At 41.6% G+C, this 72,089-nt stretch overlaps 2 protein-coding genes across 2 annotated transcripts; both read right to left on the bottom strand.

Annotated features, from left to right (window-relative positions):
* Window positions 1-16,170: 16,170 nt before the first annotated feature.
* METTL2A (methyltransferase 2A, tRNA N3-cytidine) lies at window positions 16,171-26,437 on the bottom strand (the record flags this gene model as incomplete). Its single annotated transcript, XM_079724941.1, has 9 exons — window positions 16,171-16,696; window positions 17,560-17,625; window positions 19,047-19,153; window positions 20,857-20,996; window positions 22,429-22,489; window positions 22,823-22,872; window positions 23,961-24,319; window positions 26,030-26,121; window positions 26,328-26,437. The coding sequence occupies 9 exons, from the start codon at window positions 26,435-26,437 to the stop codon at window positions 16,542-16,544; spliced, it is 1,140 nt and encodes a 379-aa protein (XP_079581067.1). The 3' UTR covers window positions 16,171-16,541.
* A 5,169-nt stretch (window positions 26,438-31,606) lies between these two features.
* On the bottom strand, window positions 31,607-59,332 carry EFCAB3 (EF-hand calcium binding domain 3; the record flags this gene model as incomplete). Its single annotated transcript, XM_079726387.1, has 9 exons — window positions 59,247-59,332; window positions 56,588-56,664; window positions 52,104-52,247; window positions 50,488-50,559; window positions 49,287-49,407; window positions 43,141-43,334; window positions 42,434-42,618; window positions 35,229-35,351; window positions 31,607-31,912 (listed from the first exon to the last, which is right to left on the bottom strand). The coding sequence occupies exons 1-9, from the start codon at window positions 59,318-59,320 to the stop codon at window positions 31,607-31,609; spliced, it is 1,296 nt and encodes a 431-aa protein (XP_079582513.1). The 5' UTR covers window positions 59,321-59,332.
* Window positions 59,333-72,089: the final 12,757 nt, after the last annotated feature.

Here is a 72,089-nt window from a genome sequence, read left to right as displayed (position 1 = left end):
CAATTTCTCCCTTTCCACGGGAACATTCCTGTCAACATACACGCTTGCTCTCATTTTAAACATTTTTGTGTAAAACCCTCCCTTGACCTCACGATCCCCTCCAGGTACTATACTATTTCTCTCCTTGAAAACTTGGCTGTTTCCACTTCCTCTACAGCCGCTGTTAACTTTTTTTTTTTTTTAGAGTAAACGGTGTTTATTTTTTGTTGAATTTTTTCAATCAAATGGAATTGCTTAATTTAAAAAAACTTCTCTCTTTTCTCTTTAAATACTACAGACAATTTCATTTTACCTCAGCAGACACCTAGAAACAAAACACTGGACCCACCAGAGAAAACAGGGCAATAAAAGCATCAGAAATTCAAGTCAACTATGGAAGACCTACTGTTAGCTGGCAGCTCTCAATTCTAAACAGAAGTGTCCCAGAACCTATCGGGTTTGACAAAAGTTTCTTAGAACTCGGGATTTGGACTCCAACTGAATTCTATTACAAAGAGGGAAATTAAGGTCGATGCATCAAATGAACACCCAAAGAAACATTTAAAAAACGTGTTTGAGGGACTTCCCTAGCAGTTCAGTGGTTAAGACTCTGTGATTCCACTGCAGGGTACATGGGTTTGATCCCTGCTCGGGGAACTAAGATCCCACATGCCGTGCGGCCAAAAAATAAAAAAATAAAAAAATTTTTAACAAGTGTTTGACTAAAACTCAGTATGTGAGATTATTAAGTAATAACGTGTCCTCCTAGTTACTTTGTCCTGGAATATATATAGGTTATTTGTAGCCGTCACTGCTACAATATTTTCTGAAAGATGCCAAGCTGTATGCAAGATCTTTTCGCTAAAGTCCAGACTGTCGACACTGATCTCGTCCTTCCTCTGCTTGCCCCTCATGCACACTGCTCAGTTTTAGGATAGCTTGGGGTTGGCTGTTTTCCCTCGAAGCCTCAAGAGTAACATCACACTTGCTATTTTGGTCAAACATCCTGAAGAAGTTGTTGTAGGAGCCCGTCATGATGACACTGTCTGACCCATTCCACACACACTCAGATTTATCAAAAATGCAGTCAGTTTTGTAGAGGGAGCACAGCTTGCTGCAGAGGTAGCTGTGAACCAGGTAGGTCTCAGTGGGGCGGTTTTCCATGTTGAGATCCCAAACTTTGATGGTCAGATAGTCTCTGGTCATGATATACCTCCCACTGTGGCTGAACTTCACATCCAAAATCGGAGAGATAATTTCAGAGAATAACGACCTGTTGCTTGGATCTTCCAGCTCTTCAAAAACTGGTCATGGGGCTTCCCTGGTGGCGCAGTGGTTGAGAGTCCACCTGCCGATGCAGGGGACATGGGTTCGTGCCCCGGTTTGGGAGGATCCCACATGCCGCGGAGTGGCTGGGCCCGTGAGCCATGGCTGCTGAGCCTGTGCTCCGCAACGGGAGAGGCCTGCGTACCGCAAAAAAAAAAAAAACTGGTCATGGAGGGTCTCTGGGGAGGCAGGGGGTGTGGGGGGCAGCTGTGGCTCACTGTGGGGGCAAGGACACTGGTGGTAGAGGTACTGGGGACCAGTCATCTGTGTGAGCTCTCTTGGAGGCCGCCACCCCCGCGCCACCCAACAGCCTGCAGGCTCCAGTGCTGGGACGCCTCAAGCCAAACAACAAACAGGGTGGGAACACTGCCCTGCCAGTTCACTCTTTCTAATGTTTTTTCCTTTTTTTTTAATTTTTATTTTTAAAATTTATTTATTTTATTTTTGGCTGCCTTGGGTCTTCGCTGCTGCGCGCAGGCTTTCTCTAGTTGTGGCGAGCAGGGGCTACTCTTCGTTGCGGTGAGCGGCTTTCTCATTGCAGTGTCTTCTGTTGTTGCGGAGCACGGGCTTTAGGCGCGCGGGCTTCAGTAGTTGTGGCACGTGGGCTCAGTAGTTGCGGCTCGCGGGCTCTAGAGCGCAGGCTCAGTAGTTGTGGCGCACAGGCTTAGTTGCTCCACGGCATGTTGGATCTCCCTGGAGTGGGGCTCGAACCCATGTCCCCTACACTGGCAGGCAGATTCTTAACCACTGCACCACCAGGGCTTCTGCAGTGGAAATGTGGAGTCTTAACCATCCGACTGCCAGGGAAGTCCCTAGGAAAAATTTAAGCCTACAGGAAAGTTGAAAAAGTGTTAAAACAGCCCCCCACCTAGATTTTCCAATTAGCATTTTGCCACATATGCTATATCTCTCTAATAGATAACGTACCTATATAAAAACTATGTATATACCTATATATAACATAAATACAATTTATATAAATATTACATATATTATATGTAATATATACAGATATATATGTATAGTTTCTTATTGTTGAACCACTGGAAAACTTTCAGGCATCTTGCTCCCTCACCCCTAAATACTACAATACTACAACATGTGTCTCCTAAGAACCAGACCTCTCTTACGTAACTGAAACTGCACAACTCAGATGGGACTCGAACCCATGGGCTGGGACTCAAGCCCACTGTCTTTTTTTTTTTTCCCACTGTCTTTTAATTGAGATCACACACCTGGTCTCAGGACTTAATGAAGCTCAGATTCTTTATGTCTCTGTGCAGAAGTAATTCAGCAAGAGGCAAAGTGATAGGTAAGAAGTGGATTTATTTAGAGAGATACACATTCCATAGACAGAATGCAGTCTGCCTCAAAAGGCGAGAGCGACCCCAAAATATGGGGTGGTTAGTTTAGTTTTTTTTTTTTTTTTTCGCCGCATGGCTTGCAGGATCTTAGTTCCGCGACCAGGTATTGAACCCAGGCCAAGACAGTGAAAGCATGGAGTCCTAACCACTGGACTGCCAGGGAATTCCCTGGGGTGGTTAGTTTTATGGGCTGGATGATTACATAGGCTAATTATGCAATTACCCAGCCCATAAAAAGTGGGAGGATTATTCCAACTATTTGGCGGGGGAGGGCAGGGGTTTCCAAGAATTGGGCCCCTGCCCACTTTTTGGCCTTTTATAGTTAGCCTCAGAACGATCATGGTGCCCACGAGTGTGCCATTTAGATGCTAATGTATTACAATGAGCATATAATGAGGTTCAAGGTCTACTGGAAGTGGAATCTTCCACCATCTTGGGCCTAATCAGTTCTAACCAGTTTTTGTGGATCTTCAACAGCTATGTCATTCTTTTAAAGGTTGTGCCCTGCCCTCTTCCCTCCTGTTTCTTGTTTTTGGCCGCACCACATGACATGTGGAATCTTAGTTCCCCCACCAGGGAATGAAACCCCGCCCCCCGGCAGTGGAAGTGTGGAGTCTTAACCACTGGATCGCCAGGCAAGTCCCTTCCCCCTGTTTCATAACCACAGACCATTATCACACCCAAGAAATTAAATGCTGATACAATAATCTAATATAAAGTCCATTTTCATATTTCTTCATTTGCCCCCAAAAGGTCCTCCACAGCTACTTTTTAATCCAGCTTTCATTGAGGGAAGAGGCCCAGCCCAATTTAACTTCCAGATCCACCACTCCACCCAGAGTGTTCAAAGTCAGGGTGACTTCGTTACCAAATCTAAAAAGCCCTCTCTGGCCTTGGCAGGGGGGTAACCCAGGGCAGTCTGCAACGTGCACTTCTGGGTCAAAACACATTGAGTCTCCCCCCTCCTTCCTTGTTCCGTCCCCTCTACCAGTCCTGTGAATGTTGGGGGACCTCAGGCCTTTGTGCTGGGCCCCTCCTCTCCAGTTCCCAGGTGGTCTCATCTAGGCTGGTGGCTTTAACACCAGCTGCACGCTGATGCCACCCATATTTCCAGCATCCAAGCTCTGACATCCCCCAACTCCAGACTGATGTACCCCACTGCTTTCTTCTCAGCACCTCCCCTGTGACGGGCCATCAACACCTCAAACTTAACATGTCCAAACTGAGGTCTTAACGTCATCCCTTCTTTCCCATCTCAATAACAGCATCCCCTCACCTATCATCTGCCCTGATTCCACCCTTCCCTCACCAGCCCCCCAACCACTGGGTCTTGTCTGGACCCCTGCTCCCTGCATCTTCCCCACCGCCTCTGACGTCTGGTCCACCCTCAGGGGTCTGCATAGCGCGGGAGCCTCCAAACTGCTCCTTACGCTTGCCTCCCCACCCCCCCGCCACCCCCCAGCACATTTTCCAGCATTGCTAATCTTTTAAAATTGTAATTCAGGTCAGACCACTCCCTCTTTTAAGACCCTCCAACGGCTTCTCCTTGTAATGAGAAAACTCCCAACTCAGCGGGGTTTCTGAGGCCCTTGGTGGTCTAGTCCTGGCTTTCTCCAACCTACTCCACCATTCTTTCCGGTGACCCTACCCTGGCCTCCATTTAGTTCCTTAAATGCCCAGGCTTTACCCCCTTGGGTCTTTTGTTTCTATAGGCTCTCGCCTCTGGCTGCTACGCCCTTACCCTGGGTCTCAAGGTCGGCCTGCCTGGCGTAGAGCGGCCCCCGGCTGTAAGCTCACGCCGCCCTCTCCAGGCAACCTCCTGGGGAGGGCTCTGATCGGCTTGGCTGGTGTCACATGAACACCCTTGTCCAATCATCTGTGGCCAAGAACAGGTCACTGGGAGGAAAACACGGCTGCCAGGAGTTGCACTGGTTCCCTTGGGGGTTGGAGGGTTGGGGCGGGGGAGCAGTTTTGGGGGAAGAAGGTGGGCAATGTCTCTAAGTCTCTGCTCAGCCTTCAGTGCGCTCGGCCTCGCAGCAGCGCTTAACCTATTGGGAACTACCCCTTTTATTCTTCCAATAAAATGTTGTCTATTTTAGCCAAAAAGGGCAATATATACTTACTGATAAAAGAGTTAAAAAATACAGAAAATGACAAGGGGAAAAAAAAAACAGGATTACACCAGCTGAGGACAACCACTGTTAGCCTTCATCGGCTCTGTTGTCGCCTCCCTGGTCAATCTCCAGCCATGAACCTTAAATGGATCCTCACCTTCCACCGCTTCTGCTTTTTCATTGTATATCTGGATTCCTTCTCCCATTTTTTTTTTTTTTTTCGGCTTTCACTGAGATATCACCCACTGCAATGGCTTCCACCAACCACCACATTTATGCTGGTGATTCCCTAACTGAAATCCTTTCCTACCAATCTCTTGGTTTCAGATTTGTATCTGGCTGCTTGGATGGCTCCACAGGATGGCCGTGGGTGGCTCAAACTGGGAGGCTCTCCTTCCATACCCTGAAATCTCTTCCTTCTTCTCTGGATTGAAGCCCTAATTATGGCATTGATGAAGTAAAATTCATATTCTATGGCAAGACGAGAAAAATTTAAACAAAATTTTTTCTTTGCCTATTTGGGCCTCCTCTCTCCCCTTTAGTGTGTAGTGTGCATCTGCATTAACCAGACCTTCTTAAGCGATAGCCTTCCTTCTTAATCTTGTAAGGGGCCACAATGACCCATGACTCACTACTCACTTTGCATGTGTAGGTCTGGATTGTGTCAACTGTCAATAATACATCATTTGATGTAGGACCCTTTGTCTCAAAAACTTATATAACTGTGCTTTGACCTCTAACTGATGGAATAGTCCTCAGAGATTTCTGAAAGACTGTCTCCAGGGTTATAATCCTCAGGTTAGCTCCAATAAAATTTTCCATTTCTTTCTCAGAGAACTGTCCCATGTACCATCCTTCCAGAACAGCCATGATCCTGTCCATTTGCTGATCTTCCCCCATAAGTGGGTCTTTGTGAAATTCCATTTCTTTGGCTGGACACCATCATCCCATCCCCATCCACTTGGTAAACTCTTCATCTTCCAAGACCCTGCCCAAGGGTTACCTGCTCTGTGACATCCTCCGGAGAAGTCCTGCTCTTCTGTGCTCCAGGAAGATGCCATTTATGGAAGTCATTTCTGTACGAATAAATGTAAAAAGCCTGGATTTTGTTCCTCGATGCCATGGATGCCACCATTCCAAATTCCTGACCCACTGAGACTTTGCTCAAACAGTTAGACTGCCCTATATGCATACAGAAATGCTAAAGACTTTACACAACAATTCTCTCCACAAATGTTTCCCTGAGACAGTGTGGGTTGGGCAGAAGGGGAAGGTAGAGTGAGGGGTTCACCTCCATCAACTCTGCCCTCCATCTGGGAGGCTGATGCCACCTGAGGGGCCTAGTCACATTGTGACTTTCATGGGCTCTGGGCACTTTTGATTTCATGAGCCCTTTCCTCCATTCATTAAAAAAATTTTTTTTAAAATAAATGTATTGGTATAAAAACAAACATAACCTTGGCTGCCTTCATTATCATATATTCATTACCAACTATTCATTTTTTCCTTTTTTTTTTTTAAATTTATTAAAAAAAATTTTTTTTAATCTTTGGCTGCACCAGGCGGCTTGCGGGCTTTTGGGATCTTAGTTCCCCGAGCAGGGATTGAACCTGGGCCCTCAGCAGTAAAAGTGCAAAGTCCTAACCACTGGAAGACCAGGGAATTCCCCTCTTCTGGTTTTAAAATAAATCAAATTAAAACGTTTTCAAGGGCCCCTAAAAGTACTGCGGGCCCAAGTCAATGCACTGTAAAGGAGATTGTGCCCTGTGCCTCATGAAGAAGCTGACTCTGGCTGAGGGCAACAACCTGAAACTCACTGAAAGCTCGAAGGTTTTATCTCCTCTTAACTGTTCTTTGCGACTTTAGAGAAGATGTAGGTTAGTGCTTCTTGCTACAATCTTATCAAGACTCAGGAACACATGGTTATTCTCTCTAGGCAAAAGTTGCCAAGGGACATACCATCTATATAACTGCTAAATACACAACATATGATAAAGCGTGCCTTACGCAAACTAGCCTTATAAATACATAATAGCCCAGAGGTTGGCTTTCAATGCTGTCCCCTCAAGGAGTTAGGATGGAGTTATGGGGGCCGCTCGGGCTGCTGGATTATTATTGTTCATACCTGATTGACAGTTGAGGAAACTGAGAATTAGAGGAATCCGGTAACTGAGCCAAGATGATGCAGAGAACAAAGGAATTAGTGACTCCAGGATTTCAATCCTGGTCTGTGCTCTTATGAGTTGCTTTGGACAGACAGACAGACAGTTTGAGGTGCCTGAGGGCCTTCTAGGGGAGAGAGACATCAGGAGGTATTTAGATAAACTAGTTCAAGGCTCAAGTGAGATCCTTAGCTCGTGACATAGATTTGGGAATTATCCAAGTGTTGGTGGCAATTAAAGATTCAAAGTGGATCAGCTTGTTCACTCTGTTGCAATCTCTGTACCATGAAACCACCCTGAGTGGGCCCCCTCCCTTGGGGAGATGAGCAGCTTTGCTCTCTTGTGGACTCTTACTCCATACTCTTTCCCAGGTATGCCTGGCTCCTGAGAAACATTTACAGGGCAACTTCCACAGGCCCTGGGCTACCAGCTTGGGCTTCCATCTCCAGCCCCATTATTTCCTGCTGGATTAGATGCCAGAACTTGACTTTCCTCACTTTGATGCCTGATCTCTCTGTGGAACCAGCACCTCTGTGCACTCACACACAGTAAGTATTTATTGAGCACCAACTATGTGCAGAACACCACTGTAGGTACTGAGGATATCTGTGCACAAAGTTGACAAGGTCTCTCGAACCCAAGGAGCTTACAGTCTAGAGGCAGCAGGCAGACAATAAATAAGAATAGTTCCAGGTGTCAGGATTACGATAAAGCCTCATAATGGGGCGTGAGTGAGGGCACGGGAGGGCTCTGAGGAGTGGCGGTGACACTGGTCAAGGTTGTTGGTGGGAAAGGAGTCTCAGAGGGGGGATGCTGCAGCTGAGCCCTGAATGAGATGGTAGCAGCTGTGAGGAGATAGGGTGCACGCAGGGCCCTTCCAGCAGGAGCAGTGAGCTGTGCGGGTCCAGGCTTGGTAAGGCCCTCCTGATGGGGGGGAGGGGCTTGGAAAGGCAGAAAGAGCCAAGGCAGGCAGGGGGTCCTGCCCGGGGTGAAAGGCCCAACCCAGGGTCACCAAGGACCAGCTGACGAGATGGGAAGAGAAGACCCCTTTTTCCTGGGGAAGGAGAAAGAGGGAGGAAGCAGCAGCAAGGAAGCAGCAGCAGCAGGATTGGGGCCCTTGTTAAAAAATTGTTAAGCATTTCAAGATGGTGACAGCGGAGCACTGAACCTGGTGAGGGCCCTTCTGAGCACCGAGCATGGTGCCACTCAACAGGACACAGTCCATGACACTGGCCCCAACCCAGTGGAGACCCCTGGGAAGATGAGGCATGGAATCCAGGTCCTCCTTTCACCCCAGGCTGAGCCTCACCTCGCAGGCAGGGCCACAGGACACAGGGTAAAGGTGGTGGGTTAAAAGTTTCTATTTTGATGAAAATGTTGCAAGCTGTACAATGTTGCAAAACCAACATAATTTATGTAGCTGATTTCATGGGCTTTTGATTACACTTCTGACAGCTGCAGTGTTCTTCTTTCCCTTGGGAGATTTGGGGCAGATGGGGCCCGGGAATCTCTGCTCTCACAACAGGGTCAACCTCTGAGCAGGTGTGACATGTTCCCGGGCAGGCACAGTTGGTTGGAGCCAAGAATGTTTAAGCCCCTCTATTATGTCAAATATCATTTATATCAAACCACCCTTCCTTAATCTTAGGCTAATTACCTTACGATTCACACTAGTTCTCTGACCTTGGTAAACCATTTATTCTCCCTGAACTTCAGATTTCCTCATCTGTAAAAAGGAGATAATTACACTTCACAGGGGTGCTGTGAGGATGAAACATATGAAAAGCCTTTTTAGAGTATTAAGGTCTAAACAAATGCCAGGTAGTGTTACTACAGATCTGCTCAGGGGTTGCCTCACCCGCACAGACAGGGGATTCGGGACAGCCACGGCCTGACACAAGCCTCTTTTTGTGCCACTGACTCTGAGGCTCTGGTGTATTCTTAGCAATCAACTTCTGATCTTCAGTTTCTCAAGCAGCTTCCTTTCCTGGGGAGATCCCCTTGGCTCGTCAGGTATGTGTCACATCACAGATCAATAGTCCTGGTTTATGTAACAGACTCTCGTGAGTTGGGCTGCCTTCATAATTTTAATAGTCCCTAAATGAACCGAGAAGAATCCAGATCCTGGACCTGAGGGTCTGAAGGAGACAAGTAATCATTCTCGCTAATCTCTTAGTGCATTTGGGTAATACTCTTATTAGTTTTTTAAATTAATTAATCGGTAGTTGTGGCATACAGGGCTCTCTAGTTGTGGCACGCGGGCTGTAGAGCACACAGACTTAGTTGCCCCGTGGCATGTGTGATCTTAGTTCCCTGACCAGGGATCGAACCTGAGTCCCCTGCATTGGAAGGTGGAGTCTTAACTACTGGACCACCAGCGAACTCCCAGTAATATGCTTATTAAAAGGTGCTAAAAGCAGATACTTTTATTACAAGAGTGAGCAATGGTCCCCTAAGCTTCTATTTGTGATGCAGTGTTGCCCATGCCGTGGGGTGGAGTCTACCAAGATCCTTAGGCCTTTGCAGTGGCCGTTCCTTCTGCCTTGAAGGCTCTGCCCCCACACATCCCATGAAAAATGTCACCTCCTCCAGATCTTCTCTGCCCACCCCATCTCAGAGGGCCCTTTCCCCTGCTCCCCGTCACCTCTCTATCCCCCCTACCCTGCTCGATTCTTCCTGGCATATGCCCACCTGACTCATGTTTTATGGGTTTACTGTTGGAAGCGCCCCATTTAAGTGTGAGCTGCGAGAGAGCTGTGACTCTGCTCTGTTCACTGTGGTGTTTCCAGGCCTGGGGCTCAGAGCTTTTGACCAGCAATTGGATCCAGCTAGAACTTATATTATTCTCTTGTTTTCATTTTATTTATTTTTTAAAAATACTTTTGTTCAGGACAAATGATACTTATTTTACATTTATCACAGTGATATAAAGTTTCCTTTAAAAATAAATTTAAGAATGTAAGTAATTTAAAAAGATCAAGTAAATAACGGTGGTGCCCAGATGTCACATAAAGGGTGCTCTGTGGATGCCTTTTGGGGACTCTGCTTGGTCTATAAACCCATTCTGGCAACTGCTTACTCCTAAATGTGTGTGTGTGTGCACACACACACAGAGTGCACACACACACACAGAGAAACACACTCATATTACAGAGACATCAAGACTTAGGGTTGATGGTTGCCTCCTACAAGTGGACCAAGGAGCAGGGAAGGTCCTTGGCCAGACTGGGGAGTGCTGGTGAGTACACACTTCCCAGGGCTCCTGAGGCCCCTCTACCTTTCTGCCTGGGCGTCCAGGAGACACTCTGTGTCCTCCTACCTTCTGTTTTCTCCCTTAGGCCAGCTTGAGCTGCTGATACTTGCAACCACAGTCCTGTACACTATGGTCTTCTGAAGTTAAATACAAACTGTGTGCCAATGCATGTCTGTTGTCGGGGGTGGGGGCACGGCAGGAAGAAGCTATTTAGTCATTCAGTCCTCATGCATCGCGCACGACCGTGGGCCAGGTGCTGGCTACTCGGCTAAGTGCTCAGAATACAAAGTTCCCCCAAGGAATTCATCATTTCCTGAGCTCCACTGAGTGTCAGCCTTCATCACCCAATAAATGCTGAGCAATGGGAAGCAAGGCTGAGCAGGGTGGGTGGGGGCTCACCGGCAGCACAGTACGTGAGGGCTTTCTCCAGTCCTGCTCCTCCCCGTGGAAGTGTTTAAAGTGTGGCTCCTTCCAAGGATAGTTTTTTTTTTTTTTTTTTTTTTTGCTGCACCATGGGCTTAGTTCCCCAACTAGGGATTGAAACTGGGTCCTCAGCAGTGAAAGCGTGGAGTCCTAACCACTGGACCACCAGGGAATTCCTGGATATTTTAAGTTTTAATGGAGAAAGGAAGGCGGGGGATGAACGAATGAATGCAATTTGGGGCCTACCTCAGGGTGAAGATGCCAAGTTTGAGCCCTTGGTCAAGGTTACTGGCTACTGTGTCTCAGGGCCCCCACTGGAGCATGGAATCTGACTGTGGCTGTTTGTCCTGTAACTTGGTCATGTAGTACATTCCACTGACTACAGTCAAGAGACAATCAATATCCAATCTTGCACCTAGAAATTCACTGGAGTAAAGTGAGGTGGCTGTGACACACCATTTTGGTGTTTTTACTTGCAAAATTCATCCCAGCACTCCTCCCACCTCTCAACCCAGGCTCCCAAATCAACCTGCACACCGAATTAAGAAGCATATAAAAATGTGCAACGCATCGATGCAGCCCGGCACTGAAAATAGCAGCTGCAGCCACAAACCAAAAAAAGGCCTTTGTGAACAGAGTGAAAGAAGCTGTTTGTCCTGAGTTCATCTTTTGAGCCACAGATAGAACCCCCTACTATTACTAAAGTAACGTCTTTAATCAAAGATAGGAATCAGTTAGAGGAAAGTAGGATGTCTTAGTACATTAGATTTTCCTTTTCCTACTAAGTTTCCAAGGCCCTAATTTCCTAGTCAGAGCCCAAGAGAGTATGAACTCACATGAAGGCAGGTAGTGGACTCACTGCAAAGCATAGATTTGACAGCATTAGCAGAGGCCAGGTTCAAGATGAAGCACACAAAATCGGGAGATGAATCACTTCCGAGGTGTAAGAACCCATGGTCTCCAGGTGACAGTGTTACACCCTGACCCTGGGCACCATCTTCAGGAACACGGCTTCTAATTGCTCTGGTGCACCTGTCTCAAATTAAACTGTCCCTCATGTTTCAAACAACGTTGAATTTATCTCCTCAGCCAAATTAACACCACTTAGGAAGATCAGTTTCAGAAACACTTCTCTACTGGACTCGAATCTAAACCACACAACTTCCTGAGCAGTTTCACATGTGGAGCTACCTTCCCAGCCAACACAGCGCTTTTCTTGCTTTAAGAGTACTGAGTCAGACAGACGTAGAGAACAAACGGATGGACACCAAGCGGGGAAAGTGGCGGGGGGTGGGGTGGGGGGTAGTGGCATGAATTGGGAGATTGGGATTGACACGTATACACTAATATGTGTAAAATAGATAACTAATAAGAACCTGCTGTACAAAAAAGTAAATAAAATAGGGCTTCCCTGGTGGCACAGTAGTTGAGAGTCCGCCTGCCGATGCAGGGGACATGGGTTCGTGCCCCGGTCCGGGAAGATCCCACATGCCGCGGAGCGGCTGGGCCCGTGAGCCATGGCCGCTGAGCCTGCGCGTCCGGAGCCTGTGCTCCGCAATGGGAGAGGCCGCAGCAGTGAGAGGCCCGCATACCGCAAAAAAAAAAAAAAAAAAAAAAGAAAGAAAAAAGTAAAAAAAATAAAATTCAAAAGAAAAAAAGAGTATCGAGTCAGACTGGAGTCAGACTTATAGTCCAGGCAGTCTGTATTTTTTTGAGTGGCACTGAGGTCATCCTTTAACCCACCCTGACCATATTTAATTGTCCTCTGCCCCCCATTAGTGATTCCAAGCCTGAAAAATTATGTGAAGTCTCTTACAGAGCTCAAGTTAGCTTGACAGATAAAGAGTCAGAGAGCTCGGCAGATGGCAGACAGGTAAAGGGAGCAGGAGACGGGGAGGAAAAGGCTCAACTTTTATACCTAAGCCCAAGGCACAAGGCAGGTGCTAGGATGATGGAATAAAAATCGTTCCTGTTGCTCTGAAACGCTTCAGCAATGCCAAAGGAAGGTGTTCTTGTTCTGTTTTTGAAAGCTACAAATCATTATTCATCAAATGAAGCCAATGATCAGGTGTACCAAATTAAGTGTCCCCAAACTATAATTTTTCTCTCGTGAGGAAAGCTGCCATTACTGGAGTGCGCAGACCAAAAGACAGAAAAGCCTTTTTGTGACTAGCTGAAACTTCTTATAGAAACCTAATTTTTTCATCTCCTGGCACATGGGATATGCTAATTCTTTGGCTTTTGCTGACCCACCTTGTAAAACCTTCTCTAAGTGGTCCTTGTTCATCTTCAGTTTTTCAATTTCACTCTCAATTGAAGCCAATTTCTCAATCACAGCATCTGCCACCATCAGCTTGTAGCGAGCGGTGTTGATGCCAGCACTGAGGCAGTCCACCTCCTCCACTGGGAGTCCCATCACTGCTGCATGGATGGAGACCTTGTTGGAGACGCCCCCTCGGCTGGCCGGGCGTAGGTGACCTCTGAGGAAGTCTATCACAGCCTTGCGGACTTCTGCAAGGAAGGTCTTTAGTGGATCATTTAATATAGCTGTTCTTCATTTCAAAAGACAAATGAAATACATTCCAGTGACTCAGTGTTTTCATTTTATTTTTAAAATTTACTTATTTTTGGCTGCACTGGGTGTTTGTTGCTGCGTGTAGTCTTTCTCTAGTTGTGGCGAGCGGGGGCTACTATTCGTTGTGGTGCACAGGCTTCACTGCAGTGGCTTCTCTTGTTGCGGAGCATGGGCTCTAGGCACATGGGCTTCAGTAGTTGTGGCTCGCGGGCTCTAGAGCGCAGGCTCAGTAGCTGTGGCACACAGGCTTAGCTGCTCCGCAACATGTGGGATCTTCCCGGACCAGGGCTTGAACCCGTGTCCCCTGCATTGGCAGGCGGATTCCTAACCGCTGCGCCACCAGGGAAGCCCCAGTGTTTTCATTTTAAATAAATTCATTACAATGGAAAAGATGGGTGCTCCTTTCCTCCTACCTTTTAAAACTCAACAGGTGAAACCAAGCAAGTGCGGGGGCAGAGGCGTGATGGCGGCTCTGTGGGGTGCTGAGTCCAGGGCAGGAGGGTGTCTGGGTGAGGTAATGACGGAAACAGTGGCTTGGAGAGGGTGTCAGAGCCCAAGAGGTGAGAGGGCATCCATGTGTGGTGACAAAAGAATGGTTACATATGACTGGATTATCCCAATATGTTGAGGATTGTGGGCGTTTGGGATCGTTGGAAAAGAGAACAAGTACAGAGAGAAAGAATAAAAACTAGAATAAATCCTGTGGTGTTGGACTGGAATCAAAGATACTGGTTTGAACTGGTTTTCAATATATATTTAAGTACAGAAATATAGATGTAAGTATGTACACATATACATATATCCCTGAGCTCCATCCACTGAGGGGGCCTGGGAATAGGCACCACAATAGCAATGAGCACCCTTGGCTTGGCTTCTAAATACTTTGCTCTATTAAAAGAAACTAGAACTCCTTGGGGGAAATAGCTGGTTCAGACTGGGGCAGAGAAAGTACAAGGTGAGCCTGGAACAACTTGTGCTTGAAGTGCTGGAATGGTATTTCATTTGTCCTTTGAAACGAAGAACAGATATATTAAAACGATCCACTAAAGACCTTCCCTTGGCATCTCTAAAGCATTCATAACAACAGGAACAGTTTTTATTCCACCTTCCCAGCACCTACCTTGTGCTTTGCCCTTAGGTATAAAACCTGAGTCTTGGGACTTCCCTGGTGGCGCAGTGGTTAAGAATCTGCCTGCCAATGCAGAGTAAATGGGTTTGAGCCCTGGTCCGGGAAGATCCCACATGTCGCAGAGCAACTAAGCTTATGCGCCATAACTACTGAGCCTGCGTTCTAGAGCCCGCGAGCCACAACTACTGAGCCTGTATGCCACAACCACTGAAGCCCGTGTGCACCTAGAGCCCATGCTCTGCAACAAAGAGAAACCACCACAATGAGTAGCCCCCATGCATCAACAAAGACCCAACACAGCCAAAACAAAAAACAAAAAAAACCAAAAGCAGTCTTTTCCTGCTTCCTGCACATGTCAAAAGGTCACAGAAGTATTCGAAGGGGCTCCCACTGGCCAAATCTGGGACAATATGAGCATCAATATCATAATCAAAGTAACAAAATGGTAGTAATATATAATAATCATTGAGTAAACCAGAAACCCGTGAGTCCATAAGCAAATGAATAGAGAAAAGGAAGCCTTCCTTATGGTAGAAATGCCAACCAATAAGTATAGGAGGAATGTGGTATTCAAAAACATTACTTGGCTGCCATCATAGTAGTAATTCAGCCAAGAAACAGCAATAGATGCTGAAACTAAGGGGTAGAGTTTAATAAGGAATGGGATATTTAGCCTCAAAGCACTACCCTACAAAATAGTTATTAGGAACTTTTCAGTGGAGAAACCCAGCAGGCACCACCCCAATTAAATGATCAAAGTTAACACCACCACCACCAGGGTTCATCAAAATCATGGACCACAATAGCATCACTTCTGATATTCCTGCCCAAAATACGTACTTGAACCAAATCATGAGGCATTAACAAACCCAATTTGAGGGCAGTCTGCAAAATAGCCTGTAATCTTCAAATGTCAAGATCATGAAAACAAATCTCAAGGATTGTTCCAGACTGAAAGAGACTGAGAAATGACTACTATATGCAACAGAAGGCCTTTTTTTTTTTTTTGATGATAAAGGATATTATTGGGACCATTGGGAAAACTTGGTTATCTGTGGATAGTAGGATTTCCATGTTAATTTCTACTTCCATGTTAATTATCCACTTCTGATCGATATATTCGGTGATACAGGAGAACATCTTCAGTTACACGAATTACACAGTATAAAATATGCAGCAGTGTTGAGATATCACCTTGCAACTTACTCTTAAAAATGATTCAAGGGGGGCTTCCCTGGTGACGCAGTGGTTGAGAGTCCGCCTGCTGATGCAGGTGACACGGGTTTCGTGCCCCGGTCCGGGAAGATCCCACATGCCGCGGAGCGGCTGGGCCCGTGAGCCATGGCCGCTGAGCCTGCACGTCCGGAGCCTGTGCTCCGCAACGGGAGAGGCCACAACAGTGAGAGGCCCGTGTACCGCAAAAAAAAAAAAAAGTAACAGGGATGAAAGGATCATATTCAGAAGTGAAATGGCTAAAATGTCTCTCAGTCAAACATTTAAGGGCACACACAGAAAGACAATTTGCTAAAAGTGAAGATCCTTTTAATTTTTTTAGATGCAGGTTACTTAGATGGGGAAACAGTACTTAAAATTCCATGGAACTAACGTCACTCAGAGACCACGACCAAATACTTAACAAGGACACCGTATTTTGATGCTCTTTTTTTGAGTCAGGAAAATATCCAAAGACAGGTGATTCTTCCTAATTTGCATCCCTGATGACCACTGAATGAGACCTTTAGTCATCTTTGTATCAATTTCTTAGTCTAGGCATTTGAATCCCCAACTAATTTAATGCAACTTAGTCATTCACTTCATCATATATAATACTTACACATGGAAATAAATTCTTTTATTCCCACGAATAACATTTCAACTATTAAGTTACAAAATGGCAAGAAAGATTCTTTGAGATCTCCAAGTAAGAAAAAAACTTGAGAAAAGTATATATCACAGGGCTTCACAAATATGAAGCAAAAATGGTTAGAACCTTTTGTTGTCGTTTTTTTAAAAACATCTTTATTGGAGTATAATTGCTTTAAAATGGTGTGTTAGTTTCTGCTTTATAAAATATGGTTAGAATCTTGATATAAAATAATTCTTCCTAGGTTCAAATCTGTTGGAATCCTTGAATGGTTTAATATCTACAAGACACCATTTGTGGGTGTTCTTTTTAAAAAGCCCCAATGACCTCGCCTGTCAGGAGCAGGTGCCTCTCAGCTGATGTTGGACAGAAGAGGCTTACGATATTTGCACTGAATCCAAACTCGGTACATTGTCAGTTGTTTCCCTCGATTCACTTGCAACCGGCGATCCACCAGGTTCTGAACCTTTTCCAGTCCAGCAGTAGTGAAAAGTGTGTCCAGTTCATCTAGTTTGGAAAGAGATGTTTACATATTTTCCCCTGAAGAAAAAGCACTGTGCCTACCACTTCTCATGTTAAACGGCACTCTGTGAGATTGCTGTCCTTATTTATAGATTTTAAGTGGCTTGAGCAGTATTGTTGAGTTACACATGCAGTAGTGGCTTGGTAGCAGCAAGTCCACATTTAGGGAGGGGAACGCCAACCACGTGTGAAGGGCAGCCTGGAACCCACAGGGAGAACCTCTTAAGAGTCAGCTGACGGGAAAGAATTTTCTAGGGTTCTATGTACATCTTACCATTATATGCAAAAATGGACATATATGGCATGTCAAAGCCATTTTTTTTTTTTTTTTTTTTTAGGAGAGAGGTTCCATCACTAACTAAAGGCTCAAAAAAGTATGTGACCTGACAAACGGCCCAGGAAGGAAGTATTCATAAGGCACTGGAGGAGGAGGAAACGGGCAGCAGGACAAGCAGCAGAGGAGAGCAGTTCTGAGTTATACCTGGAACCCAGGGGGCCATGAGGTCACCATAACTCAGGTGCACCTAAGGTACGACCCGGCTTAGAGGCTGAAACAGCTACAGTGGAGTCTTGCAAAATGGGCAGGTTCCTGTTCTGGACAAAGTGATAGAGAGGAAGAGTGGCCAGTAGAAGAGCAAAGGAGGAACAGAAGGATCTGACAAGCTGAGCCTACTTGGAGAACAGTGAGTGGTTCAAGGTGGCTGAAGGCAGGCTGAGAGGTGGGGAAGGGCAGAGAAGAGGCTGCAAAAGACAGAAGCGGCCAGATGATTGCACGTCTGAAAGCACACGGTGAACGTGCAACCTGGCCCTGTGGGGGCGGGTCAGCATAAAGACGAGTGCTTTCCTACCTTGTGTGAAGAAGTACACTCTGGTGCCATCGCCTCTCACATAGAAGTTTTCAGACAGACACTGACCTGAAGAGTGATGTGGTAAAGACCAGAGAAACTTTAAAGCACTTCTTTGAATTTCACTGCCAATCAAATGTGCATCAAGATATCAATTTCTTGGGCCAAGAATGGATCCTTTTTTTGGTTACACTGGTACTTTGCAGGCGTCTGCAATTTCTCCTACAAAGGAATGGTGCTTTGGAGAAGAGCAGCCCAAGGGGAATAATCAAACTTCAGTGTTAGCTAACATGTGCAATTCTCAGCCCCCTGTTCTACAGTTCCGTTTCATGATGAAAATAGCTTGTTTTTCCCTGCCTCCCCGATGAAATAAATAGCGCATACACTTTGTTTAAAAACAGAAACAACTTTCTAAACGGCCGTCTGCCCCTCTAAAAACACGTTTAAAAAACCACAAGGAATATAGCTAAGTTTAAGGAAATTTGAGACAGCCACTATTCCTATTTTAGTGACTGTCCTTTTGCATGTTTCTCCACGTATCCACATGCACATTCATAAATATGATCACATATATACTGTTTTTATCAAGGACACTTCCCCTCCTGCTGCTAAGCCCCCTGACCTTATCAATTTAACAACCTGACATGTAATCAATCCTTCTATACCTTTTGAATGTCCAAATAATCTTATTTTTCTCCAGTTACTGTTATACATGGGATTAAGTTTAAAATACCCATGTGCACATTGCTTTTCTCATTTGGTAATATAGCATGGAAACCCCCCCAAGACCAGTGGTATGGGGTCTACCTCATGTGATATGCACAACATTCCCCTATCCAGAGGCAGTCACTTTGTTTCCAAGATTTTGCTTATTATACACATATTATGTGCTGGTTCTTGAATAAATCCCGAAAGGACTGTTGGGTAGGATAGATAACCCTAGGATGCTTAAAGCAAGCCATAACCATTCCTATTTCTACCAATAATGGAAGAGTGTATCTGTTTCTCTGAATCAGCCAGCAATAGGTATCTCATTGTTATTTTTATTTTCTTGAAGTTTTGGTTTCGGCCATTTGGATCTGCTCTTTAGTATATCAACTCTAAAACACGTCTTGTCTGTTTTTTGGTGGGTCACTGATCTTTTCCCTTAACAATTTGCCAACAGTCCTGCTTGAAGAGCACTGACACTGTCTTTATCTGTTCCTTTAACTGAAAATATTTGTCCTCAATCTGGCATTTGTCTTTTAACTTTTTAATGGCATCTTTTGCCATACCACACTTAAAACTATTTATGTAATCAAATGCCTTTTTCTAAAAAAGACCTCCCTAATACCTAGATTATACAAGTCTTCAAAAACATACCACCCTTATCATGTATTAAATGGCTTTATGTATGGAGCTATGTAATTCGAGAGTCTCTATTTTATTCCACTGACTTGTATGACTATTCTTATGGCAAAGCCGTTGTTTTGATTATAGTGGGAAAATACCTTTTTTAAACCGAAGCTGAGCCATGTCATAGCGGCCATAATCTCGCAGAAGCATCATTCCTCCAGGCTTCAGAAGCCTGCTTAGCCTGTTGATAGCCTTTTGCATCCTGTGGGGCAGCAGGGAACGAAGATCAGATCTCTTTAAGAATAGGGTTCCTCTCCCCTGTAGCATATCCCGAAAAGCCCTGAAATTTACTCCGCTCTTGTTTCAGTTATAACCTGAGCACACGCCCAAACCTCTGATGTGCCTTCTGCTGCCTGCTCACAACTGTGCCTTCAATCCACTGCCTTCAGTATGAAGAGGTCTGAAGAGGCCTGCTTCTTCAGCAGAGGTCCACCGTGGGGGAAGTTACGTGCTCTCTGCCTGATTCACTTCCCACTCCTCATGGGGAAGCCAATCCTACACCAGGCTCCCACGGAGCTCTGAGAGGACCCCTGACCACCCGGTGTGGAGACTGCTAGTTGACCCATCTGCCTGCCCCACTAGGCCCAAGCTCTTTGAATGCAGCCTGCATCTTTCCATCTGTTAAATGCAGACTGAACCTCAAGAACTTACAATTTACATGGTGATACAGTCTGTATGCAAAATGAGTACTCTGGGCAGAGTGCTTTACACTTCTGACTGCACTTTCCATATACAGAGTCTCAGTGCAGGTTTCAGCTTTTTTTTTTTTTTTTTTTTTTTTGCGGTACGCGGGCCTCTCACTGCTGTGGCCTCTCCCGCTGCGGAGCACAGGCTCCAGACGCACAGGCTCAGCGGCCATGGCTCACGGGTCCAGCTGTTCCGCGGCATGTGGGATCTTCCCGGACCAGGGCACGAACCCCTGTCCCCTGCATCGGCAGGCAGACTCTCAACCACTGCGCCACCAGGGAAGCCCAGGTTTCAGCTTTAACCACTGCAAAAGTATAAATGCTTCAAACTTACAAAAACCGTTTGAAAGTCTATTTAAATATTGAATAATGAATTTTTAATTTTAATGTTTTGTTTCAGTCCATATCAGTTTTTAAAAGTATACAGCATGTAAGCTTCTGCAATTAATGTTTAAAACCATGCCAGGCTGTTTGGGCTGCCCTCCACCTGCCTTTATTTCTCACTCACAATATCCCTGTCAGGTCAGATGACACAATGCTATCCTAGAGGAAATGTGGGCTAGAGAAAGTCAGTCACCCCCACCCCCCGCAACTGCCCCGAATGCTACTGCCTCCTTGAGACAGTATTTCATCTTCATCGGGACAGCTGGCTGCCCGTCTAGGAGACTTTAATGGTATCTTTTAGGATAAACCAACTGACTTTCCTTTTATGTAATCATGATTTTACGGAACTCTCCTGTACTACTTTTTTCCGAAGAACTTAAACAGAGAACACCTGAGTACACCTTCACTGTAAATTTTGTGCTATTAATAAGCTTGTTTTTTTGAAAGCATTTAAAAGGCCAATAATGGGATGTTCTCTAATAGCTGGGGCATCCACAGTTCTAAGACATCATGCTATGTGATGGTCAACAGGAAATTTCCACACACCCACTAAGACAGCCCCCTCACTCTCTGGGGGTGTTAAACCATAATCATGAGAAGAACCGAGCACTGCAGTCAACAAGCAGAGGTTTAGATGCTAAACCAGAAGTTGGACTCCAAGACAAATTTAGAAAAATAGTTGAGAAGCTCCTACTACTTCTAGGATGGAGGAGCTTCTTCCTGCCTATCAGAACATTAATAACATCCTTCTTATTTAGGTTCCAACTCTGATATCCAGGTCCCTGACCAAAGCTTTGTTTTTGCTATGCTACTGGCTAAGGGATCTAAAACTTACTTGTCTGGAATGATTGCTGAGAGAACAAATATGAGGATGATGACATCAAGACTATCCCCGGGCACTGGGTAACTCTTATCTTCATCACACAGGTCGTGAACAAAGGCAAAACACCGAGAAGGATCATATGCTGAATTTGTCTGCAGACAGATGGAAGAGAGGACACAGGCTAGAAAATGTTCACATAGCCTCAAGAAAAGCTATCTTGCTTTAAACGTAATCACCGCCTCTTCCCACTGAGGAGATAGTTCTTGCCATTATGGCAAACATTCTTACTCTTAGAGTAAGAATCAGGAACAACTCTAGGACCCTGTGGAATCTAACTGGTATGTTTAAAATGGAACGTTCCCAACTCCTCTAATTTTAGTCTTTATTCTGATTCGGCGGAGTCAGATCTGAGGACTGGAAAATGACCAGGAAGGTAAGTGACCAAAAGGGTAAAGAGAAACCTCATAAGGAGGAAAACAAAACATACTGAAAAAGCAAGATTTAAACTCCTACTACAGCATATTACACAGATCATAGAATTTTCCAGGAAAATATCTCTCTCTAGATGTGGAAGATTTAACCTACAATTTATTATCATTAAATTAACTAAGGATAAGCCTCAATATTCGTCTGGTATAGGTTTGCAAGAATAGTTCCAGAATTGGGAATTCCCTGGTGGTCCAGTTAGGGAATGCTTTCACTGTTAGGGGCCTGGGTTCGATCCCTGGTCAGGGAACTTAGATCATGTAAGTGAAGCAGTGAAGCAAAAAAAAAAAAAAAAAAAAAAAAATCCGGAATTATTACCAATTCCTGAGCTCCTACCCTAGGAGCATCGTACATTATTGTAACACGCACATTTTTAGGATAACTTCCCTATCCACATCTCTCTTCTCCAAAAATGTGACTTTGTTCCTCATTGGCCACAGCTAATTGAAACAGGGCAAGTAGACTGTCAGCTGGGTTGGGTCAATCAGACTTTCTGGGGACTCTGGAATCAAGACATTGTCATTCAGGGGAGGTTCTGGGAACACGTGAAGAGGAGAGACTTGTAAGGGACTGGGAGGGGCAAGTAGGTTGAGGCCAAGGCCAGGAAAAACCTATTAGAGAAAGCTGGTCTGCAGAGAAAAAACAAAACAAAGGGCAAATGGGCAATGAGAGATAAGACACTGTGAACTTGAGGGAGGTATTGTGATAGGAGGGGGCGGCAACGTCTCACCAGCCAGCCAGTTTGCCTTTGGTACCTGACACCTTTTCAGGGCTGAGTTTTAGTCCTGGCTACACTTTACGCCCTTGAGTTCTATGACATTCCCTTTAGCTGAGTTTGTCTAGAAGTTTCTGTAACTTGTAACTCAAAGAATCCTGAATGAAATCATCATCTCATTTTAGTCCTTAAAACGTGAGTTTGGGTAGGCAAGCGACAGATTCTGTATTCACGTTTGGCCCTTCCCTCTACTCCATGCTGTTTCAGTACATCTTTTACTTTCAGACCACAGTACAATAAGAAAATAGCTAGAGACCTTGATTTTTAGCAGACCCTTTCCCCCTTAAGTCAGTGAAAATTAGTGATAGGAGCACTGCACTTACCTGGACCAGTTCTACAGCTGTGGAAGAAAAATCACAACAGTAAACAAAGAGCCTTGGGTCACTGAAATGGGCAGAAAAAACAGCAGAACAATTAGATTACAAACTGTACTATGTCTATTCTCTTTCCTATGTAGCAGAGTTAAAATATGAAGGCACCATATATTAACAATGCAACAGGTTTAATACCCACTAATTTACCTGATGACAAAGATAACATAAATAAAATTAAGTCAAAACAATCTGTAAATGGATAATGCAGACATCTAATCTCCTATAACCCACAGTTCCCAATAACCACTATTACCACTTGGATGCAGTAAGAGTTCTAAGAAACAACAACCCCTCACTTTTCTCTTCCTTGCTGTCATGTAGTTAAACTTTACCACAAACTTACTTGTTAGTTTGTAAAATTGGAAAGACTGTGTTTCCCACACCACAACCAACCTGTAGACAGAAATGAACTATTAATCACAGAACTTTCCAAAGAATTAATTCCCTAAAGCTAGATAAAAACCAACAACGGATAATCTTGTCTAACTGTATTAGGGAAGGTGCAGGGACCAGAGCTAAATAGTACCCATGACATTCCCTGCCCTTGACCTCAGGAACCCTTAAAGAGGTAGCCATAAAAGATGAGAGCATGGGCTTTCATTAGCGGGAGGGAGATGGTCTGGAAAAAAGGGCATGGGCTGCTTTTACTTTCTGAGTTTTGGCAAATGGTCCTGTAAACAAAACATTTTCTTACAGCTCCACTGTATCATTATTGGAAAAATGTTTCTAGCGGACTGGGTTGAAAAATTCATGAAAGGAGGACCACGGCAACACCGTCCTAAATTCAGTGCTGGGTGTGGTAATAATAAAAACAGCACCATTTACTAAGGGCTTACTGCGTGCCAGACACTATTCTCAGTCATTTTACATACCTTATCTCAATTAACCCCCATAACAACTATGAGGCAGAGAGAGGCAGAAGTCCCATTCTGCTGGGTAAGGGACTAGCACAAAGTCATGCCAGAGGACTCAGTCCCAAAACTAGTCAGCTTCCAGTGGAGTGTGTAGTCACTTCTGTGAATATTTGTTACAGTGCCCACCCTAGACACTTTTTCAGGTCTAGCCTAGCCTCTGACACATATCCAAACTGAGAAGACAAGAATTCTCCCACAATTGAGAGTAGGTACCACCCCAACTAACCTCTCCATAACTATCTTAGAAGTAACAAAAGTTGTCTTCTGACCTGGGACTCTTTACTAGATGGCAGGTACAGCAGGATGCTACAACTTCTGGATGCAATATAATGCTCCCAGATAGCAGGTGATCTGTCTTTGTTTGCCATGACTACCAGGAATCTGGTCTGCATCTAGGGCATTTCATTAGTTCAAAACTGGACGTGTTTCCAGGCCAACATAAGGGTCCAGTCCAGTCAGGTTCATCAGTCACAAGTTACTTTGGTGGTCAGCCTCTCTACTGCCACCCTATGTGCATAATAAGACAGCCTCGCTAACCCCACTACCAGGACAATAAAGGGAGGTTACCTCCAGTATTCGGTAGGTGGCTGAGGATCCAGGAAACTCATCAGCACAGATTTCCAGGTGACGGAGTTTCTGAGTTACATTCTCTTCCACAGGAGGTGGCTGTGTTTTACACCCAAGGCTGACTGAAGAACAACTGTGCTGTTCTTCTATTATTAAACCAGATCCATCCTCACTGCTTCTACATGCAGGTACTTCACTCCCCTTGTTCTCTGAGAGCAAATCCTTCACGTGATTTTGGTTTTGGCTAGGTGCCAGCTCTGGGAATTCAGTAAAAAGCCAATGTCTATCCTTGAAAAACCCATTTTCGTGGATTTTGTAGAAGTCATTCCAATATTTGTTGGCATTGATCTCATAATCAACTGTAAATATTTAAGAAAGAATTTTAAGAACCATCTCTCAATATTTTATCTGTATATAGTGTAAATCACCATCCTGCTTCACCAAAATTTGTACTAAAAGTTATACTCAAGTAGAGCCACAGTCTCAGAGCTGGTGGTCATTTAGTCCTACCACCTATCACACTTGAATTTGTTGTGTATCTTGTCCTTCCAGGGAGTTCAACTTCTGCCAGAGAACTTACTACCTATCAAACCTCCCCCCATATCTTTGGATGGCTCTTAACCATCCCAATAGAAAATCCCAATATTAAGCAAAAAATCTGTCTAATCATTTCTGATCAAAAGGTCCTACTATTTCTCAGGGCCAAAGAGAACAACTCTTTTGTATCTGAGGACAGTTATTTCCCCTTCTAAATCCTCTTTTACAAGCTAAATGTCCCAGGTTCTTCAGTTATTCCCCCTGTGAAATCAATGGTTATGATACAGGTAGCTCTTTACATTACGTTCCTCTGTCAGTGATTCTTTAGAGTGTGGAGCCCAGAAATGAATTCTCTACTACTAATAGATACTAAAAATGGAAATAGAAAATGCTGACAAGAGGGGAAAATGTCTTCAGATGAGAAGAGATTTGATGCTAGAGTACAGGAGAGACTAAGGTATGGACTATTTAAAAGAAAGCTGCTGTTTAAGGTGATTGAAGCAGTCCTAGATTTCAGTTTTTCCTTTTTATTAATTTATTTTTTTGAGATAACATTGGTTTATAACTAGATTTCAGTTTTATGCTCTTTGCCAATACAGGGCCTTGACTAGTGTAGTAGGAGAATAAAAACCCGAGAAACTGGATTTCAATTCCACCACTACTAACTGCTTACCTCTGGGCAAGGCACTTAATGTCCTGAGGTCCAAGATTCTTTAACTGTAAAAAGAGGATATTGGACTATATGATTTTCAAAATCCCTTTCAACCTTAACTTGCTTTGATCTAGTCTTTGTCAAACTATGTAGGGTGAATATTTTGTAACCGGAATCTTCTAATTGTTGTTCAGAACTCTTTCAGTGGGTACTACTCTCCCATTCCTAGTGCTACCTTCAATTGTCACTTAGGACACAGGCCCAACCAGTCCTAGTTTTTTAGTATCTAGGGATATGTTGCAGTGAAATCATCCACCTCTGAAGAAGGGGCCTCTTTTTCGTTGGCCAGACTTATTTCCACTCTGCTTCATCCATCTTTCCTTGGCAGAAGCCCTAAATCCTCATAGCCATCAAATAAAGAAAAGGCACATAATTCACTACTCATTAGCCATCCCCCCAACAATATTTAGAATCTGACCACTTGAATCTAGCTTTCCTCAGGCGAAGTGTAATGATGTAGAAAGTACCGATACACCCTCTAAGACAATCATGTGACCACACGGTTGCCACACGCCAGCCATATTAACAGGGATCTAGTCAACATAACTAAAGACTTAAGTCACTAGAAAATACTATCAAGATGGTTATACTCTTCCAAACAAAAAACCAAAACCAAAACCAAAACACGCTCTACGCCCTAACAAGATTTTAAGGCGCAGCCCTTTCCCATCCTTGCCCAACCCCTCCACTCCCGTTCTACCCCCGAGTTCTGTATCAGTCCACTAATAAAGACCCGGCGGCCTCGGTTCTCTGGCCTCTCCGGGAGAGCACGTCCAGCAGTACGCTGGCTCTATACCACTGTGGGCCCACCTGGGCGCACCTTGCTTCTCCTGGCACACCCGCTGGGTACTGTTCTCCTGGACTTTCCTCTCCGCCGCCGCGGCCTGCTCTTCTGACCACTCCACACTGTCCCTGAGAAAATCAAACGGGTAGCTTAGGGGCCTCAGGTTCCCGCTGTGGGTAGGTGAGTCGCTGGCCCTGGAGCGCCTCTCCCGTGGGAGGAGAGCGCTTCGAGCAAGGCAGCGGGACTCTGGTCGGCGGTCAAGGGTTTCTCGGAGCGCTCCGCGGCGCCGGGACAGAGGGCGAACCGCAGGCCGGGCGAGGGGCAGGGCGGTTACCAGGCATTGTGGTGGAAGACGCGCGCCGGGTCGCTCAGAAACCGGCTCCCGAACTGCTGCCTCTTCCCGCAGACCCCGCCGTATGCACCTTCAGGGTAGGAACCGTCCATGACAACGGAGCCGGAAACCCCTAACCTTCCCTAACGCGAGAACTTCCTGCGAGGTCACGCCCCCTTCCGGAAGGCGAGCGGTCTGGGCGGGAAAAGACGGAGGCGGGGCTAGGCGGGGCGGCCCTGGGGGCGGGGCGGCCAGGCGGCGCTCGGGGTCCGTTGGGTCGCGCGGGGCTCCTTGGGGAAGGAGAGCTGGCGGGGTGTCTCCCCAGAGTCGTTTGTCCCTGAAGAGGCCAGAGAAAAAGTGGGAGACGTTCTACTTGAGCCTCCTTTCAATGCTGGGATCCTCTAACAGGTTCCCTAGTTTCCCTTAAGTTGTAAGGCTGGAAAAATCTAGAATCACTTTAAGAATTAAGGGTACCTAGTTCCACTGTAGAGCTAATGGCCAAGATAACTGAGGAAGGTAGCAAGCAGGGTGACGAAATAGGGCAGTTTTCCAGCTTCTATAGTCAGATTATCATAGTGTGAAAAAGGAAAAAAAATGTGTATACATGTATATTCAAAAAGTATATATATAATAGTGTGGGACTATATATATTTTTTTCTGGGGGAGGATATGTAATGAATTCTGAAAACACGAGGTTTATTCGTCAAATGAAGTCGAATATCCAAGGACAAGTTTAAAAATATTTTATAACTACCTTTTTGGATTATCTGTATGAGAGCTTATTTGCACAATCAGAATTGTAATACATACACATATGTAGTTATATTAATGCATTTTCAGCCTTACATTTCTATTTTGATAATTACTACAAACTGATTCTCAAAAGAAAGTGTGCTGTCAACATAAGGTAAGGTTAATTGAGAAGACTTGCAGGAGAAGAGTGATGACTACCATTTGTAAGAAGAGAAGAGAAGAGTTAGTTATTTAAGTAATGTAGTACTAGGTTTAGCATACTGGTAACCAGTGATAGTTTAACTCCACTGCTTAGTCTTTTCATAGGCAAAACCAAGGGGAGCAATGAAAGATTCTATACCTTTCCCACCAAAGAAATGGGAACAAGCTCTAAACCCTCTGTAATCACAAAGAAAAATACAGGAGTGAATCAAAAAGATAAGATAGTAAAGAACTTGTACTACTTTATTTGAAGACAAAATGCTTTTGCCATTCTCAAGGTCTTTTGAAACATTTTTAACAAAAGCTCCTTTCCAAAAAACAAGTACAAGGATTTTTATCTTTTCTCAAGGCCTGCTGTTTGCAGATAAGGTGGTTGGTTTATATTTATTTTTGGCATCTTGTTCCCTCATCTACAGGCTTTTTTTCTCCCCACACCAAAAGCTGTTTGTGGTCCCAATCAACAGCCCCACTGCGTATCTTCTTGCAGTTAGCTCACTCTCTGTCTTCACTTGAAGTTACTTGCTATATTAGTTCCAATAATTAGAGCCATTTAAAATGTCAAGCAACTTGGGCCTTTTAATAAAATGTGATAGAGTATCCTAAACTTAACTTTTATACAATTATCTTTGGTTGACCTGTACAACTCATTTTTCTCCATCTTTTAAAAAAATTTTTTTTATTTATTTAGTTGCACCGGGTCTTAGTTGTGGCTTGTGAGCTCTTACTTTCGGCACGCATGTGGTACCTAGTTCCCTGACCAGGGATCGAACCGGGACTCCTGCATTGGGAGCGTGGAGTCTTATTCACTGAGCCACCAGGGAAGTCCCTTTTCTCCATCTTTTGAAGCACCTAAAGTAATATTCCGGAAGGAATTTGGAAGACATATCTGTGAGTCCTCCGTGGCATCAACTGGACTGTAGGGTCAGCAAGCACTACCCTTTCAGAGGAGCTAAGGGTCCCTCTGCTGGTGAGTGTTGAGAACTCTTCCAGCTCAGTGGGTGGCATGGGTTCAAAGCATGGAAAGGTTAAGAACTCTCAGTCTGGATTATTGCTTTGAGTGTTAACCCTAGACAGGGGTAGTTAATTGTTTCAGGCTTTCTTTCAATTCCAGTCAGTGGAAGTTCTGGGCTGTGTAAGCATGTGCTCTGGAACTGAAGGACTGGTGAAGGTATCCTAGTGTCCTAATTTGCTCTCCTTAACAGTTTCATAGAACCTGGACAGCCTTCGTAGCAGCCCTAGATATTGAATAAGCTGGTTTAACAACGTTAATTTTAAAGCAGCTTTTGTGGTTTTTTTCCTTATTGCAAAATACATATATGTTTATTGTAGAACATTTAGAAGATATAGATAAGACAAAAAAAAAAGAAAATATCCCATCCCACCTTTAATTTAATCCATTAGACACTTTGGTTTATATACTTCCAGTGTTTTTTTTCTAATTTATTTATAGAAATAATTTTTAAGTTAAACAATTTCAGAACAAACTGCTTTGTGCCCTTCTTTTTTTACAGTTTCATTGAAGTATAATTTACATACAATTAAATTCATCCATTTAAAATGGAAAGTTTGATGAGTTTTCATAAAAATCTGTATTTGTGCAACCACCATCATAGTTAAGTTTTAGAACAACCCCATAACGTTCTCTCATGCCTTTTAGCAGTTGTAGTCTGCCTTGTAATTGTGAGTATTATTCATTTGTTTGAAATATGCTTTTTTAAAAAAAGTTATTTAATTAATTTATTTTTTATTTTTGGCTGCATTGGGTCTTCGTTGTTGCGTATGGGCTTTCTCTAGTTGTGGCGAGCAGGGGCTACTCTTCATTGCGGTGTGAGGGCTTCTCATCACAGTGTCTTGTTGCGGAACATGAGCTCTAGGAGCGTGGGCTTCAGTAGTTGCAGCACGCGGGCTCAGTAGTTGTGGCTCATGGGCTCTAGAGTGCAGGCTCAGTAGTTGTGGTGCACGGGCTTAGTTGCTCTGCGGCATGTGGGATCTTCCTGGATCAGGGCTCGAACCTGTGTCCCCTGCATTGGCAGGCAGATTCTTAACCCCTGCACCACCAGGGAAGCCCTGAAATATGCTTTTACAACATAACTTTAATGACCCTCGTATTGTTTTGTATAGCTGTATCATAATGTATTGGACAATTAGGCTACTTTAAGTTTCTATTAAAAATTCACCATGAGAAAAATCCTTATAACTAAATCATTTTGTACATTCATAATTCTTTCTTTCTTTCTTTCTTTCTTTTTTTTTTTTTTTGCGGTTCGCGGGCCTCTCACTGTTGGGGCCTCTCCCACTGCGGAGCACAGGCTCCGGACGCGCAGGCTCAGCGGCCATGGCTCACGGGCCCAGCTGCTCCGGGGCATGTGGGATCTTCCCGGACCAGGGCACGAACCCGTGTCCCCTGCATCGGCAGGAGGACTCTCAACCACTGCGCCTCCAGGGAAGCCCTTTTCTTTTTTTTTTTTAAACATCTTTATTGGAGTATAATTGCTTTACAATGGTGTGTTAGTTTCTGCTTTATAACAAAGTGAAACAGTTACACATATACATATGTCCCCATATCTCTTCCCTCTTGCATCTCCCTCCCTCCCACCCTCATGATTATTTCTTTAGGATTAATTTCTAGAAGTGGAAGTGCTGAGTGAATGGTTATAATTAGCTCCGTTACTAAGCTCTGGGAGGTCAGAGCATTTTATCTGTTTGCTCACTGTTAGATATCCAGGTCTGAGAACAGGGTCCACCACACAGTTTGCAACTCAGGAAATAACTGGTGAATGAATGGCTGAGTACCTGTTGCTATACTGTATTCCAACAGAGAGAAGCCAATTTATGCTGTCATCAACAGTGTGATAATTTAATAGAATGTATTACTGCACATTTAAAATTTTCCAAGACAGATCTACTTAAAAATATTCTGTCCTGTTATCACATTGATGCAAGGAAATATTCCAGGAATTCTAATGTTTTGGCATCCAAGTTAAATCTCTTAGGTTGCCTGTTATACTCACAGCCATACCAAAAAAAAAATCTCTTGTCAAACCATAAATTTTGTCTTTTATTTAGAAAATGTAGTCACTTATCTATAATGTTATCTATTTTTGTCCCAAACATAACATTATAAAGACTGGCAAATATACTTAGAGAGTTTTGAATATTCAAGGTAACACAAAATTACTTCAAGGTTATTTCATTAAACAGTTTTGGGATCCTTCACTATCTTCATTGTTTCTTCCGGGCATGTTATAATTTTACATTTTAAGCCACTGTCTCCATCAATATGGAACATGTATTTTCCTTTTTCTAAAAGGAAAAGAAAAAGTAATGGATGATATACACTTAAGTATGATAAAATAATAAATTTTATATTATTTATATTTTTCCACAATAAAAAATTGCAACCCCTCAAACTTGTAATACAGTTATCCATGTGCTCCTTTATTAAATGCATTAAAGAACAACAACAAGCATAATGGATGAGATCACCTTTAAAGAATTTTTTTTTGGGTAAATACCTAGGAGTGGGACGGCTGGTTTTCTTGTTTATAAAATTCCTATCTAGCTATCCTTCATTCTGGGAATTTTTCTCCAGGCGTACATAGCACTGATCAAAAGTAACACTACTTTTGTTTAGCAATGGCCAGAAGTCTGGTCTGCAACCTTTTTTTTGAGTGATAAAACTTGAAAAGAATATTCTTTCCAACCAAAATCCATCTTTAATCACAACTACTACAAAACTGTTACTCCCTCATTGACCTTAACAGTAAAGAGGGAGTGAAATCAGCTATTCTTTAGGGTAATCCAAGAGATCAGTCTGAAAGTGTGTGGCTAAGGAGCCTTACGAAAACCCAAATCTAATCAAGGTTCCTTGGGGGATTGTGAAATTATTCCCTGAAACTGAAGGGTCATTGTCATCTGCTGCCTCTGGCTTCTTTCACAAACGATAAAAAAACTAATGCCACTTAAGTCACATAAACTCAGATGCTTATTGCTGAGAGGGCTGTTAGGAGGTCAGAAGGGCAGCCCTGTGCTGAGGTAAGTGCCAGCTTTGCTTTTCTCCTTCCTGCTGAGGCCCAGGCAGTTCTGAACCAGGTAGGGGCAGTGGAGTGCAGCTGGTTGCTAGGGAAATAACCGCAAGGCATCTATCTACTAGCAAGAATTAGGAAAGGGAAACCATACTATGACTTAAACTTTTTTACTGGTCAGAATTCCAAAGATGTCAACATTTCCAGCTGCTAAGAATGTATTAGACAAAAGCAAGAATAATTTTGATATCTATGAAAAAGTAGTTTGCAATGAGCTGTTTAGAAAATGTAGAAATTTCATTGTCAAAACCCTTTCCGTTTTCTTTTTCTTCCTGTGTCACACTCACTGATATCCGAAGAGGAAGAGAATGCAGAGTTGTGGAAGGAATTTCTCTTCACATAGGCATCATATGACCTTAAGTCCTCTGGAGAAAGTAATTCTTGGCAGACGTTCCCGGACCATGTATAAGTAGAAAAGGTGTCATAAAAGGACTCATTTTTACTGTCTATCCCAATCAAATCTCCTCGGATCTTCCGCCAGAGGTTTAGCATTTGTTTCTGGTGCTCAAGGGCAATTCCCAAGTTATAGGTGTCTGTAGCTCTCTTTACCTGCAGTGAGAGAGCAGAAGTTTACAGTAGTTACCTTAAAATGTCTTTGGTTTGTGGACCACAATTCTAGATATCCCAAGAGTTATGTTCCTAGGTTACTTGAAAGTCACTGAATTTATATATTGGGTAGTGCCTCTTGAGGACATGTGAGTTAGGAGTTGATAGACAATGAAAATGTATTACTTGGGAATAATGAGATTTTAAGAAATTTTATAAGAATTTAAAAACACAGTAGGCTAAAACAGGAGGGAATGTGGGATGGAGATAGGCTCTGGATATAATAGGCGTGCCAAGGATGGCACTCAGTCCAGCCTAGGGCAGGGAGGGAGAAGATGCTGAGCTGAGTAGGTCCTCAAGGACTTGATTAAATCGAGGGAGTGGGTGGTGATGGGAAGGTGTTCCAGGGAGAGGGAATAGCATAAACAACGGCTCAAAGGCAATGCATCCCGGAGCTGGTAGGGGGAGTCCAGGCACTTTGGTATTGCTCAAGTGTCAAATTTGAGGAGAGGCAGGCCAGGTGTTGTTGCTGTAATCAGGCCCTGAGACTTGTTCTCAGTGAGGCTGGGGAGAGCCCTTTCATCAGTGAAAATCATGCTGTAGTGAGACACTTTTCTGTTGGAAGTGAGATAAATCCCTCAGTTGTATGGAGCAAAAAATATAGTTGAAAAACCCTGCCATCTCTGAGAGGGAAACATTCATTTCCTAAGCAGGACAGTGACAGGCTGGATCGTCTTTGGATTCATTCCTCACAGCAGCTGTGTGGAGAATGGGTGGTGCTCTGAGGAAGGGATAACAGTTGGAGGTTGCTGTCCAGGTAAAGCCTAATGAGGACCTCAGTTGAGGCAGTAGTAACAGGATGGAATAAAGGGGACAGATGTGAAAAATCTTTGGGAGAACGAGAGTAGCCAGATATGGTGATTGGTGGATGTGAGGAGTGAGGAAAAAGTATAAATTAAGGATGGCTCCTGGCCTTCTAGTTTCAGTGCCTGGGTAGCTGGTAGTATCAACAACTGAGATATGGAATCCTCAAGAAAGAGCCAGTTTGATATAGAAGATGATGAATTCATTTTTGGACATGTTCAGTTTGATATGTGGTGAGACAGCAGGGTAGAAATGTTCATCAGGCAATCAGTGAGATGAGGAAGAAGTACTGGAAAGAAGTCTAGGCTAGTGACAGTTAAGAGTTATCAGGTATGTAGGTGGCAGCTGAAACAAGGAGGGTAGATTGAGATAGCTCAAAGAATACTCACCCTAGCTGTTCCTTTACTTAATGCAGAGATCCCCAATGTTCTGTTGCGACTGGGTTATAGGGATGCCAAATTATTGGTCTTCTCAAGTTTCCTAGCCCTTGAGGCAGCTAGCACCTCAGGGCTGGAGCCCTTTGGCTATAAGCGACCTCCATGTACGCCAGTGTGAATTTATGCCATGATGAGACAGAGGTTGGGAGTCCACTCCTTTGCATTCTTGTGGCATGCCGGACTGACCTCCTGTAGTTCCATTTATCCCAATGTATTATTACTGCTCCTTTCCTTCTCTGTGTCTCCCACCTTACTGCTAGCTCATTGAGGGTAGGAACTGTGTTTTTTATTCTGTGGTATCTCATAATCTCAGAACTTTGTTAACACTGGATAAATATTTACTGAACAAATGAATGTATATAATAATAAGAGTAGTAGGGTGAGACTAGAAAAGTAGGAACTATCAGGACTTAAGGAGGGACATCCCTGGTGGCCCAGTGGTTGAGAATCTGCCTGCCAATGCAGGGGACACAGGGTCGAGCCCTGGTCCAGGAAGATCCCACATGCCGCGGACCAACTAAGCCCGTGCGCCACAACTACTGAAGCCCGCGCGCCGAGAGCCCGTGCTCCGCAACAAGAGGAGCCACCACAATGAGAAGCCCGCGCACCGCAACGAAGAGTAGCCCCCACTCACCACAGCTAGAGAAAGCCCACGTGCAGTAACGAAGACCCAACACAGCCAAAAACAAAGACCCAAGGAACCTAAATGTCCATCGACAGATGAATGGATAAAGAAGATGTGGTTTATATATATATACTATGGGATACTAATCAACCATGAAAAAGAATGAAATAATGCCATTTGCAGCAACATGGATGGACCTAGAGATTATCATACTGAGTGAAGTAAGTCAGACAGAGAAAGACAAATACCATATGATATCCCTTATATGTGGAATCTAAAAAAAGATACAAATGAACTTATTTACAAAATAGGAATAGACTCACAGACGTAGAAAACAAACTATGGTTACCAAAGTTTGAAAGAGGAAAGGGGGGAGGGATAAATCAGGAATTTGGGATTAATAGATACATGCTACTACATGTAAAATAAACAACAAGGACCTACTTTACAGCACAGGGAAATGGGAAAGAATCTGAAAAAGAATATATTTATATGTGTATGTATAACTGAATCACTTTGCTGTACACCTGACACACTGTAAATCAGCTATACTTCAACTATACTTCAAAAAAAAAAAAGACTTAAGGGATGAAACTTCAGGAAAGAGAAGAGAGAGGAAAGGACACAGAACTACAAGGAGAATTAAAGATGCAGTATTGTAAATGTTAAGGAAGTAGCAAGTGTCTAGGAGAGCCTGATCATTAGCGTCAAATGCAGAAGGGAGGTGGCATAAAATAAATACACCCCAGTCTGTCTCTAGAGGACAAAAGTTGCTAAGAAGTCAGGGCACAAAAGTAGACAGGTGGCACACAGTTGTGGTTAATCCACAGTTGTGAATTCTGAAGCCAAGCTACCCATGCTTATAATTCTGGCCCTATTACTTCCTAGCTGTGTGCCTTTGGGAAAGTCAATTAACCTCTCTGTGCATATGTGTAAAATGACAAGGAGTAACAGTGCCTACCTCAAAGATTTGTTGTGATAAGTAAATGAATTAGTACCTGTAGAGCACTTGTAGATTACTTATAGAGCACAGTGTCCAACACCTAGGAAGCATACTTAAACTACTATTATTACAATTATTCTTTTAGCTGCCATAATAAAGATGCACTCACTCATCACAATTCCCTGATTACACCACTCACTGTGACCGTTGGTTTACTACCTTAATTAGTTGCTATTTCCAGCATGAAACAAATGAATGTCCCAGAAATGATGCTGGGTATGACTCCATAGGTGATTAGCAGGATGAATTATAACAGTTAACACTTGAACCCATTTGATTACAGAGCAAGAAATATCATTACAATGGATGAAAATAAGAAATGATCTGGTCTTACTTTAAAGACATAGTTGTCAATGGTTTCTCTGAAGGTGTTGAACAGTGAATACTCACATGCTGTTTAATAGCAGCTGCATCAGCCACTGTCCAATTTTGCTTTCTCTTGAGCATTTGGTCAATGGTGAGGATGTCAGTTGGGTAGCCTGAGGTAGGGTCGATAGGCTTTGTATTTGCTGCCTTTATGAACATTTAAAAAGGAAGGTTAGTAATATATTTTAGTTGAATTATATAACAAAGACAAAAATACACGGAAGCGTATTGTATTATGAAAGGGTGTGTATATGATTTACAAGGTTATTTCTACAGCACTTGTCAGTTGTTTTGGGGTACCTGGTATAGTGCCATGTGTAAATGGGCATCTAGCAAACTCTCTTTCTTAATAGTGAAGCTTACTCATAAGAGGAGTATAGACCACAGGATGGTTTATGTTTGGGATGGATGTGGAGGGTAGAGAGGAGTCAACTCCATCCTCACCCAAACTTCCAAAGCACTAAAAATGAATGTGCCCTCCACAAAGTACAACCTATACTACTCCCAAAATTCTCACAGGGAACCAGCCATCTGTTTTTTTTCCTGTTCCTTCCTGGGCTACTGAACAATGTTGGTGGAAATCATGTAAATATGCAGATTGCTTTCTTTGAAAATGCATATGACCCAGTGTCCTCCAGGCCCTCAGTATTGCTTGACATTACTTTTCTTCATTTGTTGTAAACTCTCTTACAGTCCTCATAGCGGCTGCTGGAAAACCAGACCTTCAAACTCCCTTAGCTGCGCTGCACCAGCTTGTGGGATCTTAGTTCCCCGACCAGGGGTGGAACCCAGGCCCTCGGCAGTTGAAAGCACAGCGTCCTAACTACTGGACTGCCAGGGAATTCCCCTAATATGAATTCTTTCAGCTCTTCTTTCCACCTTATGATTTCTCCATCCTTTAACCCATTTTTTCCCTCCTTCCCTCTTATATCTGAGAGTTTTTCTTAATTTCCAAGGTCTCCTCCTGTACCTTATCCCTTCAATTTTCCTCTTTCCAGGGCTGGCTTCATGGGTGTGTGATCTGTGCAGTTACACAGGACCTTATACTTAGAAAGGCCCTAAGTCTGGTTTAATGTTTTATCGTTGCTGTCTTTATTTTTATTTAAAAAAATTTATTTATTTATTTATTTGGCTGCACTGGGTCTTAGTTGTGGCATGCGGGATCTTTATTTGCAGCATGCAGACTCTTAGTTGCGGCATGTGGGATCTAGTTCCCTGACCAGGGATTGAACCTGGGCCCCCTGCATTGGGAGCGTGGTCTTAGACACTGGACCACCAGCGAAGTCCCTGTTGCTGTCTTTAAATTCTTAATTATGTTTGGACAAGGGGCCCTACATTTCCATTTTGCACTGGGCCTAGCAAGTTATGTAGCCAGTCTTGCCCCTCTCCTACATCTTCAAACATCTTCAGTTTCTCTTCTCTTTGAGCAGTGGTTTTCAGCTTTGGCTGCATGTTGGAACTTAAAAAAATACTGAGGCCTGGGCCCCATTCCCAGAGATCTGACTTAACTGGACAGGGTTGTGGCCTGGGCACCAGGATTTTAAAAGCTCTCCCTGGTGGTTCTGTTTTGTAGCCAAGATTGAGAACTGGAGCTCTAAGGGTTTTTCCTCCTGGCTACAAATTGTGCTCATCTCTTATGTCCTGAAACAACTTAGACTCTGATTCTACATCAAGCTATAGTTTCATGTTTCTGTTAAACTTAAATTTTTGTAAGAGGATTTTATCCCCCCAACCGCTCCTTTGCATTATCAGTTTCTGAAGATGCATAAAAACCTCCCACTGTACTTATGGATTTGCTTATTCATTTAGTATTTATTTTTACCATGTATAATGCCTTAAAAAGTCTAAAGCCAATCCTTATTATTCTGTTAATTATCACCTTATCTGTTAATTTGCTAGGTGTGTACAGATTCAGAATAGTTATATCTTCCTCATGATTTAAATTTTTTTTTCCCAAGAAGTAAAGGGACTCCCCTGGTGGTCCAGTGGTTAAGAATCCACGCTTCCGGGCTTCCCTGGTGGCGCAGTGGTTGAGAGTCCGCCTGCCGATGCAGGGGACACGGGCTCGTGCCCCGGTCCGGGAAGATCCCACATGCCGCGGAGCGGCTGGGCCCGTGAGCCATGGCCGCTGAGCCTGCGCATCCGGAGCCTGTGCTCCGCAACAGGAGAGGCCACAACAGTGAGAGGCCCGCGTACCGCAAAAAAAAAAAAAAAAAAAAAGAATCCACGCTTCCACTGCAGGGGGCATGGGTTGGATCCCTGGTTGGGGAGATAAGATCCCGCATGCTGCATGGTGCAGCCAAAATAAAAAATAAAATAAAAAAGTTGAAAAAGAATAAAAATTTAAAAATATGTATTTTTATTTTATTAAAAAAAATTTTAGATTGAAGTATAGTTGACTTACAATATTATATTAGTTTCAAGTGTACAAACAGTAATTCAATATTTTAATAGATTACGCTCCATACAAAGTGATTATAAAATATTAACTATATTCCCTGTATTGTACATTACATCCTTGTAAGTTATTTGTTTTGTATCTGGTAGTTTGCACCTCTTAATCCCCTTCACCTGTTTTGCCCCTGTCCTCATCCTTCTCCCCTCTGGTAACCACTAGTTTGTTCTATGTGAATCTGTGTCTGTTTTATTTGTTTGTTTCTTTTATTGTTAAGATTCTCCTGATGATTTTTAAAAATCATTAGACAGCATCTCTATCTTTAGTTGTATTTTCCTTAAATTTTCTTTTCCCCACTAATGTATGGAGAACAACTTATTTTGATTTGTATTTGCCTGATATATCTTCTTCTGTCCCTTTGAAGTTTTTGTGTAATAACTTAGGTGTCTCCCTTAAAGAATATACATCTTAAAACCAGTTTTTAAAAAATCAGAATCTTTTTTAACTTGAAAATGATCCTTTCTTCCTTCCTCCCTTTATTTTTTTAAACTGGTGAGTTTAATCTTTTATTGTGATTACTGATATATTTGGATTCTTCTGCCTATTTTGTTTTGCACTTTCTGTTTTTTCATGTTTTTCTTTTTTCTTATTTTTTTCTTCCTCTACTGTTTTGGCAGTTATTCATTTTAGTTTTTAGTGATTGTCTTCACATTTTTAATACTTAAAATTAATGTAACAAATTATAGATTTAATCAATATCATAAGCCTCTCCCCAAACAATAAAAGGAATTTAGAAAGCTTTAATTCTGGGCACTGCCTTCCTCATCTTCCATGTTACCATGGTGTACTATTTTAGTTCTTATTGTCTAATACTCTTCAGAACAGTACTTCTTTTTTATTTCAGGTATTTTTAGAGGGTAAAGCATGCACATGGTTCAAAATTCTGAAAGTATGGTGAGTATACCCTGCGATCTCCCTGGCACTTTTCTCTCCCAACCCCCTAGTTTCCCTTTCTACAGGCGACCAATGTCATAATTTCTTGTGTTTCCTTCCAGGCCATTTTACAAGAAAAAAATGTCCATATTTCATATTGACTTTTCCTCCTTTTACACAAATAGTTGTGTACTATTCATACTGCCTTGTGTCTTGCTTTTTCCATTTGGAGATCTTTCACATCACTGCACAAAGAGTTTCTTAGTCATTAACATGGCTGCAGAACATTTCACTGTGTGTTTGGAGCCTAACTTAACTAGTCCCTATTAATGGTTATTTAGTCTCCCCCCCACCCCCCACCAATCTTTTGCTAGCAGAAATGACCCTGTAATGAATTACCCTTTTATGGGTGGCATTTGGAATATGTGTAAGGATATCTGTGTATCTTAGGTGGTGTCCCAGGAGTGGAATTGCCAGGTCATGAAGGTGACAGAATATGCCACCCCCAAATACGCCACTTTGGCATAAGGATTATTTTGAGCTAAAGGCACTTGAAGAACAGCAGGTGTAAGAAGGGTACACTGAGTTCTCCTTTTTTTTCCCTAAATACAGGAGATAAACTCCCCGTATGGAAGATGTCCTCCCTATACCAGGAGGAAAGTAACATTCATATCATTAGGGACAAGGAGTCAAGGCAAAGAGAAACCTGTACAAACAAATTTTGTTTTTTATTTTATTCTGTTTTTTATGATTTTTTACATTCTTACTTATTTTTGGCCACACTGTGCAGCTTGTGGGATGTGGGATATTAGTCCCCCAACCAGGGATTGAACCCAGACCCTCAGCAGTGAGAGCATGGAGTCCTAACCACTGGACTGCCAGGGAATTTTTTATGATTTTAGAAAAGTATTTTATTCTTATGCAGTTACTCTTAACATACCTTGTTAAACTAATCCTTATCTTCCTACTCACTTCTTCACCCACTTAACTACCCTAGCCCAAGCCTCTTTGTCTGGACACTTTTTCATAATTCACTACTCTGTCCATTTCAGTACATAAGTGTTCAATTCTAATTGCTTCTTTGGGTCTTCATTCTCCCAGGTACGTGTAAAATTTAATACAATGTGTTTGCTTTTCTCCATTTTAACTGTCTTATGTCGATTTAATTCTCAGGCCCTGCCAAAAACCTTAAGAGGGTAGAGGAGACATTGTACCTCCCCTATAGTCAAAAGGAACGAGGTCTGTCATTCTGGTAAATATTACCAAATTTCCTCTGTAGAGGTTGAATCAATTTAAACTCGTATCTACAATTTAGGAGTGCCCCATGTGTTTTTCAGCTTTTTGGTCTTGGGCAATCTAATATAGAAAGATAATATCTCAGGGTAGGTTTAATTTGGATCTTTTTTTTTTTTTTTGCATTACGCGGGCCTCTCACTGCTGTGGCCTCTCCCATTGCGGAGCACAGGCTCTGGACACGCAGGCCCAGCGGCCATGGCTCATGGGCCTAGCCGCTCCACGGCATGTGGGATCTTCCTGGACCGGGGCACGAACCCGTGTCCCCTGCATCGGCAGGTGGACTCTCAACCACTGCGCCACCAGGGAAGCCCTGGATCTTTTATGAAGAGTGAGATTGAATATCTTTTCATGTTTCTGAAAACTGTTCATATCCTTTGCTCATTTTTATATAGGTTAGTTTTTTCTAATCAATTTGAAGCTCTTTGATGTATTAGAGAAGTTAGCGCTTTGTGTTATGTGTTGCAAATGTGACTTTTTTGGCCATGTAGGGATTTTTGATCTTGAAGTACTTGAATTAGTATCTTTCTATTAAAAATTACTTTTGTGTCATTGTTAGGAAGGCCTTCCCAGAGTTTCAGTATTTTAAAGATTTCTTTTATTCTCTTCCTCTTTCCATTTTTTCCTTTTACCTATATATCTTTGATCCATTTGGAATTTGTGGAAGGTGTAATTTATGCATCTCAATTTTTTTTCTCAGATGGCTAACTAGTACACTGTTTATTAAACAATCTATCTTTTCCATGTTGTATTGAAATGTCACTTTTTTTTGATTGATTGATTTATTTTTAGCTGCTTTGGGTCTTCGTTGCTGCGTACGGGCTTTCTCTAGTTGCAGCAAGCGGGGGCTACTCTTCGTTGCGGTGCGTGGGCTTCTCATTGCGGTGGCTTCTCTTGTTGCGGAGCATGGGCTCTAGGCGCACGGGCTTCAGTAGTTGTGGCATGCAGGCTCAGTAGTTGTGGCTCGCGGGCTCTAGAACGCAGGCTCAGTAGTTGTGGCGCACGGGCTCAGCTGCTCTGTGGCATGTGGGATCTTCCCCGACCAGGGCACGAACCTGTGTCCCCTGCATTGGCAGGAGGATTCTTAACCACTGTGCCACCAGGGAAGTCCCAGAAATGTCACATTTTTTAAAAATTAAAATTCTCTGTATATTTTTATCTATTTTTGTATTTTGTATTTTGTTCTTTGGATCTATTAATTTGACAATAGCTCCACTATTTTAATTATTGAGACTTTTAATATGCCTTAATATTTGGTAAAGTTACTCTCTGTTCATTAAGTTTTTCTTTCAGATTATTCTGACCTTATTTTTTGTGTATGAACCAGATTATTTAGTTATAAAAATCGTTTGGGTAAATTCAAAAAATCACATTAAAGTTATAGATCAAGCAAGAAAGAACAACATCTTTATGATGTCAAACATTGTAAATTGAGAACATGGTCTGCCTTTCTGTTTGTTCACATTTTCTTCTGGGTCCTTTAGGAGCATCTTAACCATTTCTTTATATAGATATTTTATATTTCTTAAGTAATCTCTAGGAGTTTTATCTCTTCTGTTACTATTTTAAATGAGGTCATTTTATCTTCTTATGTCTCCTAACTGGTTCTAACTGGTGGTTGTTTGTGTTGCACCAGGGGACTCCTCCTTTCACTAAAAGGGCAGCCCTTCCAGATTCTGGTTTTGTAGAGGTTTCAGTCCTAGCTGCTCACCTACAGGGTCCATATCTCCTGTCCCTGAACAGTCATCAAAACCCCAACCCCTTAGGGAGGGTGGGAGGGAGGGAGACGCAAGAGGGAAGAGATATGGGGACATATGTATATGTATAACTGATTCACTTTGTTATAAAGCAGAAACTAACACACCATTGTAAACCAGTTATACTCCAATAAAGATGTTAAAAAAAAAGACATGAAAAAAAAATTAAAATAAATAAATAAATAAATAAATAAATAAATAAATAAATAAATATTCATTCCCACTGGGGAAAAAAAAAAACAAAAACCACAACCCCTAGCCATCAGGGCCTAGATCCATATGAAGGATCCAGATCCATGTGAAGCCCCATGAGGGCTTCACCTCTCACCTCTCCCTCAGCCACTCACAGGGTCATTTATGAACATACCATTCTAGCCTTAGGTTCTCTCTTCTTTCTGAAACAAAGGGGTCCCTTTCTTTTGAATGCATTTTTATATGTCACTCTATTTCATTTGGTATTTTTATGTGGTCACATGAGTCTGTGTGATGGGTTGGGCATGGTGAGTGAGTAGATTGGTGGGGTAGTGTTCATGTTAGCTCAGTTACTTTCATTCTGAAACCTGAAAGTTCCATTTCTTGGTTTCTAATTGACATTTATTGTATATTAGATTAGATGTTGTAATGGACTAGATTAGAATGATAATATTATGTATTTTCAATAAGTTAAACTATTTGTTGAAATTAAATGAAATATTTACACCTGGGCTTTAAATTTAGGAACATGGCTATGGAATATGGTTTGAAATATCATGACTGAAAATATTTGTCATTAAAAAGCACATTACTAGTTCTGTTAAGTTAGAACTTCAAAACCTAAGTATTTAACTGATATGACATAATCTAAATCTCACCTGTGTTTTCCAGTCTTTTTTATGGAAAAAATTGTTCTCAGAGAAATTCAGAGGCTCCTTTCTCCTTAGCATTTCTAATTTCTGTATGCCTTTGAATGGCTTTCCCGTCACCACCCTATCCACATTAGGAAACAGTGGAAAGATGGGTATTTTTGAATATGGGCTATCTGAAGGAGGACTGCATCCTAAGAAGATAAAAAAAAAACTGGTATCACAAATAATGTAAGAAGAAATTCACATAGAAGACATACATGTGGTACCTATTTTGCTCTTTGTCTATTCATCTCCTCAGGGGCCATGCCACCCCTTCTTTACCCTCCTGCTCCTACCATCCAAGCATCCACAGACTTTCAGCTTCATACAGGTGTCTGGGGATTCAGGTACATTTGCTTTCAAATGATATCTGTGTGACAGAGACCAGACACTCAGCATAGGCTGTGGCCCTGCTCTTTTGTTTTTTGAACGGGCTCCAGGCGCGCAGGCTCAGCGGCCATGGCTCACGGGCCCAGCCGCTCCGCGGCATGTGGGATCTTCCCAGACCGGGGCACGAACCCGTGTCCCCTGCATCGACTCTCAACCACTGCACCACCAGGGAAGCCCCGTCTGTGGCCCTACTCTTAAAGCACTTGGCATCTAGTATTTATTTCTGACCAGTAATATATAAATAAATCCTTTACAACAGTGGGGAGAGGACAAATGGCTCTTACTCTTGAGCTCTTCAAGAGACTTAAATAAATCCTTTTCTGTCATTAGTGCAATCCGGGCAGCATGAGCAAAGGTGGCTGTGCTTGAGCTTGCAGGTGTGCATGTGTCTGGCTTAAATCTCCTTTTTCCATGACCCGTAGCACAAGGGCTCCACACCGTTTCCGAGGTGGTTTCCCGGAATTTTCTTTGGTAATAGCTAGGAAAAAAAAAAGTAATTCACAGGTGGTTAAAAAGTGCTACAGTCCTACTGAAAAAAAGTGCCTGAGTGTTGGACAGAAAGAAAAAAGAGTCAAGTTACAAGTTATATATGCTGAATGCATTCATTTTAAATTTAATTTGTATATTCACTCAATACTATTTATTGAGGGCTTGTTTCTGTGACATTTATAGAACATCTACTGATATTTTCCACAGGCCATTTAATTACTTTATATATGCATTCCCTGGGCTTTGCCTTCCTTCCTCTTCCCCAAGACTTCTCAGTCTTGTCTAGAAAAATACCTATCGATTATGATCCATGTTAGGTTGCTTCTATGTCTTGGCTATTGTAAATAGCGCTGCAATGAACACTGGGGTGCATGTATCTTTTTGAACCATGTTTTTCTCTGGATATATGTCCAGGAGTGGGATTGCTGGGTCATATGGTAGCTCTGTTTTTAGTTTCTTTAGGAACCTCCATACTGTTCTCCATAGTGGCCGTATCAGTTTACATTCCCACCAGCAGTATAGGAGGGTTCCTTTTTCCCCACACCCTCTCCAGCATTTATTGTTTGTAGACTTTTTGATGATGGCCATTCTGACCGGTGTGAGGTGATAACTTACTGTAGTTTTGATTTGCATTTCTCTGATAATTAGCGATGTTGAGCATCTTTTCATGTGCCTCTTGGCCATCTGTATGTCTTCTTTGGAGGAACGTCTATTTAGATCTTCTGCCCATTTTTGATCGGGTTGTTTGTTTTGATATTGAGCCACAAACTAGGGTCCTTCCCTAGCCTTGAACCCATCCACCCACAATGTTCTCACTGGCCTCTGAATATAGAATAATAGTCGTTTCTCTCAGTGTAATTTACTTCCTACTAGGTTCTTTAAGGCTCACCTTTTCTTTCCTTCAGAGTATTCTCTACAGACTCTATGGCTCTGGGTGTGGTCCTAAAATCAGTAGCAGCAGCAGCAGCAGCACTGGGAACTTGTTAGAAATACAAATTCTTGGGTCTCACACAAAACTCCTGAATCAGAAACCCTGGGGCCCAGCGATGTGTTTTGACAATCGCTCCAGGTGATAATGATGAGTGCCCAAGTCAGAAAACTGCTGGTGTAGTATAGAGTCTCTCCCTTCCCTGAAACTCTAATCTTTGTTTGATGATTATATACCAGGTTATATTTATAACAGTTTCCTTTCCTCCCTCCCTCCCTTCCTTTCTTCCTGTTTTAATCTTTCTTTAGTAACACAGGTTTTCCTTAAATATCTCTTGATCGTTGGATGTCTAATCATACTTAAGAGTGAGAGTAAACACTTTTTTTTGAATTTTATTTATTTTTTATACAGGAGGTTCTTATTAGTTATCTATTTTATACATATTAGTGTATATATGTCAATCCCAATCTCCCAATTCATCCCACCACCACCAACACCCCGCCACTTCCCCCCCTTGGTGTCCATACGTTTGTTCTCTACATCTGTGTCTCTATTTCTGCCTTGCAAACTGGTTCATCTGTGCCATTTTTCTAGATTCCAGGTATATGCATTAATATACGATATTTGTTTTTCTCTTTCTGTCTTCAATCTGTATGACAGTCTCTAGATCCATCCATGTCTCTACAAGTGACCCAATTTCGTTCCTTTTTATGGATGAGTAATATTCCATTGTGTATATGTGCCATATCTTCTTTATCCATTCATCTGTCTTTGGGCATTTAGGTTGCTTCCATGACCTGGCTATTGTAAACATTGATGCAATGAACATTGGGGTGCATGTGTCTTTTTGAATTATGGTTTTCTCTGGGTATATGCCCAGTACTGGGATTGCTGGGTCATATGGTAATTCTATTTTTAGTTTTTTAAGGAACCTCCATACTGTTCTCCACAGTGGCTGTATCAATTTACATTCCCACCAATAGTGCAAGAGGGTTCCTTTTTCTCCACACCCTCTCCAGAATTTTTTTTTAAACTTTTTTAACATCTTTATTGGAGTATAATTGCTCTGCAATGGTGTGTTAGTTTCTGCTTTATAACAAAGTTCCAGCATTTGTTGTTTGTACATTTTCTGATGATGCCCATTCTAACTGGTGTAAGGTGATATCTCATTGTAGTTTTGATTTGCATTTCTCTAATGATTAGCGATGTTGAGCAGCTTTTCATGTGCTTCTTGGCCATCTGTATGTCTTCTTTGGAAAAATGTCTATTTAGGTCTTCTGCCCATTTTTTGATTGGGTTGTTTGTTTTTTTTAATATTGAGCTGCATGAACTGTTTATATATTTTGGAGATTAATCCTTTGTCCATTGATTCATTTGCAAATATTTTCTCCCATTCTGAGGGTTGTCTTTTCATCTTGTTTGTAGTTTCCTTTGCTTTGCAAAAGCTTTTAAGTTTCATTAGGTCCCATTTGTTGATTTCTGTTCTTATTACCATTACTGTAGGAGGTGGGTGAAAAAAGATCTTTCTGTGATTTATGTCATAGAGTGTTCTGAATATGTTTTCCTCCAAAAGTTTTATAGTGTCTGGTCTTACATTTAGGTCTTTAACCCATTTTGAGTTTATTTTTGTGTATGGTGTTAGGAAGTGTTCTAATTTCATTCTTTTTCATGTAGCTGTCCAGTTGTCCCAGCACCACTTATTGAAGAGACTGTCTTTTCTCCATTGTATATCCTTGCCTCCTTTGTCATAGAGTCGTTGACCACAGGTGCGTGGGTTTATCTCTGGGCTTTCTATCCTGTCCCATTGATCCATATTTCTGTTTTTGTGCCAGTACCATATCGTCTTGATTACTGTAGCTTGGTAGTATAGTCTGAAGTCAGGCAGTCTGATTCCTCCAGTGCCTTTTTTTCCCTCAAGATTGCTTTGGCTATTCGGGGTCTTTTGTGTCTCCATACAAATTTTAAGATTTTTATTCTAGTTCTGTAAAAAATGCCACTGGTAAGTTGACAGGGATTGCATTGTATCTATAGACTGCTTTGGGTAGTATAGTCATTTTCACAATATTGATTCTTCCAATCCAAGAACATGGTATATCTCTCCATCTGTTTGTGTCATCTTTAATTTCTTTCATCAGTGTCTTACAGTTTTCTGAGTACAGGTCTTTTACCTCCTTAGGTAGGTTTATTCCTAGGTATTTTATTCTTTTTGTTGCAATGGTGAGTGGGATTGTTTCCTTAATTTCTCTTTCTGATCTTTCGTTGTTAGTGTATAGGAATGCAAGAGATTTCTGTGCATTAATTTTGCATCCTGCAACTTTACCAAAATCATTGATTAGCTCTAGTAGTTTTCTGGTGGCATCTTTTGGATTCTCTATGTATAGTATCATGTCATCTGCAAACAGTGACAGTTTTACTTCTTCTTTTCCAATTTGTATTCCTTTTATTTCTTTTTCTTCCCTGATTGCCATGGCTAGGACTTCCAAAACTATGTTGAATAATAGTGGCGAGAGTGGACATCCTTATCTTGTTCCTGATCTTAGAGGAAATGCATTCAGTTTTTTACCATTGAGAATGATGTTTGCTGTGGGTTTGTCATATATGGCCTTTATTATGTTGAGGTAGGTTCCCTCTGTGCCCACTTTCTGGAGAGTTTTTATCATAAATCGGTGTTGAATTTTGTCAAAAGCTTTTTCTGCATCTATTGAGATGATCATATGGCTTTTATTCTTCAGTTTGTTAGTATGGTGTATCACATTGATTGATTTGCATATATTGAAGAATCCTTGCACCCCTGGGATAAAGTCCACTTGTTCATGGTGTATGACCCTTTTAATGTGTTGTTGGATTCTGTTTGCTAGTATTTTGTTGAGGATTTTTGCATCTATATTCATCAGTGATATTGGTCTGTAATTTTCTTTTTTTTTTTTTTTTTTTTTTTTTTTGTGGTACGCGGGCCTCTCACTGTTGTGGCCTCTCCCGTTGCGGAGCACAGGCTCCGGATGCGCAGGCTCAGCAGCCATGGCTCACGGGCCCAGCCGCTCCGCGGCATATGGGATCCTCCCAGACCGGGGCACGAACCCGTATCCCCTGCATCGGCAGGCGGACTCTCAACCACTGCGCCACCAGGGAGGCCCAATTTTCTTTTTTTGTAGTATCTCTGTCTGGTTTTGGTATCAGGGTGATGGTGGCCTTGTAGAATGAGTTTGGGAGTGTTCCTTCCTCTGCAGTTTTTTGGAAGAGTTTGAGAAGGATGGGTGTTAGCTCTTCTCTAAATGTTTGATAGAATTCACCTGTGAAGCCATCTAGTCCTGGACTTTTGTTTGTTGGAAGATTTTTTTAAAATTATTTATTTATTTATTTGGCTGCGTTGGGTCTTTGTTGCTGCATACGGGCTTTCTCTAGTTGCAGCGAGTGGGGGCTACTCTTCGTTGTGATGCACGGGCTTCTCACTGTGGTGGCTTCTCTTTTTGTGGAACACAGGCTCTAGGTACACGGGCTTCAGTAGTTGCAGCTTGTGGGCTCTAGAGCGCAGGCTCAGTTGTTGTGGCGCACGGGCTTAGCTGCTCTGCAGCATGTGGGATCTTCCTGGACCAGGGATCGAACCCGTGTCCCCTACATTGGCAGGAGGATCCTTAACCACTGTGCCACCAGGGAAGTCCCTTCTTTCAATTTATATTTTAAGCTCCTTAAATGCAAATGCCACCTATTAAATACTTCTGATCTCCTTAGGAACCAAGTATATGATACGTAACTACCACAACCATAATAACAATAAAAACACCAACATCTGCTAACATTTCCTGAGCACTTACTGGATATAAGCAGCAATACAAGGAGGTGGAAAAGAGCATGGTTTCTGGAACCAGACAGTTTGTGCTAGAATTTAGGCACCCCTACCCCTTTGGGCAGGTTACTTAACTGACCTGTGCTTTAGCTTTTTTAATCTGTAAAGTGGGGGTGATAGGGCATATCAGTAGGTGAGGATTAAAATAAATAACGTGTGTATTCTATGTTTATTCTAGTTACTTTCACATAATAATAATAGCTAACATTTATTGAGCTCTTATGATTTGCTGAGCACTTTACCTGCATTATCACATATCCTCACAATTTCCCTATAATTGTGTTATGGGTATTATTATTCTCATTTTATAGATGAGGAAACTGAGGCTGAATGGTTAAGGAATGTGCCAAATTTGTGTACCAACAGCAGGCATTTAATAAATGTATTTGACTTGGAATGAAATGTAGCATGTTGTGCACCCTCTGTTCCACATCTGACCGAGGTGTAGGATAGTATAAAGAGATTACCTGTTGAGGAGCAGAAGGATATTTTACATTGTTGTTGGCATTCTGTATTTTTAAGTCTCTCTAAGTGGGACAGTAGAATGCTTTGAGAGAGTAAGAGTTGAAAAGTTTGATAACAGAAACATTTCATTTTTGTAATACAATGATAGACATAGCTTGAGGAAATGTATCTTTAGTGATATTTGCTGGAATAAACCCATTTGGGTGTGAGAATGTTTCCTTATCCTCTATTCTCAAGTCTAATTCTGGCTCTGCTCCGGTCCAAAGACTACTTTGAGAAGTATGAAATTGCTGTACCTCATCCCAAAGGACCTTTTGACAGCCCCTGGTAGATCCAGTGTGAATGGGAGTATCTTGTATTCAAACTAGATTTCCAAGCTCACCCAAAAGCATTCCTGGAAAAGTCTCTTTCCTCTGGGATTCTCTAGCCTAGGGTAGGAGAAGCTGAACTTTTGGCTGTCTTAGGCTTTCAAGGGGCACTGAGATCGTCTGAATCAACCTTGCAATGTCAGAACTAGGCAGTGCAGTGAGGATGAAGGAATACAGTCTCATGCTGTGGCACATGACTATTTATTTGCCTATACACCTTCTCCTTCATTTTGGAGCAGATCCGTGGAGTAGGATGTTAGGGAGAGGTGGCTGCCTTGTTAATATCCTCATAAATGCTGCCGAGAAGGTCGTTTTTGTTCTTTCTTTGCCACCTACCTTACTATTTCCTCTGTAGCCTTATTGGGTAAGGCTGAAGTCTCTACAAGCTTTGATAGGATATCAAACAATAGGCTCCCTGGGTTGCCAGCTACATCTAAACAGCTCTCCGTTTCGGGAACTATGGAGGGAAAAAAAAATTCAAAATGCCTTCTGAAAAAAAATCTATCATAAAAAGGATTAAAGTTACAGTTGTTTTACTGTATATACAATATTAATACCAAGTCAAGAACTAGAGAATTATAGAAAAACATTCGAAGTCTGTTCTATTTGGTAAAAAGGTCATTTTGATAACTGAACAGACAAAATAATCATGGAATTTTAAATGAAATACTTTTAGTTCAGTGACTTCTAAGTAAATACAGTAATACATTTAACATAAACATGAATTATGTGTTAAGGACTATTGTTCTGTTCTTCTATGTAAAGGAATTGTTGATATACACACTTCTGGTGTGCAGGCAAACCCTTGTTACTATAGTGATACTTGAAACAGTAACTTCTGTTTATACTAAAACAGTTCATAGCTTATGAAAGGATGTATTTTTCAAAACTGTATACAATATTTGGAATTTGTAATGCATTTATCCTAGAAGACATGATATGAATAGGGTTAGATTTTCCAAGGCAGCTTGTTAAACTCACAAACAAACCGTTAGAGGACTAACAGCAATAATTTGAGTACCTCCACTTCATTATAACCTTGTGTGAAAACATGCTCTCGAACCTCCAGCAGACTCTCCAGCCCTCACACTGAGGGCAGAGGCTTCACCAGGGTGAGGAAGATATTTTTCAGGAACAGTGAATTATCTATACCCAAATTTGCCTGAGAGAGAGAGAGCATTTTTCTTTTTCTAAAAAGACAATTTTTCTTCTGTAGGAGGAGTACCTCCCAAAGTAGCACAGGTACTGGTAAAGAATTAAAGTACTATAAAAGGTGACCAAAATTTTCTACACCACTGCCTGAGTGTTCTCATTGGAGTCCAAAAGGCAGTGTCTTCTGCAGAAGGACTTGATGCATTTAAGTTAAAATTCTAAAACGGTATCAATTTCCTTAGCAAATTTTGTTTTAGAGAAGCAGTACAATAGTAAATCACATCCAGACTACACCTTCCTGATTGGAGACCTAAATGAATAATCTTTACAGTGCCATGAATTGCAACTAACCATCTGCCATCTACTCAGCAATATCTCTACTCACCCACAGCCTTAAGGAAGCGGTTGTCATCTGTTAGCACCTTTATGAAGTCTGAGAAATTCACCTTCCCATCTCCTGCAACAGAGATCTAAAGCTCAGAACAAGGATATATTTACCTTCCCACTTCACTCCCACCTCTATATTTCTATTATTAGAATATGCCAGAGTTTTACCCTGTTTCCTCTAAAATTAAAGGATAGCGAGTGCTATTAGAGTGTTTGTGTTTCAATGAAAGAATAAAAATTTGGGTAGAGTTAGTAGAAACAAGTGACACTTTAATTAATGGTGACTGACACACATGGGATGCTGCTTATTGAATGGGGCACTGGCAGGTGGGTGAGGAGTGGTGAGATGAGGTACTGTGCTGAATATATATTCCACACAACACACCAACTTGGGCTATTACTATTAGTCACTAAATCAGTATATTCAAAGAAAACATTACCTATATGCTTTAAAAATATCAATAAAAATGCTGTGGCATTTAAGATTCAATATAGGTGGGCTCTAATGATGGAAGGAAGATTTGTACTAAAATGATTCAAACAGAAACAAAGGGCTTGGATTTCCTTGGCAATGTAGGCAGATAGGGTAGGGGGTCCCGGAGGAAGAAAACTAGGCATAACTTTCTTGACATAAGAGAAGCCATTTTAGGCCTAAGCCATTTTGTCATCTAAGCCTGGCCATAGTGCTTGTCCTTGCAGAAGAATACGCCTCATAGTTAATGAGTTGAAAGGAACAAAGAATGTAAGAACAGACTGGTATTACCAGGCCAGGAAAATAACTTAACCATATTGGAAACAATGTATCAGTTGTAAAGACTCCCAGTTCTGTTTTGAAAATTGAGGTTAGCCTGAAGCACATTCTTGAGCTGTTTTACAGGATCCAAACCCCCTTGAGCACTCAACCTTTACCAGAATACCTAGAGCCTAAGGAATGATGCTGCTGACCTTTGCTGACCCTCATAACCTCAATCAACTAGAGCCTGGACTCTGTCGACCTTTGCCCCAAATCTATGCTGAATTCTCCTCTGCTCCAGCCCCTTCATGAATATGCACACTGCCCCAGCCTCTTCATGAATATGCATAGACTGCATCAACCTCTTCATGAATATGCATGTAACCTTAGCTTAAAACCTCCCCATTCTTGCTGTCTGGGGAGACACTGCTTTGGGAAAGATCCTCAGCATTCTCCTTACTTGTTGCAAGTAATAAATCCTTCCTCCTGCTCTTTGGCTTGGTTGTGTCTTTTGCCTCAACACCCACCAAGAGTTCTGAAGCCAGTTTTTGGCTAACAGTAACAGGTAATTTTTGAAATTGTCAATGCCTTTGTATCTGTTATTTCAAGGCACACTCCAAAATGTACATTAGGACAAGTAATCTGAATTTGATATTAAATACGACAGTCACTTTTCGTTTCCACACAGGCTTTTTCAAAGATTAGCCCATTTTATAGCATTAATTTGATTTCATAACTTGTACACTGATAACTTTAAAGAGAAACACATATATGTGCTTTTGGCAAATGAATGAGGTTTACTTCTCATGTTTATGTAGTCTGAGAAAAAATATATATAAAAATTTTTTATGAAAAAAATAATGACAAGTCAAAGTACTCACGATCAATATCAGCACATATTAGTTCATTATAGACATCATGCTTGGTTAGATGCACTCCCAACTTAGCTAAAGTGCACATCATTCCATGTAAATCAATACAGCCAGTTTTATCCTTGTTAAAGAAGTTGTAGGCATCTTGGAAGGCTGGGGAAATGGAATTAGGTTAGGACAGTTATTTAAGAATAAATACATATTCTTATGGAACTAGAACAGATATTACCGTTGATTGGAGGTCATGTTCTGAAAAACTAGAGAAATTTGAGTATTTAGTAGACATTTCTTATAAAGGACAGTGTCCTTCCATGAGATTTGAACTAGAATAAACTAATTGGTGGAAAAGCAAATATGTAGGCAAAATGGCTCTTGAAAGATGTTCATACCCTAATTCCTGGAACCTGTGAATGTATTACTTTACATGACAAAAGGGATTTTGCAGCTGTAATTAAGGTAGATTACCCTGGATTATCTGAATGGGTCCCTTATGAAGCAAGAGAGATGTGGCAGATGAAGTGAGAGATTCAAAGCAGGAGAAGGACTTGACTCATTGTTGCTGGTTTGAAGATGCAGAGGGCATGTGATGTGGAATGCAGGCAGCCTTAAAGGTCTGAGAGAGGCTCCTGGCTGACAGCCAGCAAGGAAATGGGACCTCAGCCCTATACTGCAAGGAACTGCATTCTGCCAAAAACTTGAACAAGCTCAGAAGCAGATTCTCCTCCAGAGCCTCCAGATAAAAGGCCAAGCTGGTCAACACCTTCTTTTCAGCCTTGTAAGACCCAGAGAAGAGGAACCAGGTGAGCCCACCTGACTTCTGACTATAGATCTATGAGGTCTGAATGTTTTGTACAGACTTAAAGATTTTTAAAGAAATACTCAAGGCATTAACTGGAGCCAAAGTTAGACATGTATTTTCTAAAATTAGTAAATGAAGAGGTGAATCCAGAACAAGGTATTCTCCCAAATGGTACCAGTATAAAACATTTCATATCATATTCAAATTTTAGCATCTCTGTGTATAAGAATGATTAATTCTATAGAAATAAGATACATGCCTTATATTTGTGTGAAAAGTTAACATCTTTCTCCCTTGATATAAGGCTGTCTTCTCTAGGGCTGGAACTATCTCTGAAGTGTTTCTTTTTTTCTCCCAGTATTTCTGGCATGTAGTAGGCTTTCATGCAGCTTAATCAACAAATATTTATTGCATGCCTTCTATGTGCCAGCTGCTGCTGTAAGTGCCTAGGATACATTAGTGCACTAAACAGACAAAGATTCTGCCCTTATATAAATGTAATAAATAGGTAAGATAGAGAGCATGTTAGAAGGTTAGAAGGTGGTAAGTGCTATGGAAAAAGAGAATAAGTAATACAGGGTTGGGGGGGTGGGATTTCTAGGGATTGAAGGATAGGTTGCTTGTCTTAAAATGTAAGATTTGAGCAAAAACTTGAAAGGTGAGAGAGTGGATATCTGGAAGAAGAGAGGACTAGGCAGAGGGAAGAGCCAGAGCACAAAGACCGTAAGGGGAACGGGCCTGGCATGTTCCAGGAACAGCAAGGATGCTAGCGTGGCTGGAGCAGAGTGAGCCAGAGGACAGGAGTAGGAGAGGTCAGAGAGGTGATATGTGTGTGGTTATGTTTTAAACTTTATTTTAAACTTTATTTCAGATTGGTTTTAGATGTAGTTGCAAAGATAGAACAGAGAGTTCTCTCACCCAGTTTCCCATAACATTGACATTTTACATTACGATGGTACATTTGTCACATCAAAGAAGCCAACACTGGTGTAGTTCTATTAAATAAACTGTAGACATGATTTGGATTTTACTCGTTTTTCCCTACACCCTTTTTCTGTCCAAGATCCCATCCAGGACACCATATTACAATTAGTCATCATGTTTTTTTAACCTCTTCTCTATAACAGTTTATCTGACTTTCCTTTTTTTCTGATACCCTTGCTAGTTTTTGTTTGTTTGTTTGTTTTTTTGGCTGTGTTGGGTCTTCGTTGCTGCGTGCGTGCTTTCTCTAGTTGCAGCGATTGGGGGCTACTCTTCCTTGAGGTGTGCGGGCTTCTTCTTGCAGTGGCTCCTCTTGTTGCGGAGCACGGGCTCTAGGCACACGGGTTTCAGTAGTAGTGGCGCGCAGGCTCAGTAGTTATGGCTCGCAGGCTTAGTTGCTCCGTGGCATGGGGGATCTTCCTGGACCAGGGCTCGAACCCGTGTGCCCTGCATTGGCAGGCGGATTCTTAACCACTGCGCCACCAGGGAAGTCCCATGATTGCATTTTTTAAATGAAGAAGAGACAAATCTCTCTTACAAGAAAATTCCCAATAATGTGTGTAGATATTAGCTCTTCCAGGAGGTAGAGCTTAACCCCCATTCCCCTGAGCCCTCTGTCCCTTGAGTCTGGACTACCCTTAGCAACTTGCTTCCAAAGAGTAGAATATGAAAAAGGAAGGAAGGAAGTTTACAGTGGAAAAATCTGACAAACACTGCCTCAGCCAGTTAATCAAGGTTGCCATCACCAGTGATAAGTCATGTTGATAGCCTTAATATAGTGATGATAACACCACTTCAGTTCTGTGGTCTTCCTCCCCAAAACCCATAATCTCAGGCTAACCATGAGAAGAACATCAGAAAAACCCAAATTGAAGGACTTCTACAAAGTACCTGAACAACACTCCTCAAAACTGACAAGGGTGGGACTTCCCTGCTGGCGCAGTGGCTAAGAATCCTCCTGCCAATGCAGGGCACACGGGTTCGAGCCCTGGTCCAGGAAGATCCCCCATATACAAACCAACCAATCCAGAGACCGTATCCCCAGTCACCAACTTTCTTAGGCTCTTAAACTCTGGGCTACTGTTCCTCTGTCCTAATCACTGCAGGGCCAGGTATCAGACAACTAGGGACAGCCCTGAATACCCAGAGCTCACTGAAATGATTTAACTAGCCAATCCGAAAGCTGCTTATCCTGCCTTGTCTATTCCTTCCTGCAGAAACCAAACTAAGGCTCTTGCCCACTTCCCTCTACCCTTTGCCTTTTGACTGACACTGGTGCTTCCCTCTTCATGGTGTGCTGTGTCTCTTACTTTTAGGGATCTCTGAGAATAAAATACTTCTTCCGGGACAGTTGTTTCTATGTCTGTATGTACAACAATACCTGATTAAAACAAATAGTGGGTACCCTTAAAGCATCAATGTATATTAATGTACTTCAGAAACCTTGAAGTATTATAAAGCCATAAACTGTTATTATTAAGGCATTTAGTTCAGTTTTACAGTGAAAAATGAAGTTGTGATTCTGCCAATCTTTTGTGTTTCCCAAACCAGCTTTCCCAGCAATAAAGGTGTTTTTTTGATTCCTGTCTCTTGGAGGAATTTCTTAGTTGGTTCCAAACTTGGAGGGGTGAAGCATTAACCTTCTCAGAACCCAAACACAGCCATGCTTGATTTTTTTTTTTTTTTTTTTTTAGTTTTTCTAGTGTGTCATGTTTTCCCTTTTCTCTGGGCCTTTGCAGATTCCACTCTTTCTACCAGAACCCTCCCTTCTGTGCTCTTTGTCTGATTTACTCATTATTCAGCTTTCGCTGGGACTTCCCTCCTATCCTTACTGAGAGTAAGTTAGGACACTTTCTTTTATGCTCCTTTAACTCTATACTTTCCCTATCATAACTTGTGTCATGTTGTAATTTAAATGGTTCAATCAACAAATTCATGGTTTAACTGTCTTCCCTGTAAGACTTCCTATTAGGGCAGGGAACATGGCTGACCTGTGTTTCGCCTAGTACACTGTTGGCTTTAAGTAAGTATTTGTTGTTTGCATGAATGAACTGTAGCAAGGGTAGCTCATTTTATACTTATAATTTTTTTCTGTGATAAATCCTGGGACTTTAGTTGTGTTGATACTGCTTTGCTACTTAATTTCTATTTGACCTTGTATTTTTTCTTCTCCACACCACAAGTTCTCCTTGGAATAAAAATATTTGGCCAGGACTGTCTAAATTCTTAAAGATGTCTATTTGAAAGTAATCCCCCAGGACTTCCCTGGTGGTCAGTGGGTAAGACTCCATGCTCCCAATTCAGGGGGCCCAGGTTCGATCCCTGGTTGGGGAACTAGTTCCCTCATGCATGTGGCAAAATAAGAGTCCTCATGCTGCAACTAAGAAGTCCGCATGCTGCAACTAAGAAGTCTGCATGCCACAACTAAAGATCCCACATGCTGCAACTAAAAATCCCGCCTGCCACAATGAAGATCCCACGTGCCGCAACTAAGACTTGGCACAGCCAAACACTAAATAAATATTTAAAAAAGTAATCCACTTCCTTCCCACAAATTAGACATTGTATCATAAAATATAGATATTTTTTGCTTTTAAATAACAGAGTACTGTAGACAACCTTTGAAATCCCAGATCTCACTTAGAGAAAAAAAATGATCAGATATATTAAGGGGCTTTTGTTTATGCTTTCATTTTGGGATGGGTCTCATTACCTCGTATTTGTGAAGGGCTCAACTTCCTTTCTTTGTGCTGTAATTGGCTTGGCAGAGGTCCTGGTAAATCTTTATCCCTGAGAAAAGAGATACTTATTGAAACCAGCAAATATTAGTTCCCTTCTTCAGTTTCTGCTGACTGGAGTGACTGTAAGCATCAAAATATATCCAGAGTCACACCACCTAAGGGCCCTGTTACTGTCAATTGCCAATAGCTACAGGATGGACAGTGATGTTGGCCACTGAGGTCCACCTCTCCCCTATACTTTCCCATCAACCTTACCCCCTTAAAAAAATCTGATTTCTCCTATTTTACAAAAGAGGAAACTGAGGCTCAGAGGAATTAAATAACTTGTCCTGAGTCACACAGCTAATAACTGGAAGCCCTGGGATTCAAATCCAGGTTTATTTGTTGCCAAAGTTGAAGAATATAAGCCTCACACTATTCCGATTGTTGGAAATATAAGTTGTTTCAAATTTTTAACTAGTTTAAATAATCTTACGGTGAATATACTTATAGTGAAATTTTGTATTCACATTTATTTTACAACTTTGCCAAATTGTATTTTTACCAGCATATGAGAGAGCGAGAGCGGTAGATCGATCTCTTTCTCTCTTTCTCCCTCTCTCTCTCTCTCTCTCTCTCTGTCTCTCTGTCTCGATGTCTCTATATCAACCATATCTATCTATCTCTCAGCAAGAGAGAAAAGTTCTGGAAAGTTTGGAACCCTAGGTGACCTTTTATTTCCTCAGGAAAATAAAATATGGAAAAAGAGGAAAATATTAATACTTTGGGGATATTTTGTATATATCTGCAGCAATTTATTAGTTTAGGAACATAAAAATGTATTATGCAGAACTGAGTTTACTTATAATATGGTAATTTAATAGTAAATTTATAATCATAATTTTATGGATTAATTTTATTTAAAATACATTTAGTTTTGACACTAGTAGAACTAAAAGCTTTAAGAAATATGTCATCTCTTAGTTTTTGTGCTTTTACAAGAAGCAATTTAAAAAGTAAAACTATAAGAAATACTAAACATGGTAGTTAAATAAAAAAATTATAGTTTATGAATTTAGTATCCTCTACCGTGTCTACTAGATTCAGCCCATTTTTAAAGAGGACCTGGTAAAATAGGAGGTGAAATGCACCATTCTCAATTTTTCTGACATGGAATTTGATCTAATTAGTCTTATTTTTCTCAGCTTTTACTAACATTGATATCTTCTAGTGTTTGCTTTTCATTACCAACTTGATGCCTTTACTCAGATTGGTTATTTTATATTTGTTGTATTTCTAAATATAAACAGATTTCTTTTGCATGATATAAAAGATGCAGTGGATGGAGAAATATGAAGTTCTCAAGAAGCAAGAAGAAAGTAGAAGCCCAGGCAATGCAAGTTCTTTATTAGCTACATTTAAAAAACCATACTCTTGGCAGAATTTCAAATCTTATCTTGGATCAAACATGGGAAAGAGTTTTTTTATTTTACAGTGTTTCAAAGGTTCAAAGAACTTTAGGTTTGGAATGAACCCAGTCTTAGCCTCTCATCTCATGTAGGAATTCCCTCTACATGTGGTATTATCTAGTCTTTGCTTGACTACTTTCAGTGACAAGGAAGTCACTACTTCAAGAGATAGTTCGTGATGAAGGGTAAGGGAACAATGAGATCAAGGAATTTGGCTGCTATAAGGTTGTGTTACCCACATCCTGATTAAAAAGTCCGTCATATATTCCTGTAGAACGGCATAGTCAAGGACGCCACTCAAAGTGGCAAAGAAAATGGATAATTGTGAGAGATGAGAGACTTTTCTTTTTATGATCTGATAAAATGTGCATCAGGCTTTCATTTTCAGTCATTAGTGGCTACTGTTTATTGGAATGTATAGTTATCAGATTGAGAAAAAGCTATTGTTAATGTCACAGGCAAACCTCCCTTCCCAATTTTAGCTCAAGGTTAGTCATAGCTAATTTATCAGATTTCATTTTACTGGCCATTGTTCAGCTACATACTCTTTCTCTATATTCTGACGCTTAGGGGTTTATGATCCTCTGAGTTTATTCTCCTGTAAACTGGCACTTGAAATGTCTTTTTTTTTTTTTTTTTTTTTTTATGGTATGCGGGCCTCCCACTGTCGCGGCCTCTCCCGTTGTGGAGCACAGGCTCCGGACGCGCAGGCTCAGCGGCCATGGCTCACGGGCCCAGCCGCTCCGCGGCATGTGGGATCCTCCCAGACCGGGGCACGAACCCGCGTCCCCTGCATCGGCAGGCGGACTCTCAACCATTGCGCCACCAGGGAAGCCCTGAAATGTCTTAATGTGTAACTGACAACTCCTTTAGCCTTCTGATAACCCTCTTCTTCTGGGGCATTCTGTCCCCTCACACAAAAATAGCCTCTCATTTGGGAGAATAGGAAGGAGAACTCTGTTTCTCTAATCAAAAAGTATATATCTATCTATCTTTCTTTTCATAAAAGAATCTTTATCTTCAATTCAGATGTTTTGTTTTATAATTAACTTTATCACAGAATAGATATTTGAAGAACATTCTAACTTGTTTCATTATAGCCTTTATGAGCATTTAATATATTCATCACCTTAATAATTCTTTATCTTAATATATTGATCACCTTAATAAATTCATTACTTACCTCCTGCCATGGAAGTTGGGTAGTTTTGTTGACGGATTCAGTTTAAGTTTTGCTTTAGTATCAGAAACTGCCATGTGGCCAGTAACTCTGTCTGGAATTCAGAAGATACAGTTAAGGACCAAATCACAGATTAATCTGTTTATATTCTTTTACAACTTTCCCAGCTCGAGACCTGGAGTTTGAAGTCCAGGGCCTCATGGAATGGAAATATGTGCAAATAGAAGTTAGAGGTATGTGCAAAGTTGGAAGGCCATGTGGACGGGTCCCTTTACTATCCCAAGATCTCTAAGCAAAACTTCTTGCCATTGCTCCTCCTGCAAATAGTATCATTCTGATCCTATATAAAAATAAATGGTAAAGCATTCTGAAAGTATGTAGAAAAAGTTATTTAAACACAAAATTTATTTTTAAAATGTGTTTTTCATCTCATAATTGACAGAGAATAAAATGTTGTAGCATTTGCAAAATATTTACCTAATTGTTTATATCTTGGATAGCTGCCTGGTAGTAAGTAGATTTTCCCAGGGTTTCCTTCTGGGAGGTCCACCCCTGCCCTATCAGTTCTTATGAACCCACTGGTCTTTTTAAAAAATAAGAATAGGGGTGGGATCTAATGCTGTTTTGCTACCTTAGATCCCCCTGAATGGACTATTAACCACTAAGGACTCCCTAGTCATTCCTTTCTACTTCTGCATAGTTTAAGAATCAGAACCTATGGACCAAAAGCTAGGTTGGTAGGGCTTCTCCCTTTTATTGTTGGTCTTATCTCTCTAATTATCCTTTTTTTAATATAAATTTATTTATTTATATTTATTTATTTTTGGCTGCATTGGGTCTTCGTTGCTGTGCGCGGGCTTTCTCTAGTTGTGGTGAGCAGGGGCTACTCTTTGTTGTGGTGCACGGGCTTCTCATTGCGGTGGCTTCTCTTGTTGCGGAGCATGGGCTCTAGGCACACGGGCTTCAGTAGTAGTGGCGCGCAGGCTCCGTAGTTATGGCTCGCAGGCTTAGTTGCTCCGTGGCATGGGGGATCTTCCTGGACCAGGGATCTAACCTGTGTTCCCTGCATTGGCAGGGGGATTCTTAGCCACTGCGCCAGCAGGGAAGTCCCACCCTTGTCAGTTTTTTTTTTTTTTTGCGGTACGCGGGCCTCTCACTGTTGTGGTCTCTCCCGTTGCGGAGCACAGGCTCCGGACGCGCAGGCTTAGCGGCCATGGCTCACAGGCCCAGCCTCTCTGCGGCATGTGGGATGTTCGCGGACCGGGGCACGAACCCGTGTCCCCTGCATCGGCAGGCGGACTCTCAACCACTGCGCCACCAGGGAAGCCCCCACCCTTGTCAGTTTTGAGGAGTGTTGTTCAGGTACTTTGTAGAAGTCCTTCAATTTGGGTTTTCCTGATGTTCTTCTCATGGTTAGCCTGAGATTATGGGTTTTGGGGAGGAAGACCACAGAACTGAAGTGGTGTTATCATCATTATATTAAGGCTATCAACATGACTTATCACTGGTGATGGCAACCTTGATTAACTGGCTGAGGCAGTGTTTGTCAGATTTTTCCACTGTAAACTTCCTTCCTTCCTTTTTCATATTCTACTCTTTGGAAGCAAGTTGCTAAGGGTAGTCCAGACTCAAGGGACAGAGGGCTCAGGGGAATGGGGATTAAGCTCTACCTCCTGGAAGAGCTAATATCTACACACATTATTGGGAATTCTCTTGTAAGAGAGATTTGTCTCTTCTTCATTTAAAAAATGCAATCATGGAACTTCCCTGGTGGCGCAGTGGTTAAGAATCCGCCTGCCAATGCAGGGCACACGGGTTCGAGCCCTGGTCCAGGAAGATCCCACGTGCCATGGAGCAGCTAAGCCTGTGCGCCACAACTACTGAGCCCGCGTGCCACAACTATGGAAGCCCGTGCGCCTACAGCCCAAGCTCCACAGCAAGAGAAGCCACCGCAATGAAAAGCCCGCGCACCACAACCAAGAGTAGCCCCTGCTTGATGCAACTGGAGAAAGCCCGTGTGCAGCAACGAAGACCCAACACAGCAAAAAAAAAAAAAAAAATTCAATCATTTATTTCTATCACTAGGGACTTATCGATATTTATTTTATACTTTGAGTTATAGTCCAATACTATTCTATTTATTTTTGTTGTTCAAACTGTTCCAGCTTTGGCTGTTGTGAGCTCTTTCATGTTCATTTCTGTATCTCCCTGACATGCTCTTGTCCTTTTGTATTTTGAGCATCTCCTTACTTTCTGGCACTGCAAGATATTCCAGGTTCATTTTGTATATTCTCTGCCAAAGCCCTAGAATCAGCCATTTATCCAAGGAACTCTGATTCTTTCATAGGAGACTGATATTGGAAGTCAAGATCTGGGTGCTGGGTATGCTTGTTGCTGTGGGGGTGTCAGTGCTTTTAAGTCCTCTCAGCAAACAGCTAGGAAATATATGCACATATACTAACCCATGTATACACACATATTATTTCTTGATCTATCCATCTGCATCCATATTAAGTTAAACATGAGTTCACACTAATGTCTCACTCTAATCCAGTTCCACTGCTTCACTTTAGCCTTCTCCCCTTGTTTATCTGAAACTTCCTACTCCAACAGAGAGAGAAACCTGGCTGCCACCATCCACCATTGAGTCACTTATTTATTCAATTGTCATATACATGTACAACAGTTTCAGAATTGTTAATCTATACCCCTATGAGAAACAACTTTACTAATTAGAGTATATTGTGTGTTGTTTATGTATAGCTCCTTTTGTGTTCGGTCTTACATTTTCTAGTCAAAATGTCGTTTTCAGAGTTACGTAGGTCAGCGCCTCCCTCTCCCCGACGTGACTTATATTTTAACAGGATCACTGTGGCTGTTGTTAGAACAGACTTTTGTAAGGATTTAGGTAGAAGCAGGGAGACTAGCCTCAGGTAGGAGGCTACTGTGGGTGAGCAATAACAGTGCTTTAGACCAGGGTTGTAGCAGTAGAGGTGGTATAAATCTCGATCTATTTTAAACGTAGAGCCAATGAGATTTCCTGATGGATTTTATTTATTTATTTATATATATTTTAAAATACACATTTCTTCATTTATTTATTTATTTATTTATTTATTTATATTTTTGGCTGCATTGGGTCTTTGTTGCTGCACGCAGGCTTTCTCTAGTTGCCGCGAGCGGGGGCTACTCTTCGTTGTGGTGGGCGGGCTTCTCATTCTGGTGGCATCTCTTGCTGTGGAGCACGGGCTCTAGGCACGTGGGCTTCAGTAATTGTGGCATGGGGGCTCAGTAGTTGTGGCCTGCAGGCTCTAGAGCAGTCTCAGTAGTTGTGGCACACGGGCTTAGTTGCTCCACAGCATGTGGGATCTTCCCTGACCAGGGCTCAAACCCATGTCCCCTGCGTTAGCAGGCTGATTGTTAACCACTGTGCCACCAGAGAAGTCCCTCCTGATGGATTTAGAGGTAGGGTGAGAACGAAGAGTCAAGGATGAGTCCAGAGTTTTTCCAGAACAAGTGGAAGGATGAAATATCATTATCTGAGATGGGGAAGGCTATGGGTAGGTCAAATTTTAAAAGTAAGAGGCTGAGGGGAGGGGAGGATGGGGAGTTATTGGTTAATGGGTCTGGAGGTTCAGTTTGGGATGATGAAAAAGTTCTGGAGGTGGATGGTAGTGATGGTTAGAGGACAGTGTGAACATATTTAATGCCACTGATCTGTGTGAACTCTTAAAAATGGTTAAAATTGTAATTTTTATGTTATGTATATTTTACTACAGTAAAAAAAAAAGAGTAAGAGGAACATATCAGGAGCTCAGTTGTTTTGTTTTTTCTTTGGCCACGCCACGTGGCTTGCAGAATCTTAGTTCCCTGAACCTGGGACCCCAGCAGCGGCAGCGTGGAGTCCTAACCACTGGATTGCCAGGGAATTTCTCAGGAGTTCAGTTTTTGACATGTTGAGTTTGAGGTGTCTATTCGACATACAATTGGAGATGTCAGGTAGGCAGTTAGATATGAGTCTGGAGCTGGGGAGAGAGACCTGGCTGGACATATACATTTGGGAATTGTTGGCATATAGGTATTTAAGGCCTAAGACTAGACGAGATCACCACATGTGTGAGTGGGATGAAGAAGAGAAGAGGATCAAGGACTGAGCTCTGGGGTGGTCTAACATGAAGAGGAATCAGGAGAAAGGGAGAAACTAGCAAAGCAGACTGAGGAGTGACCAGTGAGGTAGGAAGAAAACAAGAACGTGTAAATATCTAGGAATGGGAAAAATAGTTTTGGAGACAATGAGTATAGACACCTCTTTCGGGGAATTTTTCTGCAAAGAGGAGCAAAGAAATTCTATAGTAGCTGGAGCAGGAAATGAGGTCACAATATATTCCTTAGGGGCAATAATAGTAAATTTGTATGATAATAGGAATGATATAATAGAGAGTGAAAAAAATTGGTGTTGGAGAGGGGGACACAGTTTCTTTGGTCGTATCTTTGAATTTGAGAGAGGAGATGTGATCTAGTCCACAATGGAAGGATTGACTTTAGATAAAAGTATAAAGTTCATTTGTGGAGGAGGGAGGAGGGCAGAGTTTGTGGGGACCGATGCTGGTGGGGGTAGATATGGAAGCGGGAGTCTGTGGAAGTTCTATTCTGACTGCAGAATCAGAATTCTCCGATTATAAAGGGGTAGGAAGCAAGGATATCAACTGAGAGTGAGGATGGTAGCAGATGTTGGGGATTTGGAGGTGTTCAATAAATATTTGTAAATTGAACAAATTAACCTCTCATAGAGCTTAATCCTCACGACAACCACGTTTTCTAGTTTCTGTATTTGATGCTTTGATATCTGGGGCCTTGCTGATCCTGGAGGGCCTGCCCCTCCCATAACTAGCCAGCTCCTAGCGATAGTAAAAGACTTGCCTGTGAGCATGTTCTTCATATACAAACCAACCAATCCAGAGACCGTATCCCCAGTCACCAACTTTCTTAGGCTCTTAAACTCTGGGCTACTGTTCCTCTGTCCTAATCACTGCAGGGCCAGGTATCAGACAACTAGGGACAGCCCTGAATACCCAGAGCTCACTGAAATGATTTAACTAGCCAATCCGAAAGCTGCTTATCCTGCCTTGTCTATTCCTTCCTGCAGAAACCAAACTAAGGCTCTTGCCCACTTCCCTCTACCCTTTGCCTTTTGACTGACACTGGTGCTTCCCTCTTCATGGTGTGCTGTGTCTCTTACTTTTAGGGATCTCTGAGAATAAAATACTTCTTCCGGGACAGTTGTTTCTATGTCTGTATGTACAACAATACCTGATTAAAACAAATAGTGGGTACCCTTAAAGCACCAATGTATATTAATGTACTTCAGAAACCTTGAAGTATTATAAAGCCATAAACTGTTATTATTAAGGCATTTAGTTCAGTTTTACAGTGAAAAATGAAGTTGTGATTCTGCCAATCTTTTGTGTTTCCCAAACCAGCTTTCCCAGCAATAAAGGTGTTTTTTTGATTCCTGTCTCTTGGAGGAATTTCTTAGTTGGTTCCAAACTTGGAGGGGTGAAGCATTAACCTTCTCAGAACCCAAACACAGCCATGCTTGATTTTTTTTTTTTTTTTTTTTTAGTTTTTCTAGTGTGTCATGTTTTCCCTTTTCTCTGGGCCTTTGCAGATTCCACTCTTTCTACCAGAACCCTCCCTTCTGTGCTCTTTGTCTGATTTACTCATTATTCAGCTTTCGCTGGGACTTCCCTCCTATCCTTACTGAGAGTAAGTTAGGACACTTTCTTTTATGCTCCTTTAACTCTATACTTTCCCTATCATAACTTGTGTCATGTTGTAATTTAAATGGTTCAATCAACAAATTCATGGTTTAACTGTCTTCCCTGTAAGACTTCCTATTAGGGCAGGGAACATGGCTGACCTGTGTTTCGCCTAGTACACTGTTGGCTTTAAGTAAGTATTTGTTGTTTGCATGAATGAACTGTAGCGAGGGTAGCTCATTTTATCCTTATAATTTTTTTCTGTGATAAATTCTGGGACTTTAGTTGTGTTGATACTGCTTTGCTACTTAATTTCTATTTGACCTTGTATTTTTTCTTCTCCACACCACAAGTTCTCCTTGGAATAAAAATATTTGGCCAGGACTGTCTAAATTCTTAAAGATGTCTATTTGAAAGTAATCCCCCAGGACTTCCCTGGTGGTCAGTGGGTAAGACTCCATGCTCCCAATTCAGGGGGCCCAGGTTCGATCCCTGGTTGGGGAACTAGTTCCCTCATGCATGTGGCAAAATAAGAGTCCTCATGCTGCAACTAAGAAGTCCGCATGCTGCAACTAAGAAGTCTGCATGCCACAACTAAAGATCCCACATGCTGCAACTAAAAATCCCGCCTGCCACAATGAAGATCCCACGTGCCGCAACTAAGACTTGGCACAGCCAAAAACTAAATAAATATTTAAAAAAGTAATCCACTTCCTTCCCACAAATTAGACATTGTATCATAAAATATAGATATTTTTTGCTTTTAAATAACAGAGTACTGTAGACAACCTTTGAAATCCCAGATCTCACGTAGAGAAAAAAAATGATCAGATATATTAAGGGGCTTTTGTTTATGCTTTCATTTTGGGATGGGTCTCATTACCTCGTATTTGTGAAGGGCTCAGCTTCCTTTCTTTGTGCTGTAATTGGCTTGGCAGAGGTCCTGGTAAATCTTTATCCCTGAGAAAAGAGATACTTATTGAAACCAGCAAATATTAGTTCCCTTCTTCAGTTTCTGCTGACTGGAGTGACTGTAAGCATCAAAATATATCCAGAGTCACACCACCTAAGGGCCCTGTTACTGTCAATTGCCAATAGCTACAGGATGGACAGTGATGTTGGCCACTGAGGTCCACCTCTCCCCTGTACTTGCCCATCAACCGTACCCCCTTAAAAAATCTGATTTCTCCTATTTTACAAAAGAGGAAACTGAGGCTCAGAGGAATTAAATAACTTGTCCTGAGTCACACAGCTAATAACTGGAAGCCCTGGGATTCAAATCCAGGTTTATTTGTTGCCAAAGTTGAAGAATATAAGCCTCACACTATTCCGATTGTTGGAAATATAAGTTGTTTCAAATTTTTAACTAGTTTAAATAATCTTACGGTGAATATACTTATAGTGAAATTTTGTATTCACATTTATTTTACAACTTTGCCAAATTGTATTTTTACCAGCATATGAGAGAGCGAGAGCGGTAGATCGATCTCTTTCTCTCTTTCTCTCTTTCTCCCTCTCTCTCTCTCTCTCTCTGTCTCTCTGTCTCTCTGTCTCGATGTCTCTATATCAACCATATCTATCTATCTCTCAGCAAGAGAGAAAAGTTCTGGAAAGTTTGGAACCCTAGGTGACCTTTTATTTCCTCAGGAAAATAAAATATGGAAAAAGAGGAAAATATTAATACTTTGGGGATATTTTGTATATATCTGCAGCAATTTATTAGTTTAGGAACATAAAAATGTATTATGCAGAACTGGGTTTACTTATAATATGGTAATTTAATAGTAAATTTATAATCATAATTTTATGGATTAATTTTATTTAAAATACATTTAGTTTTGACACTAGTAGAACTAAAAGCTTTAAGAAATATGTCATCTCTTAGTTTTTGTGCTTTTACAAGAAGCAATTTAAAAAGTAAAACTATAAGAAATACTAAACATGGTAGTTAAATAAAAAAATTATAGTTTATGAATTTAGTATCCTCTACCGTGTCTACTAGATTCAGCCCATTTTTAAAGAGGACCTGGTAAAATAGGAGGTGAAATGCACCATTCTCAATTTTTCTGACATGGAATTTGATCTAATTAGTCTTATTTTTCTCAGCTTTTACTAACATTGATATCTTCTAGTGTTTGCTTTTCATTACCAACTTGATGCCTTTACTCAGATTGGTTATTTTATATTTGTTGTATTTCTAAATATAAACAGATTTCTTTTGCATGATATAAAAGATGCAGTGGATGGAGAAATATGAAGTTCTCAAGAAACAAGAAGAAAGTAGAAGCCCAGGCAATGCAAGTTCTTTATTAGCTACATTTAAAAAACCATACTCTTGGCAGAATTTCAAATCTTATCTTGGATCAAACATGGGAAAGAGTTTTTTTATTTTACAGTGTTTCAAAGGTTCAAAGAACTTTAGGTTTGGAATGAACCCAGTCTTAGCCTCTCATCTCATGTAGGAATTCCCTCTACATGTGGTATTATCTAGTCTTTGCTTGACTACTTTCAGTGACAAGGAAGTCACTACTTCAAGAGATAGTTCGTGATGAAGGGTAAGGGAACAATGAGATCAAGGAATTTGGCTGCTATAAGGTTGTGTTACCCACATCCTGATTAAAAAGTCCGTCATATATTCCTGTAGAACGGCATAGTCAAGGACGCCACTCAAAGTGGCAAAGAAAATGGATAATTGTGAGAGATGAGAGACTTTTCTTTTTATGATCTGATAAAATGTGCATCAGGCTTTCATTTTCAGTCATTAGTGGCTACTGTTTATTGGAATGTATAGTTATCAGATTGAGAAAAAGCTATTGTTAATGTCACAGGCAAACCTCCCTTCCCAATTTTAGCTCAAGGTTAGTCATAGCTAATTTATCAGATTTCATTTTACTGGCCATTGTTCAGCTACATACTCTTTCTCTATATTCTGACGCTTAGGGGTTTATGATCCTCTGAGTTTATTCTCCTGTAAACTGGCACTTGAAATGTCTTAATGTGTAACTGACAACTCCTTTAGCCTTCTGATAACCCTCTTCTTCTGGGGTATTCTGTCCCCTCACACAAAAATAGCCTCTCATTTGGGAGAATAGGAAGGAGAACTCTGTTTCTCTAATCAAAAAGTATATATCTATCTATCTTTCTTTTCATAAAAGAATCTTTATCTTCAATTCAGATGTTTTGTTTTATAATTAACTTTATCACAGAATAGATATTTGAAGAACATTCTAACTTGTTTCATTATAGCCTTTATGAGCATTTAATATATTCATCACCTTAATAATTCTTTATCTTAATATATTGATCACCTTAATAAATTCATTACTTACCTCCTGCCATGGAAGTTGGGTAGTTTTGTTGACGGATTCAGTTTAAGTTTTGCTTTAGTATCAGAAACTGCCATGTGGCCAGTAACTCTGTCTGGAATTCAGAAGATACAGTTAAGGACCAAATCACAGATTAATCTGTTTATATTCTTTTACAACTTTCCCAGCTCGAGACCTGGAGTTTGAAGTCCAGGGCCTCATGGAATGGAAATATGTGCAAATAGAAGTTAGAGGTATGTGCAAAGTTGGAAGGCCATGTGGACGGGTCCCTTTACTATCCCAAGATCTCTAAGCAAAACTTCTTGCCATTGCTCCTCCTGCAAATAGTATCATTCTGATACTATATAAAAATAAATGGTAAAGCATTCTGAAAGTATGTAGAAAAAGTTATTTAAACACAAAATTTATTTTTAAAATGTATTTTTCATCTCATAATTGACAGAGAATAAAATGTTATAGCATTTGCAAAATATTTACCTAATTGTTTATATCTTGGATAGCTGCCTGGTAGTAAGTAGATTTTCCCAGGGTTTCCTTCTGGGAGGTCCACCCCTGCCCTATCAGTTCTTATGAACCCACTGGTCTTTTTAAAAAATAAGAATAGGGGTGGGATCTAATGCTGTTTTGCTACCTTAGATCCCCCTGAATGGACTATTAACCACTAAGGACTCCCTAGTCATTCCTTTCTACTTCTGCATAGTTTAAGAATCATCAGAACCTATGGACTAGAAGCTGGGTTGGTAGGGCTTCTCCCTTTTATTGTTGGTCTTATCTCTCTAATTATCCTTTTTTAATATAAATTTATTTATTTATATTTATTTATTTTTGGCTGCATTGGGTCCTTGTTGCTGTGCACGGGCTTTTTCTAGTTGCGGTGAGCAGGGGCTACTCTTTGTTGTGCACGGGCTTCTCATTGCGGTGGCTTCTCTTGTTGCAGAGCACAGGCTCTAAGCACATGGGCTTAAGCAGTTGTGGCGCACTGGCTCAGAAGTTATGGCGCGCGAGCTCAGTGGTTGTGGCTCGTGGGCTCTAAAGCGCAGGCTCAGTAGTTGTGGCGCACGGGCTCAGTAGTTATGGCACGTGGGTTCAGTAGTTATGGCTCGCGGGCTCTAGAGCGCAGGCTCAGTAGTTGTGGCACACGGGCTTAGTTGCTCTGCAGCATGTGGGATCTTCCCAGCCCAGGGCTTGAACCCGTGTCTCCTGCACTGGCAGGCGGGTTCTTAACCACTGTGCCACCAGGGAAGTCCTCTAATTATCTTTTTAATATATAGAGTGTATTAAGTAGTTCACTGACAAGAAAACTGGGTTGCTGACTTAGGAACAGCAATCATACACTATTAAACCATGAAGAAAAAGTCTCTGAATGTTTGGTTAGAGTTCAGTCAATTTTCCTAAGTCTTTACCTCAGACTCTGGAAAACTGTTGCTTCTAAACAACTCAATTACATGTGCTCAAAATCTGGAAACCTACCACAGAGCTGGGAACTCCGGAGAGGCTTGACAATGTAGGCAGTTGAAAGGTGCTGTTAAATCACCCTCATGGCTCAAAATAATCATTAATTTAAAAAACTATCTCCAATCTCTCACTGAGATGGTAGATTAAAAAAAAAAAAAGGACTCCTTGTAGATTCCTACAAAATCTGGATATTTACCTACTTCTAAGTGGGTAAGCTTCTAAGTGGGTACAACTTCTGGGCTCCAGTCAGATCAAGAATGCAGTAAAGGGTTTGTTCCATCACTCAACTGTGACCTCATTCAGTTCTCAGGCTCAGGTCCAGGTAGGAATGACCCACAAGCTCCTTCCAGCTTTAGAGTAACTGTGATTTCAATGTGGTTCATTTGGCACCCTCAGGGAATGTGTGGGTATGAGTTACAGAATCAGAATATTTTGACACTGATTGGATTTCGGGGAAGGGGAAGTTTTTAAAAAAATTCTGTATTAATATATTTTCATGTTAAACATTGGTGAATTGAAAGTTGTTGAAGTAAAAAATTTTACCCAGTTCCCTTGGTTGAATGCTGATTAGGAACCATTTCATTGTTTACATCCAGAAAGAGGGAAAAATCAAACTCTCACAGGTTTTAGTCTGTAGTGTTATTGAAAAGAGTGATTTTAAAAGAGCAATTAAGGAAAGTATTATGATTGTTTTAATCAGAAATTTTCAAGATCTGACAGGTCTCACGGTATTTAAATCATCTAAGCACAGAAGTTAGGAGTGTCTCTAGTCTTCATGATGGCTAAGTACAGATACCTCTGGCAGCAAGGTTTAGCTTGAGCCCCCCAAGTTGTTTCAGGCTTCACTTGTTAGCTGCAATTCTAGAGATTGTCTATTCCTGCTCTGGGGGATTTATTTATTATGCGCATAATTTGACTTTTCCCTAGTCTTTCCAAACTTGGTATATTACCTTTCATTCTGGCTAGGGACACAGAGGAAAGAAAGGGAAGGTTTAATTTACAAATTAAACAAATATTTAATTAGGGCCTACTATGTTAGGGGCTACCAAGACTTAAAATGAAGTTAATGACCACCATTCTACTTTCTGTTTCTATGAATTTGACTACTCTAGGAACCTCATATAAGTAGAATCATACAGTGTTTGTGACTTGCATATTTCACTTAGCATAGTATCCTCAAGGTTCATCCATGTTGTATCATGTATCAGAATTTCCTTCCTTTTTAAGGATGAATAATATTGCATTATATGTACCACATTTTAAGATAATAAGATAAAGCACTTATTTATTTGTTGATGGACACTTGGGTTGCTTCCACCTTTTGGCTATCATAAATAATGTTGCTGTGACACATCGGTGTACAAATATCTCTTCAAGATCCTGCTTTCAATCCTTTGAATATACACCAGAAGTGGAATTGGTGGATCACATGGTAATTCTATTCTTAACGTTTTGAAGAAATATTGTTTTCCATAGTGGCCACCATTTTACATTCCAACCAACAGTGCATAAGAGTTCTAATTTCTCCACATCCTTACCAATACTTGTTTTCTGTTTGATAGTAGCCACCCTGATGGGTATGAGGTGATATATCATTGTGGTTTTGATTTGCGTTTTCCTAATGATTAGTGATTTTGAGTGTCTTTTTATAAGCTTGTTGGTTATTGTATATGTACTGTAGAAACATGTCTATTCAAGACTATTGTCCACTTTTTATCACTTGTTGTTGTTGTTGTTATTGAGTTATGGGAGTTCTTTATATATTCTGGATATTAATCCCTTATTAGATATGTGATTTGCAAATGTTTTCTTTCTGTAAGTTGCGTTTGCACTCTGTTGATTGTGTTCTTTGTTGCCTATGCTTTTGGTGTCATTTCCAAGAAATCATTGCCAAACCCAATGTCATGAAGCTTTTCTCCTATGTTTCCTTCTAAGAGTTTTAGGTTTTGTGTGTAGGGAGAAGTAGAATTTTAACACGTAGCATGTAGCTCCTAGGGAAGAGTAGTCTAGAGTGAAAGAAGAGCAAAAGCACGTAGAGTAATCATGGGAGCTTAGGAGACAAGGAACTGTTCAAGACTGCATGAAGTGAGATAATGGGAGCAAAAATGATTAGGTATTTGGGCTAGGGTTGGTTATTACAACAGAGATTGCAAATTTGATCCCCATACAAGTTTTATTTGGCTTAAATAACATTAAAAATTTTTTTGAAATTCATAAATGAAAACATGGGTAATTTAAAAGTTATCAGTTTATGACTTCTGAAAAATTCATAGATCAGAGAACACATGGCCCCCATTCCTGCTTAG

This window comes from Hyperoodon ampullatus (genome assembly GCF_949752795.1).
Source record: "Hyperoodon ampullatus genome assembly, chromosome: 19".
NCBI classification, from domain to species: domain Eukaryota; kingdom Metazoa; phylum Chordata; class Mammalia; order Artiodactyla; family Ziphiidae; genus Hyperoodon; species Hyperoodon ampullatus.
The sequence above is the reverse complement of the archived record's forward strand: the minus strand, read 5'-3'. Positions and strand labels throughout refer to the sequence as shown.